The following is a 60,948-nucleotide window of genomic DNA, read 5'->3' on the forward strand; positions in this document are numbered from 1 at the left end:
CGCCATAAGGGCGAAATCGTTATTTTTGAAGGTTCGGGTGGCAAAACACCCAAAATAGGTCTTGGCCGGTTAATTGTGATCATTTCCTATTTTTGGGGATTTTTTGGAATTTTTTTGATTTTCTTTGGAAACAACTTGCCATAATGGCGAAATCGTCATTTTTGAAAGTTCGGGTGTCAAAATACCCAAAATAGGTCTTGGCAAGTTGATTGTGGCAATTTCTTATTTTTTTTTGGATTTTTTGGAATTTTTTTATTTTTCTTTGGAGATGACTCACCATAAGGGTAAAATCATCATTTTCGAAGGTTCGAGTGTCAAAACACCCAAAATAGGTCTTGGCCAGTTGATTGTGGCTATTTCCTATTTTTTTGGATTTTTTGAAATTTTTTTGGGATTTTTCCAATAATTACTAATTTTTTTTATGATTTTTCTATTTTTTTATGAGTTTTTTAATTTTTTTAATTTTATTTTATTATTATCCGAATTTTGTTTATTTAAATAATTCTTCGGACCTGGTTAACCCGGCCCGCGCCTCTCGGGCGCCCGGTCCGACCATATGGGTCGAAAACCGGCCTAAAACGACGTAGTTTTGACTTTTTGCAAAAATTCTTTTATTAATTTGTTTTTCCTAATTAGCAGAAATTCTCCTATCGAACGTTCTAGAACGTGCCACGTGGTCTCTCTTGGTGCGTCCGATTTTTTTTTATGTAAATAAAACAGAAATAAAAAGAGTAAATAAAAATAAATAAATAAACAAATGAAAATTGGAAAACACCGGATTGCGACACGTGGTTAAACTACGGCCACCCGATCTGGCACCTTTTTATGGGAGGTGGCCAAACTGACACGGCGTACCACGTGGCGCCACGTCAGCGTTGACTGTTCAACAAATATTGACCAGTCAAGATGGCCATCGGAGAAGATGATCGGCGCTGGCGATAATCACCGGTGCCTCGCCGGAGCTAGGGAACCGACGTGAAAACTAACTTTAAACTGCAAGATTTCTACACCATTTAGCTCTTGCAGTATCCTGCACCAACATATGCCCATTTTTCAACCCAATAACATCTAAAAAACGAGCAAACCGAACACCCACAGTATCGATATTCCGGCGAGCTCAACCTATTTATTTCGGCATTGGAACAAAGCATGTAAATCATGGAGCATCATCCTAGGAATATGAGGGAACTTACCTAAAGGCCAGATTGGCCCGAGAATGCTCACAACGGCCGAGAGACCGAGTTGCAGGTTCGGGCTCGCCGGGAAGGTCATACGGGGGTCGACTCGGGTTTGTTTGCAAGAAATCGTGCATAAAACACATGAAACCAAGCTTAGCATACGATTTAAGCGAGTTTCTCTAAAAAACGGACTTCATGGGGGCCATGTATGTTCAGAGGAATCCATGGATGCCGAGATTGAGTTTTACTGGGACTCACCTATCTCGGGCGTTCACGGAGGGATTGATGAGTCTCGCTCACTTCCTTTGGTCAAGACGAAGCTAGCGGTTACTATGGCGTCGTTCGGTATAGTCTAGGTCGTGGAGGTCTCCGAGCTTGGAGCTCCCGGTCCCTCGAGCTTTAATGGTGAACTGGCGAAAAAAATGAAATTTTTTTTTGCTCTCCAGACCCCCCTCTTTTCTTCTTTTCTTGCCCCCCTCCAGTGACGAACAAAACCCCCTTTCTCCAATATCCCTCCTTCTCCTCCTTTTTAGTCCCCTGAATCCTCCACGACAAAACCTCCGCTCATCCTCCCGTACACCTGACATTCCCCAAAACGGCCGTCCTTTTTCCGCGGATCCCTATACGCCAATTGCCCTGTACGATCGATGAGGTGCGCTAACGGACGAAGATTAGAACCTGTGATGTGAGGGAACGGTGTCGTGCCGAAAGCCGCGTCTATGGAAGGGTGTAGAAACAAGTGTGCAGAGCTGTTGGTGTGTGAATGAATGAAGGAGATGATGAACAGTGTCGGGTCGGCGGGTCGGATCCGCCCGACCCGATTTCACCATTTTTATCAACTTGACCCCCAAATTGACATCTTTCCACCAAATTGAAGCTGGAATTGGGTTCTACAGCATGTTTTACATCTAAGAGAGGTATCTCGGGAATTAAATGGTTTGATTTGATACAAAAACCCCAAATTCAAAGTTTGACCCAGTAATGATTTTTCGATAATTCAAAGCCTAAACAGTCGAATCAAGCCGAGCTACCATCACCAATTGGTTCAGAATGATGAAAAACATGGGGTAGTGGTCTTGGATTTGCATGGGTGTTCATAGGAAAAATTTAATTTCAATATTTGTGAAACCGGGGACTAAATTGTAAAGAATATCTGCAATCAAACCCTTTTGGTTAAAATTGAAGAAATTGGAGGGCAAATTGACACAATTGCATTTCAAGGCTCTAGATATCGATGTCATGGCTTATTAAAAGTGTGAATTTCAAATTAAAACACTCGAAGCGGAATTTTTTATGCTCGATTCGGATTCACGTTTGTGAAGGAACATAGTGACCCGAATCAAATTTTCGAAAATTTAAGTGACCAAAGTGAAGAGGGAATTAAAATAAAAATACCGACTATTTTTTTGTATTTTTATGACCACGAATGGCATTTTTTATGATTTTTTTGGGTATTTTATAATTAAATAAATTAGAAAAATATTAAAAATTATGAAAAATATTTTTTGTTCAAAATTGGTTCCTAAGCTAGGCCAAGGCTTCCAAAGTTGATTTTACAATTTTTATGATTTTTTTACCTATTTTTAATAATTTTCTAAAAATAAAATTAAAAAAAAAATGAAATAAAGGTGATAAAAAATCGAGTGTCAACACTTGTACCAGTTATCCAATTTACATCACAGTATGCTTCAAGTACCACTGGATACTTTGTATAATGCAAAACATAGTTTTGAGTATGTTTTAAATAGCCTAATACACGTTTCATAGCCATCCAATGATTTTCATTTGGACAAACTGTAAATCGACTTAGTTTGCTTACAAGACAAGCTATGTCCGGTCTAGTATAGTTCATGACATACATTAAATTGCTTAGTATACTAACATACTCATTTTGAGCCTTGCTTTCACCAAGTATTTTTGAAAGATGTAAATTAACATCTATCGGGGTCTTTCTTGGTACAATGTCTAAATTCTTGTACTTTTTAAGAATCTTTTCTATATAGTGAAACCGTGAGAGTGCTAATCCTTAAGATTTTTTATGGATTTTAATTCCCAAAATAACATCTGCGGCCCCCATATCTTTCATATCAAATTTACTTATGAGCATGCGTTTGGTTGCCTTAACAATCTCACTATTGCTCCCCTTTATAAGCAAATCGTCTACATACAAGCATAAAATGACAAAGCTCTTAGGAGTGTTCTTAACATATACACATTTGTCACACTCATTAATTTTAAAACCATTCGACAACATGACTTGATCGAATTTAGCATACCATTCTTTTGGTACTTGTTTCAAGCCATAAAGAGACTTGACAAGTCGACATACCTTCTTTTCTTGTCCCGAAACAATGAACCCTTTAGGTCATTCCAAATATATTTCTTCTTCCGGATCCATTTAAGAAAGCCATTTTTACGTTAATTTAATGGATTTCAAGCCTATACACCGTTGTTATTGCAATTAGCATCCTTATAAATGTAATTCTTGTAACAGGTGAACAGGTGCCAAAATAATCAAGACCTTCTTGTTGCTTGTAGCGTTTTACTACAAGTTTAACCTTATATTTATCAATAGTACCATCCGTTTTCATTTTTTTCTTGAAAATCCACTTACATTGTAGTGGTTTATTACCAAGAAGGAGGTCAACCAATTCCCAAGTATGGTTTGACAAGATGGATTCAACTTCACTATTGATAGCTTCTTTCTAGAACTGGGCTTATGGGGATGTCATAGCCTCTTTAAAGGTCCGAGGATCATTCTCTAACAAATATGTGAGAAAATCAGGTCCAAAAAACGTAGAAGTCCTTTGTCTTTTACCTCGTCTAAGTTCATCATCCATAGGATCATTTGTAGATGTAGTATTGTGAGGCCTCTTATCATTGTCAATTGGCTTATATACCGTGTTATACGAAAATATATTCTCAAAGAATGAAGCGTTCCTTTCCTCAATGATCGTATTAATATGTATATCTAGGACCTCGGATTTATGAACAAGAAATCAATATGCACTACTATTAAGAGCATATCCAATAAAGACACAATCAACAGTTTTTAGTCACATCTTAACCTTTTTAAGCTTAGGAATAACAGCCTTAACCAAACATCCCCACACTTTGAGATATTTCAAATTAGGCATTCTGCCTTTCCATTTCTCATAAGGAGTTTGTTGTGTCTTTTTGTGGGGTACTTTATTTAAGATAAAATTCGCCGTCAAAACAGCTTCCCCCCACAAATTCTGTGGTAAATCGGAACTATTCAACAATGCATTCATTGTTTCCTTTAAGAGCCGTTTTTCCTTTCCTCCACTCCATTAGCTTATAGCGCATAAAGAGGGGCGATTTGGTGAAAAATACCGGACTCGGAACAAATTTCCTCAAAAGAAAATTCATATTCACCTCATTTATCACTTCTAATCATTTTAATTTTCTTATTTAACCGAGTTTCGGGTTCAAACTTATAATTTCTAAAAGCATTCATAGCCTCATCTTTGCTACTAAGCAAATAAATATAACAATACCTCGAACAGTCATCTATAAATGTGATAAAATATTTCTTACCACCCCTTGACGATATTGCTTTCATATCACATATGTCATATGTATTAAATCTAAAGGTTATGTGATTCTATTATTTATAGAATGAAAGGGAGGCTTAGAAAACTTAGATTCAACACACACTTGGCACTTTTCACTTGGATAATCAAACTTTGGCAATAATCCCATATTCATTAATTTCTTTATTGACTTATAATTAACATGTTTTAATTTAGCATGCCATATTTTAGGAGACTCAAGCACATAAATAGGAACAACTTTAGTCATATCAACATTAGGTACAATAGTCATTACATTTATCTTGAAAAGACTATTACTAAGATAACCCTTTCCTACATACATCTCATTTTTGGAAAGTACAAACTTATCGGATATAGACACCAACTTGAAGCCATTCTTGCTAAGGAAAGATTCGAACACTAAATTCTTGCGTATGTTTGGCACATTTATCATATTGTTTAGTGTCACTATTTTTCTAGATGTCATCTTTAGAGCAACCTTTCTAACACCTTCAACCTTAGAGGTCGATGAATTACCCATGTCGAGTTTTTCATCACCTCCCATGGTCGTATAGGATGAGAACATCGATTTGTTGGCGCAGATATGATAGGTTGCTCCTGTATCAATCCACCATTCTTTGGGGTTTTCTACCATGTTACACTCGGATATCATAGCAGTAAGATTGATATCATCAACATCATTGAAAATCTGTTCTACTACATTTACCCGAGTCTTCTGTCTTTCCTTTGCTCTACAATCTTTGGCACGATGTCCAGACTTTCCACAATTGTAGCATTTGCCAATGAACTTTTTCGGGCCTTAGCTGGATCCCTCTCCGTACTTTTTCCTCTTCTTGTTGGGTTTCGAACCTTCTTCAACGATGTTGGCCTTTGAGACCTCTAGATTTCTGCCAACTTTCTTTTCGGAAAGTCTATTGTCTTCTTCTATCCTCAATCGAACAATTAAGTCTTCAAGTGATAACTCCTTTCTCTTGTGTTTGAGATAATTCCTGAAATCTTTCCAAGATGGTGGTAACTTTTCAATGAAAGCAGCCACTTGGAATGATTCACTTAAAATCATATCTTCAGCATGAATGTCATGCATGATCATTTGAAGTTCTTGAACTTGACTTAAGAGGGTTTTATGATCTACCATCTTGAAGTCCGGAAATTTGCCGACGATGAATTTCTTCAACCTAACATCTTCTGTTTTGTACTTCTTGTCAAGACTTTCCCATAATTCCTTTATCGTTTTGAGAGGACCATAAATGTTGTCGAGGGAATTGTCCGGACCATTAAGGATTAGTTGCGACACGGGAAGTGAGAATGCTTCCATGCATTTACTGCAGCAAACATTTCCTTATCTACCTTTCCTTCATCCAAATTAGGAGCATCATCATTGAGGAACCTTCCCAAATTCAAAGTCGTGGGATAGAACAACATCTTCCGTTGTCATCTCTTGAAATCAGTTCCATTGAACTTTTCTGGCTTTGCTCCATGAGTCAGAACCGACGAAATAGGCGTAGGCATTATCGATGTTGATGCCATTTCTAATACGAAAGCAGAATTTATTCAAAAGAAGGCAACTATACAAACGAAGCAACTAATATCAGAAGGCAACAATACAAACGAAGCAACTAATACTGCTCAAAATTTGTCTTAAGATTGTTGTTGCCTATAAGTGTTCATATATGCAAATGAGTAATCTGTATGTAGAGGAATGATTCGAGCCTAAAGAAATGACGTTGTGTCCTTAAGACAAATTTGTCCCCTCAATCGGTATCCAAGGTTCTTGGACAATTGCTTCCCAAGATAGAATGAATCGCCTTTTCCTCTAAAGCGGTACTTCTTGGGAGGAAACCTTCAAACGAAAATGGTAGTAGTTTCTAATGCGACGGTCAATGCTTTATTTATAGACAATGATGCGAAGAGTCACGAACTAAAGGTTAAGAACAAAAAGTCACTAATCCAAATAGTTCTCTTTCAAACGAATGAAGAGTTACGAAACCGAATGGACATCTTCCAATAGAATGAAGAGTCACGAAATCGAATAGGCTCTTTTGATGTACGTGTTTGTTCAAAGAAAGATGTCGGACAAATGTGTCTGTTCGTACACGAAAAGGTTTCCATACAAACATGTCTGTTTGAACAAGAACACGAAAATCCATATACATGTTCGTTCGAAATAAAAAATAAAATAACTAATGGGTATAAAAAAAAAAGAACGCACGGGCCCCGCCCAAATCGAACCGAGCATAGGGTGTGGGCTGACCTAGCTTTGTGTAGGTCCTCTCCCTTCCACAAAAGTGGGGTACCCTTTAGAACCCAAACCCATTTATGAGGTTCCAATATTTAAACCCATATCCTATCTACTCTTTTTCCAATATGGGACTCTCCATCCTTCACTTCTTATTCAACTTCTTATGGGACTTTGAAACCAAAGTCCCAACAGAAGAAACATGGATACAAATGTAACATGACTGTAATTCATTTATAAATACTCAAGTTCGACATAATATTTGACGACTCACCTGAAGACATTATGAATTAATACATCTTCACTCGATTGTTATAAAAGGTGAAAGTCTTTCATTAATTGCATTGAAATATTTTGATCAATGGTAACAATACAAGAATAAAGATGACAAAATATACGTTGTGACTCTAGGCTGTCTGGCATCCCACTTAAGACATTGAGCAAGCTTCAATTGTGCAAATAGTAACTACCCCTCTTCCTCCCCAAGTCGTTGGTTTTTTCCTCAGTTGTGGTTGCGGGAATATCAAACAAGCACACAACCAGCTAGTTGATTTATACAATGCTCCAAAAAAATAGGGGTAAAAATTTTAGTGACCGTATGATTTTCAATGAGAATATACTTTTACGCCATAAAAATTGTGTACATAGCGAAAAAGTTTATGACAGCAACAGACGGAAAATACATGCCGCATTCTATGATAATCGAAAGTTCAAAGACAAACGCATACTATTCTGAAATATTTTGTTGTCTAGACAATAATATCTACCCTAGCAATTTTCTTGAGATCAAACTTCCCTGTTATTTTCGATGTTGTCTTGTCATTTGTGTTCCATTGTAAATTTTGGGTGCGTTAGTTTCGCGAAAAGTAATTAATTTAACAAACATTTTTTTGAGAAATAATCATTTATATCGATTATAAAAACAAATAAATGAAAATTCTTTTCATTGCCCACAAAAATAGTTAGTCATAAATTGTTATTAATGGTGAAAATATTTTCCGTTGACTAATTTTTTAAACAATATAAGCAATCATATTATGTTTTTTTCTCACTTCTTTGGGCCCCCTTACTCAAATCTCGTGCATGGCCATAAATATTGTTTGCATTGCACCCGCTAACGAGGAAAAAATAACAAAACGTTTATGGCAGAAACAGATAAAAAATACATGCAATATTATGTAATAATCGAAAGTTCGAAGACAAGGGCATACTATCCTCAAATATTTTGTTGTCTAGATAATAATATCCACCCTAGCAATTTTCTTGAGATCAAACATCCTTATTATTTTTGATGTTGTCTTGTCATGTGTGTTCCATTATAAATTTTGGATGCTTTCGTTCCAAAAAAATGAGTTATTTGAAAAATATTTTTCGACGAATAAGTGTTTGTATCATTTATTTTTTGTGAAGCTATTACCCCTTTTTATTTTATGCTTTTTCTCTCTTCTTTGGGTTTGGGCCCCATTAACCCCAGTCTCTCGTGCGCTCGCACATTAAACACTCCGTTTTGGACAGACCGAGAATGTCCAACGATCCACTTCTACCGGGCCCACACCATTTTCAATCATCAGGGGGCGTGTGAATAAAGGAACCGGATTCACTGACATTGAAAGTCAATGTTAGTGGTAACATAAAGTTAAATCCCACCGTCCATTCTCATCCAACACTCAGAATCCGCCACGTCATTTGAAGGAGGAGGCAAAAAATGGGCGGCACATTTTGAAACCTGGATTCTCTCTCTCCTCATATTTGTCGTTTCCTCTCTCCTCGATTCCTCTCCGAAATTCTTGATGCTCTCACCTTCGCGCTCTGGGGTCGCCTGAAATTGAGACCGTCGGCCTCTCTCTCCTTGATTCTTCGTCGGAGCTGCGACAGTGTCCTTCATTGGCCTCCTCATATCCATTTCCTCCTCTACCCGGATTTCCTCTGGTCTCTCCTCAATTCGTCTTCGACTCCTTGATTCCTCTCTTAAATTCTCTCTGCTCTCACCTTCGCGCTTTGGGTCGCCTCATTGGGACTGTCGACCTCTCTCTCCTCGATTCTTCGTCGGAGATGCGACAGCGTCCTTCATCGGCCTTTACGTTCTTCACAACGACTACAAAGGTTGCTCAAGAAGGTCTCCCGTCAAGTAACCGTTCATCGTCCCTAATTCTCTCCCCGCCTTTTCTAGGGTTCTATCCATATTCTCTGCCTTATGATCGATTGCGGTCTATGCTGTTGCATACTTGTTGACACCTAAATTTTGATTAACCTTTTTTAGTCATTTTTGCATAAGAAAAAATTAGAACTAATTTTAGTTCTAAACAAAAATAATCAAATCAATTTTATATTTATTTTAGCATACATTGCATACACATTTTCATCGGATTGGCAGTGGATGGATTTAATTCAAGGTTTTAAACTCAATCGAATTATCTGAATTGATCTTGTGCCGAAATTTTTAAGGAATATGGGTGATTAAGTCCTTTGGGGCTTAATTAAAAAAAGGGCTTGCAATTCGGGGTCTATTTCATAAAGAGTCATAGGTTAGTGTCGAATATCTAAATTCGATCCTATTAACGATGCAAGAAAATAGTGGAAATTTGCACAACACAAGAATTTACGTGGTTCGGCGGCGGAGATGTTCCGCCTACCTACGCCCATGGGGAGATGAGATCTGTTTCACTAATAACGTAGAAAAGTGTACAACCGCTTTTTCTCACACTCTCTCTATATCATAGAGACCTGTTTCGCCCTAAATATATATAGCGAAACCCTATATGGCACAAATTACAAAATTGCCCACATAGCCTAAAATAGAGGGACTCCCGTGCTGTCCAATCGCAGGGGGCCTTTTGGAACTGCCTCATAATCTCTTGGATAACAGAATACAAGACATCATCCTCAACAGTTAGGGCCCCTAAGTTGACCTAATTTTCCCTATAAAAGCATGCTTATGCTTCACAAGCAAAGCGAGGCCAATTGATATGATAATACACGGCATTATTGGGGGGGGGGTTACTCTTCATTCTTCGTCCAGAATTGTGAAGGGAGAGCACAGATTTCTTTTCTTTTTGTAGGTCCCAAGATCTATTGAACAGCGAAGAATACATGAATCAAAGGCACAAAAAGTCAGAAGAGAACGTCCAAAAGACACCAAAGAAGAATACACTCGAAGAAAACGCAAAGGAAAAAGACGTGAACATCCAGAGAGAAAAAAGGCTCCGTTTCTTCTTTCTCTGGAGGAATCACGTCGGGGAAAAGAACCCAAGATAAGAGGTATGTGAGGGGATCAAAAGGGAAGTAAAAGGAATAACAAAGGGTTTTCTTATTTGATATTTTGTTTCTCGTGTCCCAGCCTGCAGGTGACTTAGAAAGTCCAAAGGTGATTCACTGGAGAGAGAGTCGTCCAAGAGGAAGAACTCACGTTCGCCATAAAGCCACATTTGAGGGAGTTCTCAATTCTTTAGATAATTTTGTCTACTTTCGTTTCTCTCTCTGAATCACATCTGGGCACTCGAAGACAAAAGAATTTAAAAAGTCCAAAAAAAAGAACAACAGAGTAAAGAACAGCCAATTGCCAAACCCATATATGTCAAATTCTAGACTGAGGCGTTGATTTGTTTTCTTTTGATTTTTGTCTAGGTGTGGTGAAATCACTCCAACAAGTCCAGCAAAGCAAATCATCTCCCACACCTGCTTCATGGATGTCGCGAAGCTGCAGTCCACCACCCATAGCAAGACAGCCCCTTCGAGAAGCTAAATCTGTCACTATACCGAGGCTACACGTCCTTACGAGACCAGCCTTGCCATTGTCCAATATCGACCCCGAGCCGATCACCCATCCGCAAAGCTTCATCTGCAAGCCGGTTTAAGATCGAGCCGATTCGATATCGGTTCAAATTTGGAAAGTCGATCTTTGAATTGGTAAAAATTCGGATTTTTAGAATCAGAATAGTTACTTGCCTTATGCCATATCTTGTCATATTTTGCATATCTTGCGTATTTGCATCAAAGTGGATATCTTTTAAAATACAGCTTGATTAGGAATTTTTCCTAATCCGCAACTTGCCAAATGATCGAGAAAGTCCATCTTTAAGATTATTGAAGGAATACTCGATTAGGCAAGGATTTGCGTTCAATCGTTAATCTTAAGATTATGAATTAAAGGTTGGATTCAGATATTTGCAAAATCTTTTCAAAAATTGATTGATGTATCCACTTTCTTGATTGAATTGATTGGCATATTCACTTTCCCAAATTAATTTGAATTGCTTGGTTGTCGTATCTTTTTTATAATATATCCGTCACGTGAAGTAATCTCGAAAATTCTAAAAAATTTGCATTCATCCATTTTCCATATTTAAAAATTGCATATCTTTTAACAATAGCATCATGTTGATAATTGCATATCTAATATTTTTCGTAAATAATTAGATTAGATTGCATTTTAGGATAGAAATTGCATGTTTAAATAGAATTTTATGCCTAAAATAATCTATCTTAATATATTAGGGTTTAGGTTAATTTAAACTCTAAAATATGCAAGATAAATATTGTTTTGGCATGGTTCTATTTTAGGAAATTAATTCATCCGAAAATATGAAAAAAAATCATTCATCCTTGCCACGTCATCCATGCCACGTCATTTACGCCATGTCATCCATGCCACGTCATCTTTGCCATGTCATATTAGGTTGCATTTTAGCTTATATTGCGTATTAGAATTGCATGTCTAGGTTTTAATTAATTTACATGTCACATAGTTAATTTAATTAAACAATGGTCTCACTTGTCTATTAATTTAATTTGTATGTCATCTTGTTTAGTCTTGCATTTAATTCATAACATTGCATTGCATATAGTATAATTTTTCATGCATTCATAAAAAAAATCGAAAATAAAAGAACTATCTTGTGTGGCGCATGCTCCCTTGATTATATTGACTTTTGGATGTTCATTAATTGATTGTGCACCCGCATAATAACCTTTGTTAGTGACTTAGGTTAAAATCAATTAATGTTGCCTTCTCAAATGATTTTTCATGAAATAAAATGGTACCGAAAGGGCGTTAGAGTAATCTAGCGTAATCAAGTCCCCGAACTCTTAATGTCTAGTTTGTAGGAATAAAATAGTTCTCGCGCTATTTTATTTAAAATTTTAATCGACCTACCATAAATGATTAGTGGCGGCTCCAAAATTAAAATACATTGCATGTTAATCAATTGAACCTTAAGTTGCGATTTGGTATGGACTTGAGAGAGTCCGAGTTAGGTTAGTTAAATAATTAACCTGATAATTTATTAGCTTGGAAATTCTTAATTTATTTTTAGGTCGCGACAATACTGTTGTGAGAATTCCATTCCGTCGATCCCTTCGGTTGGACGTATCACGTTCGTAGGTTGCCCGATGGTTGGAAAAGACCGATTCCGAGAGCTTTTAGAATTAGAGTGGAATTCGAAATCTTGTAATAGAACCCATTACCGTGTTGCCTCGTATTTGACTTGAGAAATGCAATGATTTGATACAGAGTATGTACACCTGAAATTGAGAAGAGATGGGAATGATCTTTGTTAATTGTCCCAATTCTCATGAGCCGAGGATCCGTGAGTAGTTGCCCGCTATTCTTAGGCTGCTTTGGAATCTGGTTTTGCCTTTTGAGTGTGAATAGTGATGGTGACTAGAAGGAATAATGAGTATTTGAGTATTGTCTAAATTTTTTTGGTGAATGTTTGGAGACTTAGACTGAAATGCTGAGGAAGTTAGTGGGGGTCTGAGCTCAACTTATTTTGATGGCACAAGGACTGCACCGGCATCCTCTTTATTGAGTTTTAAGTGATCGAGGAGCATAATTCGGGTCAATTTAGTGTAGAAAACTGTAAGTGTTGACAACTAAATTTGTAGATTGAATGCGGCAACTTAGATGCATGGTTATTTGAGAGGTAGATTGAATGCGGCAACTTTCTAGTGTATATTCCCCTGTTTGCTTAATCCCTTTAAAGGCAAAAAAGAAGTATAGAAGTGGTTGTAATAAGTATGTCGCATTAGTATTTCTGGTGTATAACATGGTAAAGTGAATGCTTTGTAAATTGAATGCTAATGCCCCTTGGTGTTGTATGTCTCTTATCTATGCTATTTTAGGTTTGTTGAAATACCGAAGGAATACTATGTTGTTTTCAATGGCCGTAATATTGGCATATACGATAGTTGGCATGAAACTAAAGTCCAAGTAAGTGGTTTTAGTAATGCTAATTACAAAAGATATAACAATTGGGAAGCCGCAAAATAGGCGTACTTGAAATTTTTCAATATGAAGTAGTTGCCAACGACAATTCATTTGCCGTCATGATTTCGTCCCAATAATGAACATGTGAAGTAGGTATGTTAGCTACTTACTCTTATAATAAGACACTTTAATTTTTCAATGGTTTAGGGATGTAAAAATATATGGTTTCTTGCTATGTCTAATCGGAATGATGCTTGTCCCAGTGGATGTAGCCGTATAATTAGAGATCTGGAAATAGAGTTGGAACAAACCCAATTTGAGTTGAAAAAACCCGAAGGGAGTTGGAACATAGCCAATGTTCGCATCGATTGACTATACAAGAATTGGAACACACCCAAAGTTCGCTTCGATTAACTGTACAGGAGCTACAAAATGCAAGGGAGGTAAATGACAACTTTAGAGATATGATTAGTAAAGAATGCTCCAGTTTCACCAAACCAGGCTTCAATTGATATCTCGCAACCTTCATGCACTCAAGAATTTGGATGTGGTGGACTGTGAAGTTCTAAAGAGAACAACAAAAAAGGAAAAAAAAAAAAGAGAGAGAGAGAGAATGAGGGAGACCTGAATATAACAGAAGACAAGGAAGGTCCCTATAGTTCCCGACGTCGAGTTCGCCATCGTTTGCGGTTGTTCCAGTTTTCAACGGGGAGTATACTTGTTGTTGGGTCCTTTTTTGTTTTTTTATTACATAGTTTCGCCGGGCCGAGACCCTTGTTTTCCTCAGTCCAATGAACTCATACTCAAGCTGATACCATAGTTCTTGCATATGGTTTTTTCTGCAGCAAATATGCAGATCAATAGTTTTATGGCCCGATGTAGAGGTCTTTCGCATAGTCGGCTTCACAATGCTTTTTCTATGCGTCTATCCAATCCTTTCCAAAATCAATGGATGCGTTGGAAACTACGGGTTACCTAGTTTCATTCGGACCAAACATGATATTTTTTTGTGATGCACATATGAAAGATTTTTAACTTGAATCAAGCCTTTTAAACCTGTTCATTTGTCCAGTTTCGAACCCAGCATTATTAAAACCCGTTGAACTCACCGCATGAAGATGACTTTTTGTTCCGACTTTGTTCGATATAATTGTAGTTACTTAGCCCGGACTATTTTGTGTACATACTAATTTGCTTCCATACTCAAACTTACTGTATTTGGTCCTCGAGGTTCAAAGTATTTGGCCATGAAAAACATCTTGCAGACCATTTTTAAGCAATTGGTGATTAACAAGTGTTGAGCAAATGTCCAAAAAAGGGAGAGACGGAACCTTTTCTTTTTTGTGCAATCTCGCGTTTTTTATTTTTATTTTCATACCTGACTTAGGTTTTAAATCCCTTTTCACACTTTTCTAATACGAAGCCTTTTTTCGCTAGAATCGGAAACTGTTTTTCACAAAGGAAAAGTAAAAAAAAGGGTAATTCGCTTTGTGCAAACTCACGTCATTTTTATAATGAATGAGTGGTCTCATTAATGGCATGACATACTGATGCGGAGCGTTTTATGTGTACCACTCTCAAAGATATTGGTATTGATGTTGTGATCCGGTTTGTCGGTCTTCCAAGTTCGAGGAGGTGGAAATGAGGGAAATGCTTTGACTTGTGCTGCTTGTTTGGGTTTAAGAGCCAAGGATTTTTTCAAAGTTACGGTGTTTCTTTTTGCTGGTTTTTGACTTTTCTTAGTAACCCCATCTTTTGGCTTCTATGGAAGTTGGATTTATATAACAAACATGTTGGTTTTTTACAATATGGATGTTCTCTTTAATTAGGCAACTGATGACACTCAAGGCAGAGGAATATTAGAAGCTAGAGGCTGATGGCGTAGACACTTTGTTGATGGGATCCCAGCAAGCAAGAGGCCGACAGCAGCTGAAGCATTGCAGCATCCTTTCTTTCAGGTGACTATGTTTTCCCCTTTCTTTCCTTTAAAAAGTTCCATAAAAGTTCTATGACTTTCAATCTTTAGACTTATGGCTTCTTTGTAATGTGTACTCGTGGATGATTTGATAAACAAGAAAGAAACTGACCAAGTTTGAACTCTTTGTCAGTCAATTTCCTTCAATTTATCTATTGAGCATGCAATTATAAACTTTGAGATTCTAACTTAGATCAGCTACAAACGTGGACAGCGATATTGCATATTATTTTCAATCCTGTCAAGCAATTGCTTCATTAGCAATTGTTTCCTATCGATAATCCTTGACACTCACAGATATGCCTTTATCAAATTCAGAAAAGTGTTAGCTGGCAGCAGCTGCACACTTTCAGAAATATTTGGAGAGTTAGGCGAGAACTTTGCCTCTCAACTGCCATGCTTAGCACTAGCAATCAAATTATCCCTCAAATGGAGACTCCATCTCAAATGGATGATGATGGCACAAGGTAATCAATGTCTTCATGAAAGTACGTTAGTTTTTTTCTGTTTTATTGTTTGTTGTTCAAGTTTATCTTGTAATGATGTCATTTTGTCCACTATTTTTTGTATGGTTTTATCAGTAGTAATGATTGGACTCTACAAGTGGGCATGGAATTTAATGATGTAGATGAGGCACGGAAGTTTTGGAAGATGTATGCATTGAAAATTGGTTTGGTGTATGTAGGAGAGTTACTAACAAAAGTAAGGATGTTTTTGTAATTTTTACATGCTTTTGTTGTGCCAAAGAGGGACATCGACGAAAAGATAAACGGCTAGAATTAGTAAAAAAGCCTAGGCCTGAAACGAGGATGGATTGCCATGCCCGAATGGGAATCAAATTAGTTTGAGGGAGCGGTAAATATTATATGTATGATTTTGAGCCAAAGCATTCTCATCCTCTCCACTTTGCAGAGTGTACTCACTTGATACGGTCACATAGACAAATAAGCGATGTCCAAGCTCAGCAAATTGTGTTCGCTGATTATGCATGCCTCACGCAGAGACAGCAACATGACTTGTCTAGTGTACAGGTTGGGGGAAGAGAAAATGTTGGTTATACGAGGGTTGATCTAAAAAACTATCTTCGCAATAAACAAGGGAGAGACATGGAGTTTGGAGATGCAAGATGTTTATTGAGGTACTTCGAGAAACGACATATCTTAGACACATCTTTCTTCTATGCTGTTTAACTTGATAGTAATGAGCAAATAACAAACATAGTTTAGACAGATTCTAGGATGGTTATTGATTATGCCCTTTTCGGTGATGTTGTGACCTTTGACACCATAATTTCCACCAACAAAGAATACGTGCCACTCGGTGTATTTATTAGATTCAATTACCATAGAGAGCTAGTGATTTTTGGGACTGCACTTTTATATGATGAAACCACAGATTCCTTCGGATGGCTTTTTGAAACATTCTTGGGGGCACACAAATATAGGAGGCCTGCAACAATTTTTAATGATCAAGATACAACAATGTCGAAGGCATTATAAGACGTGATTCCCGAGACAAGACATGGATTGTGTACATGGCACCTAATGCAAAATGCCATAAAAAATGCTGGTCATTTAATGAAGGGTGGATCTAATTTTTTGACTTATTTGAAGAAGCGTGTGTGCGAATATCTATAAGTGAGAAAATTTGAAGAGGCTTAGGACTCATTACTTTCAATATATGAAGCTAGTGACAATTCTTGGCTCCAAAATCTATATAAGTTGAAAGAAAAGTGAGTCAAATGTTATATGAAATCTACAGTGACCTTGGGGATACGTAGTACACAGTTGAGTGAAAGTTTGAATGGAGAATTGAAGGATTATCTTACATGTAATATAAATCTAAATGGATTTTTCAAGAGATTTGATAAGGTGGTGAATGATAAGCGGTACAAAGAGTTACAGGCTGAGTTTAATGCTAGAGAGAAATTGCTTATGATTTTGTGTCGGACATCACCTATGTTGCAGCGTGAAGGTAAGGTCTATACACCTTCAATGTTTGAAAATTTTCAGGCAAAATGGATGAAAACTTTATCCCTGGTTATCAAGGAACGTAATGAGATGGGTCTCTTGTGTAGATATATTGTTGGTTCATTTGGTGCAAATGAACTAGAGTACAAGGTTACTGGTGGCCCAAGCAATGAAGTGGTGAATTTTGCTTGTAATCATTTTGAGACCGTTGGGATTTTATGTTACCATGCGTTGAAGGTGCTTGATAACTTGGACATAAAGTTAATTTCTAGTGCTTATATTTTGAAGAGATGGACACGTGAAGCAAGAGATGGAATACCGGATAAACATGGTTTAGATACTCAGGTATAAATTGCCATTATACTCTTTTTTACTCAATTTAGTATTCTAATTTATTGGTAACTTCTAATAAATTCTATATATTCGTTTAAGGGAATGGTGAGATGGATGCAACCGATAGATATAGAGAGAGATGTGTCTCGACTTTGTTAAGATAGCAGTCAAGGGCTCACAAATTATTCAGAGATACGAATTTATCAAGAAGATGATCTTGACCATAAACAAATCTCTCGATCAAATGCCACTTGGAAGTGAGTCTCGGGGAAATTTGACGGTCTTAAGTAAAGATATGAGTCTCCTTGCAAAATGTACGAGCCTCAAGAAGAAAGATGGACGCAAAGGAAGAAAGCGATATAAGAGCTATCTAGAGAAGAATAAAACAAAAAGAAAGAAGCAAGGAGACGCACCTCAAGCTTCTTTTGCACCTCAAGTTCTTGGAAGTTACAATAAGCCTCCGGGTTTTTACAGTAGTCTACTCGGTAGGTTTAAGGCATCACAAGACTTGAATATGCCTTCCATGATAGCACCGCTTGGTGACGGGTAATGCACTATTCTATTTGCACTAAGTTATGTTCATTTTATTATGTACATTTTATCATGCATGCTAATTTCTGAATAAATTAACTCTTTCTATTTCTTCTATTTGACAGTCAGGATATTGTAAAAGATATTCCGATACACTTATGTGAATTGGAAAAGATTTTCTTCATCGGTTGGAGTCCACTTGAGTCTCATTATTAGCTAGGTATCTGTTGTGTAACTATAATTTTATCGTGCTCTTGAAATGCCTAAGTTCTCTTGTAGAGATCTTACCTAGCAATGTCAATGATCGGTCGTTCTAACACTATTCAGTCTAGTGCTTCTTTTGGAATTTCTTTTTTTCAATTCCAGGATGGCAATGAGAAGCGGCAAGTATGAAGTTGTGGATTTGTTTAGTGCTTATTGTTTTTCTATTCCACTTAGTGAGTAGAGGCTTATTTGATGTTACCGTTGTCCGGATTAATGGTTTTCACTTTCCGAGGGGCAAAGTTTTTCATATTTATTGATACTCGGGACATTTCATTGTGGATGTTTAGGCTTTATGAGCCTGCCTATACAGCCCCACCAGCTCCCCCAAACTTAGAAGATGCTACAATTAACATAAGGCAAGAGTTTACTTTAATACGCTTGCACAATTAGCTAGTTAGCTTCATTTTAGCTTGTTGTGATGATTTATGGAGAACGAGAAACGGCTGGTAACGCCTTCATGCATTGTGTATGTATCCGTCTAGTGATATTTTATCATGAAGTTTGTGAAGAAGCTTGGTTGTTCCAGGTCAGATTTGATCATATTGATGGCTTCTGTTTCATGTTTGATGGCAGGTGATGGTTCTTTTACTCTTAAGGCATGCCCTATACGTCACCAATGGTGACGAAGAAGATGATGCATCTGCATTTTTCTCTGTGAGTGTTCTATTTTCTTATTTCCTACTAGAAGTGAAATTAGTTATTTCTTCTGGCATTAGTTTAGTGGTTTTTTCTTTCCAGCTATTATTGCTTTGAGCTACTAGCTTTCTTCTTTCTTGCTACATTATAGCTTGCGATTGCATGGATTCAAGACTTGCAGTGACCCTTTCATTTTTGCAAGACTTGAGATTGCACGGATTCAAAGTTAGTGTAACCAGTAGTGACGTCAATGTAACATCTACTAAAGTTCAATCACCACCAATGAAAGTATTGCATGGAAATGATAGATGTTGTGTTTTATTATGGTTCTTGCATCTCATTACTTCTGTATGTATTTTTTTCTTTGTTTGAACTATGAATTAGCAAGTAGATGTTAGAATTCACAATCTGTGTTCTCTTAGATGTAATCCACATTCAATTAGATGCTAAATTGGGGACCAGAACTTTTTTTTTTCCTTTTTTTTTTGTTACAAAGTGAAATATGAAGGTGCATCATGAAGAACAAGGGTTGATGCATTTCCTTATTGGTTTGTGTAATAACTACCTCTTTAGTTAATAACGACCTCTTTTTTTTCATGTAATTATCTATTTAGTTCCCAAGCTAACATTCATAAGAAGGAGCTTTGACAGAAAGGAAACCTCAATACAATTTTAGCGAGATGCCGAATGTTAACTAAAAGAAAGAAAAAAAAAAAGACTCTTCATTAATGAAAAAGTAAACACGCAGATCAATCTAAATGAAATGCAAATTCGAATAATCGAACACGCAACATGGTCTGGTATATAGCGAACTAGACTGGAATGGACATCGGTCAACGTCATTGTAAAATAACAACAAAAGAAACTAATTCGGCGGAAACGCAAAAGTAAAGATTGTTTGGTTCATCCGATTTTTTTTTGTCCCTTTCTGAATTTTTTTTTTACTTTTCTTTTATATAAAAAAAAAAGTTTCCGATTCTACACTAAAAAAGGGCTTCGCATTACAAAAGTGTGAAACAAGAATGTAAAACCAAGGACAGGTATGAATTATAAAAACGACGTGAGTTTGCACAAAGCGGATTACCGTTTCTTTTTATTTCTTTTTCATGTCCCCTTTCAAAAAAAATTATACTTTTCTTTTATGAAAAAAAGTTTCCGATTCTAGTTAAAAAAGGCTTCATATTAGAAAAGTGTGAAAAGGGATGTAAAACGTAAGTCCGGTACGAAAATAAAAATGAAAATGCGAGATTGCACAAAAAAGAAAAGGTTCCGTCTCTCCCTTTTTTGGACATTTGCTCAACTCTTGTTAATCATCAATTGCTTAAAAATGGTTTGCAGGATGTTTTTCATGGCTATGTACTTTGAACCTCAAGGACCAACTATAGTAAGTTCGAGTATGGAAGCAAATTAGTATGTACACAGAATAGTCCGGGCTAAGTAACTACAATTATATCGAACTAAGTCGGAACAAAAAGTCATCTTCATGCTGTGAGTTCAACGGGTTTTAATAATGCTGGGTTCAAAACTGGACAAATGAACAGGTTTAAAAGGCTTGATTCAAGTTAAAAGTCTTTCATATGTGCATCACAAAAAATAGAACGTTTGGTTCGAATGAAACTAGGTAACCTGTAGTTTCCAACGCATGCATCGGTTTGGGAAAGGATTGGACAGATACATAGAAAAAGCATTGTGAAGCCGACTATGCGAGAGGCCTCTACATCGGGCCATATAACTACTGATATGCATATTTGCAGCAGCAAAAACCACACGCAACAACCAAAAACAGAACATTACCAAGAGAAAATGAAGCAATACACAGTCACATCACAACATGAACAAATTCCACCTTACAAGAACTATGGTATCAGCTTGAGTAAGAGTTCGCTGGACCAAGGAAAACAAGGGTCTCGGCCCAGCAAAACTAAGTAATAAAAAAAAAAAAAAGACCCAACAGCAAGTATACTCCCTATTGAAAACTGGAACAACTACAAACGATGGCGAACTCGACGTCGAGAACTATAGGGACCTTCCTTGTCTTCTGTTATATTCAAGTCTCCCTCATTCTCTCTCTTTTTTTTTTCTTTTGTTGCTGTTCTCCTTAGAACTTCACAATCCACCACATCCAGATTCTTGAGTGCATGAAGGTTGCGAGATATCAATTGAAGCCTAGTTTGGTGAAACTGGAACATTCCTTACTAATCATATCTCGAAAGTTGTCATTCACCTGCGTTGCATTCTGTAGCTCCTATATAGTCAATCGAAGTGAACCTTGGGTGTGTTCCAATTCTTATATAGTCAATTGATGCGAACATTGGCTATGTTCCAACTTCCTTCGAGTTAGTTCGAACTCTATTTCCAAATCTTTAATTATACGGCTACATCCTTTGGGACATGCATCATCCTGATTAGACATAACAAGAAACCATATAATTTTTACATCCCTAAACCATTGAAAAATTAAAGTGTCTTGTTACAAGAGTAAGCAACTAACATACCTGCTTCACATGTTCATTATTGGGACAAAATCGTGATGGCAAATGAATTGTCGTTGGCAACTACTTCATATTAAAATATTTCAAGTACGCTTGTTTTGCGACTTCCCAATTGTTATATCCTTTATAATTAGCATTACTAAAACCACTTACTTCAACTTCAATTTCAGGCCAACTATCGTATATGCTGATATTATGGCCATGGAAAACAACATAGTATTCCTTCGGCATTTCAATAAACCTAAAATAGCATAGATAAGAGACATACAACACCAAGGGCCATTAGCATTCAATTTACAAAACATTCACTTTACCACGTTATGCACCAGAAATACTAATGCGACATACTTATTACAACTACTTCTATACTTCTTTTTTGCCTTTAAAGGGATTAAGCAAACAGAGGAATATACACTAGAAAGTTGCCGCATTCAATCTACCTCCGAAATAACCATGCATCTAAGTTGCCTCATTCAATCTACAAATTCAGCTGTCAACACTTACAGTTTTCTACACTAAATCGACCCGAATTATGCTCCTTGACCACTCGACATTTTCCGGCAACCGAAAGCCCAATTGACATCATCCAAAAGCCCCGCTAGACATACATGAAATCATTGCTATCATCCAATCATCCACAAAGCCACAGCAGAGGCCAACTTGTACATATTACTTCCCTTATCTAGGGTTCCAAGCCACTTAAAACTTAATAAAGCGGATGCCGGTGCAATCCTTATGCCATCAAAATAAGTTGAGCTCAGACCACTACAACTTCCTCAGCATTTCAGTCGAAATCCCCAAACATTCACCAAAAAGCTTTAGACAATACTCAAATACTCATTATTCCTTCTAGTCACCATCACTATTCATACTCAAAAGACAAAACCAGATTCCAAAGCATCCCAAGAATAGCGGGTAACTACCCACGGATCCTCAGCTCATGAGAATTGGGACAAATTAACAAAGATCATTCCCATCTCTTCTCAATTTCTGGTGTACATACTCTCTATCAAACCATTGCATTTATCAAGTTAAATGCGAGGCAACGCGGCAATGGGTTCTATTACAAGATTTCGAATTCCACTCTAATTCTAAAAGCTCTCGAATCGGTCCTGTTCCCACCATTAGGCAACCTAATAATGTGATACATCCAACCGAAGGGATCGACAAAATGGAATTCTCACAACAGTATGCAACATCGTAGACCGCAATCAATCATAAGGCAGAGAATATGGACAGACCCTAGAAAAGGCGGGGAGAGAATTAGGGACAACGAACGGTTACTTGACGGGAGACCTTCTTGAGCAACCTTTGTAGTCGTTGTGAAGAACATAAAGGCCTATGAAGGACACCCTCGCAGCTCCGACGAAGAATCGAGGAGAGAGAGGCCGACGGTTGCGATGAGACGACCTAGAGCGCGAAGGTGAGAGGAGAGAGAATTTAAGAGAGGAATCGAGGAGTCAGAGAGGAATTGAGGAGAGCCCAAAGGAAATCCGAGCACAGGAGGAGACGGATATGAGGAGGCCGATGAAGGACACCGTCGCAACCCCGGGGAAGAATCGAGGAGAGAGAGGTCGATGGTCTCGATTTTAGGCGACCCCGGAGCGTGAAGGTGAGAGCATCAAGAATTTCGGAGAGGAATCAAGGATAGAGGAAACACGGATATGAGGAGAGAGAGAATCCAGGTTTCAAAATGTGCTGCCCATTTTTTGCCTTCCCCTTCAAATGACGTGATAGATTCTTGAGCGTTGGATGAGAATGGACGGTGGGATTTAACTTTATGTTACCACTAACATTAACTTTCAATGTCAGTGCATCTGGTTCCGTGAAGAAAAGGTAAAGACTTCGACCAAAAAAAACAAGAAAAGGTAAAGATTGGGCACAATGACGACCCGAAATTACTGTATTGTCCTTGTCCCATTTCAGAATTATAAAAACAAATTCTTATATTAAATGACTCATTAAGCATGAAATTTTGGGAGAACGCTCCCAATTTACGAGATTCAACCCGAAAGGTCAACAGTGTAATTTCACGTTTCACCCCGGACAACAGAGAGAATGTTATGTCCTTCGCCACCTCCAAAACTACTCTTCCAGACACTGACGACAGTCTTGCTCCCGCTCCACATCCCGCTTTCCCTCTTCGCGTGAAATTTCTCTCCTCTTTCACCTCACTACACCCTAACAATACACACAGATTAATCTCATAGAGAGATAGAGAAAGACAGAGAGATGCGCAACAATCGTTTCTCTGTGGTTTCTTCTTCACTACGTTACACGGACATGGCCACGTGTCGGACACGGCTGGACACGGCCACTCTTAAAATAGTTAAAAGGCCCAATTTTTTTACACTTAAAATAGTCAAAAGGCCCAATAGGCAGCCACTTCACTGCTACCCACTCAACTTGCTGCTTTGTACCTCCTTTTTATTAGAAGCTTTCCATTACTTTCATTATTTTTCAGCCCATGTGGGACATTTGACAGCCAACTCATGGGAGCCCGCTACATTGCGCCTCCTTTTTATTAGAGCTTTCCATTACTTTCTTTGTTTTTTGGCCGATGTGAGACACGAAACTTGAGTTCCCTCTTTATGGGTGTCATTGTGACTTCAAAAAATTGAGAATTTAACATGTATATATAAAAATAATTGTTTAATATACAACGTGTCCCGGCATGTCGGAATTCTCTATTTTTTGAGAATTCACGTGTCGGCGTATAGTGTCGTGTCATGTCGTGTCCCCGTGTCCGTGTAACACAGCTTTGTCATTTTTATGGCACTGCCACTGCTCTCGGGCTTCTTTCCTTTGATGGTTTTTCTTTTTGAGCATCTTCGTGAGGGAAGCTTTTGCCCTTATGTTGCAGAAATTGTTCGGTCCTCTGGAGTTTCTTGTGCTCCGCTCACGTCATTTGGCGGAGTTGGTTGGAAAAGAAAAGGGAAGAGTTAAAAAGTTGATGGGTCTGGAACAATGCCTTAACCAAGGGCCTGCAGCCGAACTGTTTGATCTGGTGCCACAATCACGGAGATTTCCGGTTTTTCACAACTCTGTAGTATCATAACAGTGAATACTGGGTTGCTAGATTTATTCCATGATCAAGGATAAATAGAGGCAGGTCTTCCCTAGCAGTGAGAGAAGTGCGTCTTCCTCGATGCTTATTGGTTCCTCTTGTTAGATGCATATCTTTGGATGTTGGAGGCTCCACGCCATGTCATTCCTTTTGCAAGCTTGGCTAATCAGTCAGCCGAGACCTCCGGAGCAGTTCCTAGCGCAGTTTCGGCATGTGATGAGAAGGTACTTTAGGTTGGAAGTAGTGGAGCAAGTTGGGTAATTTCTGGCAAACATAACAATAACTTATGCTGATAACAGAGTTGAAGCATATAATCTTGAGAAGGAGAGAGATTTCTACTTTGAAAATCTCTGAGATATTGAGACCTTGTACTAGTATCCTGAAATACAAGGCTCACCTGTATTTTTGCTACCGAAAAAACGCAGTGGACCTAAAATAATGCCAAGCAATTTTATTGCCATGAATAGATCATGGTTTGTCTGCAAATTTTGCCCTTTTAGCAAACACTCTTTTGGTTTCGCTGAAAATGCGGTTAACCTTGATTGCCACATAATCAAGAGTAATGGACTTTTCCATTCCATTGTGTTTGTGCCGCAAATTGGATATGACCTGATGTATTGTTTTTTTTCCTCTACTTCTAATCTTATGTCCAGTTTGCTGGTGCCTAGTTAACTTCAGCATTTTATCAGCAGATTAAGAAAGCGGTATTTCTTCACAGAATCGCTCTCCAGCTGACATTGCATCAGCAGGATTTTCCGATGTGATTCACGTAAATTATAAGTTTTTGTAATGAAAGATAAGATCAATCCGACTTAAATGTGGTTGACCTATTTGTTCATCTCCATTGCTGTCGAAATGCTGATTATTTGTTTGCTTCTTACTTTGGCAGATTGTGGGAGCACTAAAGAAGATACTTTATGCAGCAGATGGTGATGCATCGGTTGTAGCAGAAGCTCAAGCCATGGTGTCGCTACACCAGGAAGAAGCAGAATTACTGAGTCTCATTGCCTAGGTTTGCGAAGAAAGAACAAGCTCGGATACTTAAAAAAGAAAAAGCATCATACACCCCGGAAATTGATGCTACTGCTAGTACTTTGTCCTCTCCGAGGCAAAGGATTTTGGACTGGTCCGATGTGAGTCTTAGCGGGTAATCTGTCATGACTTACAGTTTTCCCCCTCTTTGGGATGCATTCCTTGTTCCGTAAGCTGGAAAACTACTTCTCTTGTACTTTCCATAGATAGATATTCAGACAACTCTTACCTGCGCAAAAGCCTGGGTAGTTCTTAAGGGTTCCAATGATAGTTGACATTGCATTTCATAACCTATATACAGTCAAGTGTTTTTTTACTCCTTTGATATCCAGTTTGCCTCATAAAGTACTTAGAGATATCTACAATGGCTTTACATCCTTGACAGTTTGGGGTATGTAGTACCACATTGACAGTGGCATTTTTGGACATGTTTCACTGGAAAGACTGCCACGTCAATGCCATGTTCCATGCATATTGTTTGCGTGCTTTGGTTTGTGACGAGGTAATACATTTTGTATTTCAAGACTATGTGATAATGTATCGTCTGTTCGGGCTGGTGCATCTTTACGAGCTCTTCACCGAAGAAAATCAATCAAAAAATTGTAATCCATTATCCTTTTGGTATGTTTTGAGCCACTGTCGCTTTGGGAAAGTGACAAATGTAGAAATTGACTGATTACATTGGGTGCAGTAAGTTTCAAAAGAACACTTAAAACTCAACTGACCAGAATTTCATTATGAACGTCTACATGTGTTGCAATGATCATCAAACCCACTGCATTGTATACACTTGCATTTGAACATATGAAATGCAGATTTCAACCAAAAAGGAAAAAAAACTCAAAAACAACAAAATCCACCATCAAAAAAGGTCAAGGACAGCCATAGTTGATCCATGAAATTGAATATCACAGCTCCAATAAGTGCCTAACTTCATCGAGACTCCCCTAACTTCCCTAAATAACGGGAAAACACGAAATTACCTAGACACCAAAGCTAAAGGATTGTACGAGGAATATGAATTTAACAAGATATGCACTGGCAAAATTACTTAACTCAGTGAAATTTCATGAATTTCTTCAATTGGCTCCAATTGGGGCTTTTTCGAATTTTGTGAGGCACAACCATCGGTTGCCATCCACTCTAAAGGACCGAAGCTGGATGACGACATCCTTTATGAGTTCGTTTCGTTGGTATGGATGCGCAACCCCATTCCACCTCTCTGTCAATACATAAAATTTTTTTGCTCACGTAATTCCACTTCTTCAGTTGCAATCTGAGAGATGCTTCGAGACACGGCTGGACGAGGGAAACTTAATGCCCTCTTTCCCGTCTAGGATTCAGATCTCTTCTTCGCTCAAGAATGTTCCCTTATGTGCGACTTGGGTATATAGAGCCTCCTTTGGCTCTGCCTCATGTCAGTGGTATAAGTGTCTTCTCCATCACGAGCGCCACATTCCGATCACGTATCTCCCTTATTTTTTCAATGTACTGTATCGGCAATTCGCTTGGTCCGACTAGAGGTGCAAGACCCGTCTTCTTAGCTTTCTTGGAAACCCTACCCATTTCTAGGGTTTTGGTGGGATCGAATGCTCGCGTCCGCTTCTTACGATTCTCGCAACACCTCTCCAAGGCTCCTGATTGTTCTTTGGGCCAACAACGTTAACTGCACCAAAGCTCCACTTCTGGGCGTGCACTGTCAGCCCCCGCACACGTAGAGATCTCTTCTTTACAACGATCCATCTAACACCGAATGGCCCAAAAGTTGGGGTCACTCCAGTGGCCTTCTTCTCATCATCAAGATCAAAGATGGAAGAATCAAGACTGAGCTTTCCCTCAGAGACCAACGAAGCCACATAGAGAGACGAGAGATCGAGTTCCATCTCTCTCTCCCACTTCGAAAGATGATCTGTGAACTGAAAACAGACCATCGCCACTGCAATGCTTTGATTCCCCGACTGGCCAAGAGACGAAGAGATGATGATGGTAGGTTTTGAGAGAGAGCGACAGAGCGCGCGGGCGCCACAGAACAAAGCTGCGTAGGACATTCAATTTCTACGTTTGTGAGAGAGAAGAGAGAGAGAGAGAGAGATTGCAACGGGCTAATATTTGAAGAACATGAGAATTCTCAGTGCATCTGCCTTCGCATTATCATTGAGATAAGAGAGTTCGAAATTCTGCAATATTAGGGCAACCGGCAATATTTGACCGTTATTGATGGTTAAGTAATAACTTCTGACATATCGTCCTCCTCGGATTAGTATCACCAAGTGATTTTAATGAACATTTTATTTTCAGTCGCCGAATTTATCACGACAAATCGTATGTGATTTTAACCATGCGTGAACACAATTCTCTAGATTTATTGTCATGGGGAATGTGGATTAATGTTTTAAAAAGACTGTAAAATTGGAGTCAAACATTGTTGTCTCATATGCAGTGCAGCGAAAAATAGGATACGACTTTCCCATTATATGAGGGGCAAATTGCCTCAATTTTTACCCATTAGAAGAGTTTAATGCTTTTTCCCAATATGCTAAAGTAATGAGTTAGACACATGACGTGAGGACTAAAGTACTCCTACAATGACCAGTTGCGCCATGAACCTGATGAACTTCAAATTAATAAAGCTCGTGTTAGTCTCAGACAATCCAACGTTAATCAAGTACCTAAATACAGGATTAGGGGTCTAAACTTTAGGTAATAGAAAAGATCAACCCATGTTGAGGATACTCTACAGATAAGTGAAATTGAGTGGGTCAAAGAGAGCTGTTTTGCATTTTTTTTTTCCCCTTAACGGGGTTAAAGAGAAGTTAATTAAGAGTGAGCATGTGGTAGAAATTATGTCAGTTGATGATAACAGTTTTATGTGGTTATGAAGCCACGGCTTCCAACTAAAAAGAAAGTGCCGAAATGTTTCGTGTTCTTCCTATGGTCCTGATGTTATATGTAACAGCTAATAAAAATTAACAAAAAATTATAATACCAAATTAGAGAGTCCAAACCAAAAATTTAAATTTGTAAGTAGAGGAAGACTTCATGAATATAGCGAGCATATAAACCACATTTACAGCTCAAAATATGGAATAAAATCATTGTCAAGCAATGTGAAGTATTTCAACACTTCCTCTTACAATGTCATCATCAATTTTGTTTTAACATTTAGTTTGGTTTGATGTCAAAACTATGTCCCGCTATCTTTTCAAAGTTTGAAATTGAAGGTGAGAAATGAATTATCAGTGTCAATTTCATATGACCTAATCGACGATTTAGGGAATAGAGGCTACTGAGGAAAAAAGTATTAAAGCACAAATGTAAGGGTTAACGGAAAGAATGCAAAATCTTGCTTCTGTTCTCTTGTGTTAGCTACTTAATCAACACTTTGTTGCACCAATTTGATAAGTTTTAGGGCTTGATTGTTTCTTTTGTAATTTTTAGGACTTAATTGTATTTTTCTTGACAAGTTTTAAAACTTTCAATACACTTATTCCTCCTTTTTTGAAAAGTTATAAATTGATAGGGATATTGACACGTTCTGATTTTATCAAATTTCAAAACAATTAAGAAATCTATAGCATGGATGTCCGACAATACGTGACACTAATGGACGATTGACAAATTATATGAGCAAAAGATATTATAGGTCTTGACGACAAATAATAAACAACAAAAATTAAAAAGCAATGGTTATTATGGTTCTAGCGCTTCACTTTACAAATAGAAAGAAGCGGGCTAAATTTTATACTTTAATTCAATATTACCTTAACCAATGGACTCAGGAGAAAAGAAATAATCATATTACTATTAACGGTGAAACGTACTACTGGTAAATGGTTATAGAAAGTTAAAAAATGATGCAACGTCAAATCAACCTAAGCCATAAACATGATTCAAACTTGATCGAGATTTTGAGCCTAACATATTGTTTAAGTCGTTTAGAAACATAACTTAATATAAATGTGTATTTATTTTACGAAAAATGAATAATTTAATAAATATTTTTTCTTTAAAATGATCATTCCTATAAAAAATATTTAGACATAAGTTGTTGCCGGTAATGCAAATAATTTTCATTGACTAATCATTTCCATCGATACAAGTGATTCTTTTTAGAAAAACATTTTCCAAATCATTCATTTGTTATGAAACCAATAGACCCTAGTGTCAATTGGCTCCGTAAGATCATGCATTGAGTTTCCATGAAAGAATAACTCAATAATAGATTTTGCTCGCCTAATTTATTTTCTATAGTACAATTTTGCGGATGGTTCCAGCTTTGCTGCACTGTCGATCCATGAAATCAGCTCATGTACAATTCTTTGTATGCTAGGGGAGTGTTGAATAAGTTTCTTACTAAAAAGTACATCATATACTGTGATGTCCTAAAATTTCGATGTCCGAAGATAACTGGATTCGATGGATTTTGACCACGAATTCCAACCTGGTAAATAATATTGGATTTTCTGAGGATTAATGGACAATAATTTGATTATCCTAAGATGTCGGTTAGAGAAAAGTCAAGCCCGAGTAGTTGAACCGACATGTCGTAGTATTGAAACCCTTCGCACCCGAGCCTAGCCGTGATCTAACCCTAAGTGTGAAAATACCAAAAAGCCTTCAGTTTTTAGTACCGGTAGACTAATTTACCTCCATGACCCAAATTACCATAATGCACCTAGATGTTATGCATATAAGATGAAATAGTTAATAGTTGACTTGACCTCAAGTGGGCCCCCCTTGTCACCTCACTCACATCTCTCTCTCTCTCTCTCTCTCTCTCTCTCTCTCTCTCTCTCTCTCTCTCACCTCCCAAAAAACGGCGACACCCACTTTCTCTCCCCTCTTATTTGCTTTGGCCACCATCTCCTCCGTCTGCTTTCATTCTTGCGCCGAGTTGCCTTCCTCCACTGTTGTTCAACCGCACGCTACCGCGCCTTCACCCACCACCCACTTCCTCTCCCCTTTCATTGCTTTGGCCACCACTTTGGATTGTGATTTGTGCCATTTGGTAGGAACGATTATCGGTTTGGGAAGAGACCGATGACGGGAGGGAAGCACCCTATTTCTCCCAATCGAAGGAATGCTATGGGGAAACTAGCGCTCAACCTTGATAGAGAATGTTGATTTTGTCGTCGGAGGCTTGGAACAGCCCCGTGCCCTTTCGGAGGAGGAGCTTATTTTGGGTGTGGTCAGCAAGACTTGCTAAAGTGCATTGCCACCAAGACTTGCTCAAGTGCATGAAGTTTTCCATGTGTCGATGTTAAGGAAGTATGAGCTTGACCCAGCTCATGTGTTGAGTTTCGAGGAGATTAAAATGGACAAACGATTATCATACGTGGAACGTCCGGCGAAGATTATGGACAGGAAAGAGCAAGTGCTTTGGAATAAGACGACCCCCTTAGTTAAAGTTATTTGGTAATACCATGGAACAGAGAGAGTAACATGGGAAAGCGAATAAGTTATGAAGAGCCGGTACCCTTTTTTTTTAGGAGTTGTAGTAGTGTAATTTCGAGAACAAAATTCCCTTAATGAGGGAAGAGTTATGAGGTCCCGAAATTTCGATATATGTAAGATAACTAGATTCGATAGGTTTTAACCACGAATTACAGCCTGGTAAATAATATTGATTTTTCTGAGGACCAAGGGACTATAATTGAATACCACCCACACGGGTGGCGTCGCTAGTTCGCGCACTCTTCCTCTCGCAAAAGGTTGAGTGTTCGAATCCCAGGGGTGTTGCGGGGTGACTTAACCGGTGGCATGTGTGTGGTGGCTAGCACGTGTTGCCCCCCGGGGTTTAACCCCGGCTGCCGGCCGTGCGGGGGTTCCCCGGGTCACCAAAAAAAAAAACGGGACTATAATTGAATTATCCCGATACGTCGGTTAGAGAAAAGTCAATCTCGAGTTGTTGAGCTGTCGTGTCGTAGTACCGAAACCATTTGTGTCTGAGCCTAGCCCTAACCGATCCTAAGTGTGAAAATACTAAAAAGCCCTTGGTTTTTAGCATCGGTAGACTAATTTACCCCCGTGGCCCAAATTACCGTAACGCCCCTAGATATTATTCATATATGACGAAATAGTTAATAGTTGACTTGACATCAAGTGGGCCCCCTTGTCACCTCACTCACATCACACTCTCTCTCTCTTCACTTTACCCCCCAAAAATCGGCGACACCCACTTCCCCCCCCTCTTATTTGCTTCGGCCACCACCTCCTCCGTTCGCCTTTGTTGCCGCGCCAAGCTACTATCCTCCGCCGTTGCTCTGCGGTGCGCCACCACGCCCTCACCCATTGCCGGTCGTCGTCCGAACTCCGGCGCCTATGCAACCGAGGGCCTTTGCGACCCACAACCTCTACCTTCTCGACCTCGAGCACTCTCGTCGCTTCATAGCTCTAACGAGCACCTACTAGCCATCAGCCCCGCTCGCGGTCGCGTCGCCCTCCGCATGTCATCATGGGCTGCCGTCTACCCCACCACCACCCGCGACTCTCAAAACCACGGCCCTTACCCCCGAGACCCGCGGACCACCCTAGCCGCTAGCCGTCCATTGAGTTCTCCCGGCCGCCGCCCACCCATGGACCCATAAACCACTTGCCAACCATTGGGCCACCCCGTCGAATTCGTATAGCTCGAGAGACCCGCGAGCCAATACCGTCCGTTGCCCGTATTAGCGAGCCGCCGTCGACCATTGTTAGTCATGGGTTAACCCCTAATCTCTGATTATGATGTTAATTTCATTTAGAGAATATATTAATTAGAGTTAATCATAGATTAGTTAGTTAATCATGATCGGGTTAGTTTTGTCACTATGGTTAGGTTAGTTAATCGCGGTTAGTTTAGTTAACTCTGGTTAGTTAAAATTTAAATGTAATTACTTTATGATTTACTATGGTTATTGTAATTAACCTGGGTTACTTTACTTTGGTAATCGGAATAATTAAGCGAGATCAAATTAGTTAATTATTGTGGGGCCAGTTAATCGAGGTGAATCTAACTAATTACAGTCGGGCTAATTAATTAAGTGGGTTGATTAATTAAAGTCGGGTTAATTAATTAAGAGGACTTAATTAATTATAATTGGATTAATTAATTACGGTTATGCTAACTAACTTTGGTGAGAATAATTAATTCATTATTAATTCATTATTATTTGGTGATTGTTTGGTGATTGCTATATAGTTTGATTTTATGTGCATATATTTGGTTAAGACGATTAATCATCCTCATTGAAATGCAAAGTCTAATGAATAATGTATATTCATGTGACCTTGTGTAAATATTCCATTGTATTTTTTAGCATGAAAATAGCCTCCAACAAAGTTTTGAGCACGACCGTATGTGCATTGGATTAAATGCAAAGATATAAACTGGTTTGATTGGTTGGCGTGCTAGTGTGGTTACATGACGGTTCACGTCACCCGAGGGTACTTGGGACCACACGGCTTATCAAATGCCGTTCGCGGCAAGTTGTGGCCCCACGCTCCCTATAGGAATGACTAATTATTAGTCCATACCGAGAGTGCTTGGAATTACATGACTTATCAGTCATCGTGGTCGAAGAAATGGGTCGAAGCTCGAATATACCGAAAGAGCACCAATTGTTTAGTGTGCTGGGGTCGAGTGGCCGTTAATAACCAAAATACATGTGATGCATTGTGCATGAAAGTTGTGATGAGTGTTCTAGTTGTGTGCCTTGGTCTATGTGCTATTGATTGTCACAATACATACCGTTAATATATGGATCAAGGCGAGGTAAGCTTGCATATGGTTGATGGTTGATTGTTGGGTGATGCATGATTATGTGGTAGCTAGAGCGTTGGAGAGCCGCACACTATTGATCCGTTATGGATATTGACCTGCTTGTCTAGGCCACCCTAAGTGAATTAGTGTCTTGCTCGAACTTAGGGGTTAACTTACGGAAATTTTATATCTCACTCGTTGTTGTTGGATGTTTTCGGGATCGTAACCATGGAGGTTCGCCCGGTACGGTTCGGGGTCCCACTCGACCAGTCTTTTGATGTTATGTACCATCCGATTCCAAGTTCGAATCGGGTCCGGGAACACCACGTGACGACCCTCCGGGTCCAAGAGGGGATAGGGTGCTTTCTGCCTCTTCGCTTTAAGGCCTAGTTTGTATGTCACGGGGACAAACTCTTCAGGCCGATACCCAACTTCAAAGGGCCACCGTTCACATTCCGTAAGATCCAAACTTGGAATTCTATGGACATCGATACCTCGGACGGGGAAGTGGACGACCGGGAGCCCGACCGGGAGGAAGACAACCCCGAGACCTTGCCTGGCTACCATTTTTGAGTGGACATGGTCAAGAAGACGTTTTGTGGAAGTGGAGGGTGATGTTGCCCTTCTTTTGGAGATCATAGATGTAGAGTTAACCCTACCCCGACACGGTATCTTTTTTGTGGTCATAGGAAGCAGCTCTCAAGAGCGGGCTTGTAGATGTTTTCACTTCCTAGGATTAACAAAGTTATATAAATAAAAATGATCTTTTGTTGGTGTTGATTGTTGTTGTTGTAGCTTACTTTTCTATTCCTACTATTTATAGTATGGCCTGGGGAAGTAGCACATTCCGCATGCGCTTAATAAAAGGATAAAAAAAATGGGTCGATGACGTCCCCGAGATGTTGTCCTTTAATGACATGAGGTGTTTGGTATGGTTGTTGCGTTCTCGCGGATCGAGGTGTGACACATACTATGATAATAAGAATAAATCAAGTGAAAATTATTTTGACTAAAGTATGTTAAGAAAATTCTCCAAAAAGTCATGAGCATATTACATTTGTACCAATTTAATCTTAAACCTTTCAATTATGTCAATTTAGTCATAAACATTAGACGATTTACTAATGTAATCTTTACAACCAATTTTGGACGGAAATTGCTAACATGGTGGTTCAATCAGCCCGACCGTCCTGTGTGGCATGACCGACAATGTGATGTGGACTAATTGAATCAAAATGATATCATTTGGCATAATTTTCTGAATTTCTCTCTTTTTTGTTTTCCTTTTTGTGTCGTTTGCTCATCATGTGCCTCAACCACTCGCACGCTTTTATCTTCAATCTCCAAGAGAAATTTCTCTCCTCGACCAAATCAAACTCAATCTTGACTAGTTGCATCAAACTAGAAAAATGCGGACTTTCTGCTCACAAATATGCTAGAGAGGGCATGCACATGACCTTTCGGTGTGGTCTAGTGACATATGAATACGTGTATATTCCTCAGAGTCACCACCAATCATTTCTTAAATGGTATGATTGGAACACCCTATCGAATAGTTGGGACCTTCTATTCGATTCTGCGAGAACCAAAGAAGAGGGTTCGGGAACTTAGTTACGCCAATTGTCTTAATTGACGTCATTTCGGTACCTAAGTTGACTGAATTTTCTAATCTCGGGATTCCACGCAAATGAGTTGGGGTACGAATCCTAAATCTAAGAATTCATGCAGATAGGAGTAACTACCCTAGCAAACACAATCAATGAAATAAATGCGCAAATCAAGGAAATAGAACATGGGGATAAATCATATCAAATCAACATGGCATTCCTAGTAAAGTCCTATTGGCTTAGAAAATGAATATTCAAAGCATAGGAAGAGTACAAGAGTGATTTGGACACGATTCGTCCATGAGGGGCAAAATCGTAATTTTGAGAGAAATCGAGGGACAATTTATCGAAAAGGGAAAAATTATCATTTTTGAAAGAATCAAGAGCCCAAAGCGTCGAAAATAGAATTGTCCAGTTGATTGTGGTCATTTTCTGTTTTTCGATATTTTTCTGAATTTTCCCGAATTTTTGGAAACAATTTACCCTAAAGGAATAAAATCATCATTTTTAGAAAGAGAACGAGATATGAAAATCCCAAACATAAGGATTAGCCACCTAATCGACCCATCTCCTAATACCGGCAATTTTCACAATTCGCGAGAAATTCAAAGGTGATTTACCCTTTGAGGGGTAAAATGGTCCTTTCGGAAAAAGAATGAGATTGGAAAATCCAAACAGAAGGATTAGTCACATAACTTGACCAAAACCCTAATTTTGGCATTTTCGCAGACCTTAGGAATTTTTCAAGAATGATTTACTCCTAAAGGGTAGGAACGTCATTTCGGGAATATTAGAAGGAGAAATCTCAAAAATAGGATTGGCTAGATGACTATGGCAATTCCTCAATTTTTTAGAATTTCTGAAATTTTCTAGGAATTTTTTTACAAAATTTTCCTTTTTTTTTGGGATTTTTAAAGCTATTTTCTGATTTTTTTTATTCAAAAAGAAATTATCCGGGCCGAGCCGGGTCTAGTGAACCGGCCCACAACCCTTAGACGGCCAGCCTAGTCCACGTGGGCCCGGATCAACCTCAACAAAAACCATGTCACTTCGGCCAAATTTTGAATATTTTGAATTTATTTTTTTTATTCAATTTTTTCTAATTTCCTGCCCAAAAAAAAAAACGGCGCCTTAGATCATGTCACATGGCAATCTATGGGCACTCCGATGAGACAATAAGACCTACGGCTTAGGAGAGCCACATGGCAAATCCATGACCCTCCGATCTAAAGATCATATCTACAATCGGGATCAAACGATATGGCTAATCCATAACGGTTATTTGATTTTTTTTTTTTAAAAAACATGATCTAACGATCGAAATGGTGGCATGTGGCAAAACTTGGGCCATGCAATCACAGAATATTTTTTTATTTTCAAAAAAATCAGAATTATTTGAAAAATCCTTTTTTTTTTTGGTAAGGTAAGAGTATATTGAACTTTTCAAAAAGACTAGGTACAAGTAGAAAAACCGAGCACAAAAACCCTGAACCATAAATGGCACCTATAGTGCCGTAGAGGGGTCAGCGGTGAGTCGGTTGCAAAATACATGGAAACTTAGCAAGCACATAAAAAACAAGCCGAAACCAACCAACGGGGAAGGGAAACGGCCGATACAAAGCCCAAAGAGACGGACAAAAACAGAAGCTTAAGAGAAAGCATAAAATGCCGTAAGAACAAAGGGATCCGAGCAAAAAAAATTCTGAGCGTCGATCCGGTAGAGGTGCAGACCGGAGTTGCAAGAAGAACAACACCATCAGCTTGGATGGACAGCACATAACAGCAATGCCGGAAGGATAAGTTGAGGAGAAGCACGGCATGAGGGCGGGCAATCAAGAAGTGATAGCAGCCCAAGACACCATTTGTGCACTGGAATGAACAGAAAAGGGCCATGGGTGATCTACTGAGCATCACGGCGGTCTTCAAAAATGGTGGTGGATAGTCCCCAATTTGCCCGAATGCTTCTATTATGCGGGTGGTCTCGAATGGGCGCTAGGGAAACGGCTTTGTCTCTAACCATTTTGGTGAGATGCTCTAAGATAGCCGGTGTGAAAAGGTGTTTGTTTCTGAATATAATGTTGTTCCTCTCCGTCCGGATGATATGGCATAAGGCTCCAAAGGCAAATCTAGCAATGCGGTGGCAAAAGGATGGGCTACCTAAGTGGTGCTTAGCCCACCGAATGTGATCAATCCATGCCCGGTTGCACCAGTTCAAGTTGCATTTGGCTGCCCAAACCGCTGCTAAGCCGTGAGTAATATGGCATGTAAAGTACGGATGGTTTACCGAGTCCGGTCTGCGGCGACAGAATGCACAAACACCAACATCAATCCTACGATATTGGATCAATAGTACCCGAGTAGGTAGTCGATTATGGGAGGCAAGCCACATAAGAAAAGCGTGTCGAGGAGCAAATGCTTTGTCCCATACAAAGGAGTGCCAATGGGCATGTTGTCCATGGATTCTTAGGAAATCCCACGCTGAAGAGGCCGTGAATTCCCCTGAAGAATGCGGCGTCCGGGAGACTCTGTCTTCCTTTTCCCGTATAAAGGTAGGAGAGGCCCCTAACCACTGTAACATGTTGTCAAGGATAGTAGAGGAAGACCGGACCATGCCGTAGAAGTCCCGAACCGTTACCTCGCGAGGTATTCTAGATCGATATATGTCACCAGCCGTGAAATATTTGTAGAGAGGTCCATTTTGATGCCAATGATCAAACCAAAACGATGTGGTATGACCATCACCGATTCTCCATCTGAATTGCGGGTAAAAATCCGACCGGAGGTCTAATATTTTCTTCCAAGCCCAAGAACATATCGTGAGTCTAGTTGCTATCCAAAAGTTAGACTTCTTGAGGAAGTTGGAGTGTATCCATTTACACCAAAGCGATTCTTTGTCGGTGAAGAGGATCCATATATGCTTGAGAGAGAGTGCCGTGTTGCAGTCTAGTATCCGACGTATCCCCAGTCCCCCCTCATCCTTTGGGAAGCAAATATCTCTCCATGAGACCTTGGCCCCTCCGACCCCTAAGTCCGGGCCTTTCCACAAGAACCGCCTTAGGATAGTTTCAATCCCATGCAAGATTGATTTTGGGAGAGTAAAAACCGAGGTCCAATAAACATGGACAGAATGCAAGACAGATTTTATCAATTGCAATCTCCCGGCATAAGATAAGAATCTTTGAGTCCACGATCACGCTCTCGACGTCACAGCATTTATCAATGCAGCACAATCAGATTTTGATATCCTTGAGGAAATAACGGGGACTCCTAGGTACCGAAACGGTAACGTACCTTCTTGGAAATGAAGGCATAGTTGAATCTGTTCCTTTAATGCACTGCTGCCACCCGAGAGGAAGAATTCACTCTTCATATGATTCGGTTGCAGCCCCGACCAGCTAGAGAAGAGATCAAATCCTTCCTTTAACAAGTTGATGGTGTGGAGGTTTCCTTCGGCAAACAAGAGAACATTGTCGGCAAAAAATAAATGTGTAAGCCGAGGAGATTTACAACGCCAATAGTATTTGAATCCCGGTATACTAGACTTGGCGTGTATGATACCCGATAGAACTTCCATGATCAAAGTAAATAGATATGGAGATAATGGGTCACCTTGCCGAATACCACGCTTACTTGGGAAGTAACCATGTAACTCCCCATTAATGGCCACCGAAAACTTTGGTGTGGAGACGCATTCCATAATGAGTTTAATTAGGAATTCCGGGAATCGGAAGGCTTGAAGCACCAACTCAAGAAAGGTCCAATCTACCGTGTCATAAGCTTTGCGGAAGTCCACCTTGATGGCACATTTTGGAAGGTATGGTACATGGTGAAAATCCGCAAATAGCTCTTGTGCCAACATGATATTGTCACCGATCCTTCTTCCATGGACAAAAGCTGTTTGCGAGGGAGATATGATGGACGGCAATATGGTGGCTATCCGATTGGCTATGATTTTTGTAATGCATTTGTAGATGGTGTTGCAACATGCAATGGGCCGGAAATCGTGCATATTCACGGCGTTAGGAGTTTTCGGCACTAGGCATAAGATAGTAGCATTTGTTTCTTTGAGCAGCCGCCCGGACATGAAAAAGTCTTTAATTGCCAAGATTATAGATGGCCCAACGACATCCCAGGATGATATGAAAAAATCAACATTAAAGCCATCGGGTCCAGGGGCTTTACCTTTGGCTAAAGAGAAGAGAGTTGCTCGTATCTCGCCCTCCGTTACTCCTCGAGAGATGAGCTGGATCTGTTCTTCCTGCAATGGTCTACCAATGTATTCCCGAATATCAAGTAGTCCCGGCCGAGAAGAAACCGAGCTGCCGTTTAGCAGTTCCTCAAAATACCCGGTGATGAGGGACCGAACCCGAACCGGTTCTGTGAGGAGCTCCCCAACTGGGTTAGTGACCGAGAGGATGCGGTTTTGGAGCCGTCTTTTGTTCACCGAATGATGGAAAAATTTCGTGTTCATGTCGCCCTCCTTGAGCCACCCGATTCTCGATTTCTGTTTGAAGAAGGATTCCTCCCGCATTCTTAGAGTGGAGTACTTCCGAATGCATTCCGCTTCATGGTCCAGCAAAGATTGATTTCTGAAATCATGCTGCAGCTCATCTTGTACAGAAGTGAGGTGTACCCGAGCTTGTTCGGTGCGTTCCGAAATGTCGGAGAAAGAGGTCTTATTCAGCTGTTTAAGACGGCCCTTGAGCAACTTGAGTTTGCTACATACAACAAACATCGGAGTGCCAATAATAGGAGTTGCCCATACCTAAGTGACTATGTCCAAGAAAGAGGGATGAGAAGACCAAGAATTGAAAATTTTAATCGGCCTTTTAGAGGCGGGAGGTTGCGTAACCTTGACCACCATAGGGCTATAATCCGAAATACCTGGAGCCATGAAATTAGCCTCAGAATACGAATATAATTGACTCCAATGCTCGTTGATCAATACACGGTCAATCTTGCGTTGCTTCCTCGCTTCACCCGATGCGGTAGACCAAGTGAACCGATGGCCAATGTATCTGAGGTCCTCAAGTGCCGCTTGTGCCAAACAATCTCCAAATTCATCAAAGGATGGAAGCCAAGCATTAGATCCCCCCATCCTATCCGAATGATCACGAATCGCATTAAAATCCCCAGCAACCATCCACGGTTCATGACAAGCACTTAACCGAATAAGATCCGCCCATAGAGGTCTACGAGAGATGAAGGTGTGATCACCGTACACAAAGGTCAAAAGGCACGACTTATTGATGACAATAAAAGACAAGTGGGCATGAATCGGTTGAGAAGAGGCCGATATAACCACAAGATCAATCACTTGCGGATCCCAACCGATCCAAATCCTACCCCGAAACGAGAATTCGTAGTTTGCTAGCCAACGCCATCCCGGCCGAAGGTTAGCAGAGATAGCCCCAAACCGGGACTGTTTGATTTTTGTCTCCAAAATGCCAATGCAAGAGAGGCCACTACTCCTTATAAATGCTGAGATCTCAGCTTGTTTAAGGGGGGCTACCATGCCCCTAATATTCCACACACCCACAATCATATGTACAAGGATATGGGGGGAGGCGTTACCATTTTTTCCGACCTTTCTTCCTCCTAGACTTAGGTTTTGTTGTCTTTGAGGAAGAGGGGCTATTACCATCATCAAGCAAAGAGTGGTTTTCGGTTTCAGCAGCCACTAGAACCGGTAGAACAAATACCGTCGCACGCGATCTAGTGAATGGAGGGGATGGAGAGGAGAACTCTCGCTCGTAATCTGTGGCTATTTCACTAGCATTGCCCTCACCATTATCGATTCGAGAGGATTGAATGGAGGAAACGTGTGAATTGTCCACTACGTGTAGTGGAAGTCGCCGCGGGTCAGTAGCAATTGCGACTGTCTTGTTTATTCCAGCATCGGTGAGCTTCAGTACAGGAGCAGCATGGCTCATTTGGATCGGGGCCACGGTGTCTACGGATTCGGTCTCAAAGAATGACAAATCAACAGCATCTTTGGGGGCAATAATATCGGGATGCGCAGACTGTTGATGGGGAGTCGAGGCCAAGGAAGTGCGCCCCTTTTTCCTCCGAACCTGTTGCTATTGTTCTCTGTTTTGGGTTTGGGGAGGAGGTGGTCGTTGTTCGCCCACGGGAGGTTCATCTATGGTTGCACATGGAAAACCGGTCATCCCATGTTTGTGGCCATACACTTCACAAGCACCATAGGATGGGGGCTTCCATTCATATTCTACACCAATAGGGATCAAGTCACCATCCCAACGTAGTGTAATCACCTCGGGACGAGGCTGAGTTGCCTTGATTTCAATACACACTCTGGCAAAGGAGAGCCTCTTCATTCCTTCCGTTTGAGCGTCAACATATAACGGGTTGCCAATGGCACTAGCAATACTACCAATCCCCGATTGCGACCAAAGGGATAGTGGAATATCCTTTAATCTAGTCCAAATGGGGAGGGTGTCATGATTCTCCTTCTTGAGTTTCAGCTTAGAGTGCCATTTTTGGAGCATCATTATGCAATTTTGGATGGAGATATGTCCCATGTCCAAGACTTTCCTTCTGAAGGAGTCATCCGAGATGTGAATGAAGTAGTAGCCGCTATCATGCATACGTACATCGACAACTTGGGCACCCCACGTCTTCTTAATCACTTCCTCGGTCAATTTGAAATATAGTTTCCTCCCCAAGAAACGGCCTACAACACATTGGTTCAGCGGTGGGTTCTCTTCCGCTACAATGTCGGGTGTGATGTCAACAATGAGCTCACCATCCACCATTGAAGGGGCGACGTATGTGAGATTATACCCCTTAGTCATCACTCTAGCCACATTTGCCCACGAACGAGAGCGAGGACCCCGAGGGCTGTTGTTGCTTCTGCGATTTCCCATTGCAGCTTTATAAGTACTTGATGCATCGGCGTTAGTCTTTACGGGACCAGCATTTGAATTTCCCTTTTGCTCCCTTATAAGTAGAGGGGGGGTCTAGATTTTCTGCCACGCGATCTACCCCTGCTGCGTCTCGGGTCGCAATCAGCCGGACGAGTAGTTCCAATGACATTTGTATCCTCAATCACAGCCACTACATTCTCCGCTGCATCTATAACCACTTTTCCTTTGTTACGTACATCTTTAGGATCGGCATTTGGGGCAAGATTCTCTACTCGCGGCTGGGAGATGATTTCGGGAATGGAGGAGGGGATTGTCTCATCACGTAAAGCCATAGATTCCTGTACTGCAGACAGCTCAACAACCATTCAGCAGTTCATCTTCACCCACCATTCGGACGTCCAGCCCACCCAACATTCAAGGTAACTAGGACAGGCTTATAATATCAACAGACTACAATATACCGAGAGGTATGTTCACCGCAGGAGATAAATATCCACAAGGCTATGATTCAGTAGAGGTAACAGAGTAGGCGATACAGCAGCGACGGGTCAAATGCGGGATCCTCATCCACCAAAAACACACTCCAGTTGGTGAGGTTGGGGAGAAAGTTGTGTCGCCCACTTGTTCATAAGAGTAGCTTGATCCAACGATCGAAGAAGCCCGGGTTTCACGAATCAGCCGAAAGACTTCGCACCGAGCAGAAGGTTTTCGTGAAATGGTAGATCCGAGTCTCGACACACAGCAGAGATTGGTTGGGAAATCCAAATGGTAGGCTTGAGTAGCGGGGTCTTGTGATCTTTGATCAAAAAGATCAGCCCAATCGGACGGAAGGAAAGACGGGATTCAACTAAAACCAGCTCGATGAATAGTAGCCAAGAGGGAAACCGTCGGGAGCATTTGGGAAGCTGCGTGAACAGTACCCGAGCAACCTAGTCTTTTGAAAAATCCTTTTTTATTTCTTCAAAAACCAGGATCTCGACACGTGGCATTATTTCGGTCGTCGGATCGAGTTTTGATTTTTGATTTTCAGTTGTAACAAATCGAGCCGACATGGCTGCCACATGGTTGTCACATCGGTGCCACATGATCATTGACAAGGTCAACTTTCGTTGACCGGTCAGCGCCTTCCCGAAGAAGACGAATGGCGGATGGCTGAGAATGTTCCGACAACGATCAACAGTGAGATCTTGTCCGATTTGAGCGATCTAGGTATCGTTGGAATCGTCTCGACGTCGCCTATCACGTATCCAAAAATGAGCCTGATCCAATGGTGGGAACTACCCTTAACGAGGCCAAACATGTCCAGCCAAAATACGGTTTTCGACGAGCTCTAGATTCCGGCGAACACGATTTCTCTTTGTTTAAGTCGTTCAAATCCATTATTAAACACACAAAAAGTATCCAGAAGGTGTAAGGAAGAGTACATGTTGATCGGTGAGGATCGGTTTCGAGCGAAATGAGTGTTGATTGGCGAGGATCGGTTTCGAGCAAAACGAGCATATGAGCTCGATATTGGCCTATGGGCTCGGGATTGACTCAGTGAGATATATGTAATGACAATTCGAAAATAAAATACGAACGAGATCGGTGAAGTGTGAGGAGTAATCTGAATCAAAAAGTTTGAAGAGTCACGGTCTTAGTCACAAGTTGCCATTAACGCGAGCTAGGGCGGACTAAAATCGGGCTCACCTTTCGTAGGGGTGTCGATGGATACGGAAAGGTCTGATGTGTTAGTAGGACCGAGACGAAGCTAACGGGGACCGGTGGCATAGCGTGGCGTTGCCTACATCCTTCTAAAAGTGAGCTCGAAGCTCTCGGCCTTTTGAGCTTCAATGGCCGACGAACTTGCAACGAAGGCCTCCCCTCCCTCTTTCCCTCTCTTTTGTTACGTTATGCTCTTTTTGTTTTGTTTTGTTTTTTTTTTTTTTTTTTGTGGATCTGTTGCCACTCTTTTAATCGAATCCTTCCTCATCGAATTTGTTTTGGTGAGACTAAAACCGACCCCCAAAAATTTCTCCCATGTGAAGTTTTGTTGCTGTCATTCACTTTCGCACGTGCACGACGCCTTTTAATAGCTAGCCGGAGTCGGAGACCTATGAGTAAGCCGGTGATCTCCGTTTGCTCGCCCGAGTGTATCAATTCGGTCACCAATTGCCTTCTTTGCTCACCAGTTGAACCTATGCCCGTAAGAGCAAAAAGAAACAAAGACGTTTCGGGTTGTTGCTTGGTCTTAAGTCAATGACTTGACTGGGTCAGATCAACCCGGCCCAGGTGACCCGATTTCGTCTTTTTTAGTCCAATTTACTGCCCCTCTAACCTATTCTCGTGAAATTAAGCTCAAAATTGAACCATACATAATGGGTATCATCTAAGAATGGAAGCATTTGGTTCAATTTATTGCAAAACCCCCAAATCTTAAGTTTGACCTGGACGTAATATTTGACCAACTGGGGCTCTTAATCATTAATTTGTGCCAATCTTAACTTGCCAATGTGTTTAGAATGTTAAAAAACTTACTTGTAAAGGTTCATCTGTCTATGGGTTCACATTTAAAATCACCAATTTGACCCTAATTGAAAATCACGGATTATATCGGAAATGCAAATAGGTCCAATTTGTAACCTTCTCGAAAATTGAAATTCATTGGGGCAAAATGCAATTAAAGATGTAAGAATCAAATGTCAACATTTGGACCTCATGAGGAAAAGACTAGAAGGGTCTCAAATGAATTTTTTTGCTCAATTTGGGTTAACGTTTGTGAAAACTAATGCATCCACAAATTGAATTTTCCAAATTTTCACAGGCTAAATGAACAAGGAATTAAAATAGAAATATTGGATATTTTTTCATATTTTTGTGGCCGAAAATGCTATTTTTTGTGATTTTTTCGATGTTTTTTCTATTTTTGAAAAAATTTATAAAAAAAAGAAAAAAAATATGAAAAATTATTTTTTCTCAAAATTGGCTCCCTATGCTTAGGTCACTTTTCCCAAACTTAATTTTTTTTTTTTCAATTTTATGAATTTTTAAAGATTTTTCGGAAGAAAAACCGATTAAAAATCGGATGTCAATAATTGTCGCATCTTGGGACATACACAAGATGTGTGTTATCGGCTTTGTGGCTTCCCTCCCAACCAAAGGCAACACCATGGACAGCCATCTACCTCCTCTCTGCCCGCGAACAATAAGTCCGGCCATACTTTCAATACAGCACTTCCTCTGTTCACAAATGATCAATACAAGAAACCGATGCGCTTGCTACAAGCAATAATCATCCCGAAAGCCAACCTCTTAGGTAATGTTCTTGGCTTATCTTCGAATTCATTTAATTTCGATACTTGGGTTATTGACACTGGCCCCACCAACCACATCACATTTGAACCCCGTAACCTTACAAACCCGACACACTTTCCATTTCCCCATCTCACCATTGGAATTCCGAATGGTGTTGATGTCCTAGTGACATCACACAATTTGGTCCCTCTTATCCCAACTATTTCTCTTGATGATGTCCTCCGCACTCCCTCTTTCAAATACAACTTATTATCAATCTCCAAGCTTACTCAAACTTTAAACTGCTCGGATGGAATTGTCCAAAATGTTCAATCTCATTAACGGGGACTAAATTCATTTCCTCTCGCTTACAAGAGTTTTTTTTTTGCACCCACGGTGTTCACCACCAATGCAATTACCTACACACTCCTCAACAAATGGAATTGTTGAGTGTAAGCATCGTCACTTGCTCAATGTTGCTCGTGCTTTGCATTTTCATTCCGGCATGCCTCTTTAGTTTTGGGGGGATTATGTCTTAATTGCTATTCATCTCATCAATAGACTACCTAGTCCTCTCCTATACAATAAAATCTCGTATGACCTTCTCCATGGCAAATCACCTTCCTATTCTCATCTTCGTGTCATTATGCTACACTTCTACCGATCATCTTCACTTCGATAAATTTGGCCCCCGATCTCGCCGATGTGTTCTAATCAATTATCCCACAAACCACAAATGTCACCGTCTCTATGACCTCCGAGACCAAATAACTTTTACCGATTACGATATTGTTTTCTATAAACAAGATTTTCCTTTCCGTCAAATCATCGAACATACCACAACCGAACGGACTCAAGTAATTCTATTACCCATACTCGACCTTGGTGAAACATTCACCCCGGTACTTGCACCAACCTCACCTTCTCGGCTTCTTACACCCATGGCTGCACCATCACCCACCGAACTTGAAACCATACCTTGGCCACATCGGCAACACCATCCACCCGGATATCTTCGGGACTATCAATGTACTGTTGTGGCCTCCGATCAATCCGTTTCGGACTCTAAGGTAACTGAATTAGGTACTCTTTACCCCTTATCCAATGATTTATCTTAATCACGATTTTCACCCACTCACTGTGCTTTGTTAGCCTCTATGTCCTCCGAATAGGAACCTGAAACGTATATCGCTACGTACCAATCTCCCAAGTAGCGGGAGGCGATGTCTTCCGAGATACAGGCCCTTGAATAGAATGACACTTGAGAAATTATTTGTCTTTCTCCCGACAAACACCCCATCGGATGTAAATGGGTTTATCGAATCAAATATTATTTTGATGGCACCATTGAGCACTACAAGGCTCGGCTAATTGCAAAGGGTTATACTCGGAGGGAATTGATTACCATGACACCTTTGCGCCCATTACTAAAATAGTAACTATTCGTACTTTATTAGCTCTTGCTTCAATTCGTCATTGGCTTCTCTACCAATTAGGTATGAATATTGCTTTTCTACATGGTGATCTTGACAAAGAGGTCTACATGAGGTTTCCATCGAGTTTTCATACTAAGGGAGATAATTTAGTCTATCATCTTAAGGAATTACTCTATGGCCTTAAACAGGCATCAAGGCAATGATTTGCTAAATTCTCTTCTGCACTGCTTGATGTTGGTTTTCACCAATCCAAAGTGGACTATTCACTTTTTACATTGGTCCATGGCTCTCTCTTGACCATTGTCCTTGTTTATGTTGATGATTTGGTGATCATGGCTGATGATGAAGTTATAATTCAACTTTTCAAGGGATTTCTTGACACACAATTTCGCATTAAGCACTTGGGTACTCTCAAATACTTCTTGGGCATTGAAGTTTCTCGTTCCAAGTCCGAGATTTTTTTGTCACAAAAGAAATATACTCTTGATATTTTATCTCACGTTGGTCTTCTTGGAGGATGTAACATTGATACTCCGATGGAACCCAATATACAATTTTCGGACTCCTTCCCAGCTCTTAAGGATCCATGTTCATATCGATGACTTATTGGTAGATTATTACATCCAATAGTAACTCGTCCAGATTTATTATTTGCAGTTCAACATCTTAGTCAATTTATATACTCTCCTAATGAAGACCATTGGAATGTTGCCCTTCGCATTGTGCGCTATCTCAAGCATAATCCCGACATTGGTTTTTTCTTCCCATCTGATTCTACTATCCAACTTAATGGTTATGCAGATTCTGATTGTGTATCTTGTTCTACATCTCAGCGATCTGTTTATGGCTACTGCATGTTTCTTGCTCTTGTCCCATCTCATAACATTCCCAAAAACAAACCACTGTTGGCCGTTCCTCGGTAGAAGCTTAATATCGTGCTATAGCATCTACCGCATGCGAAATCACATGGCTTCATATGCTTTTCTCGAATCTCCACGTAAATACTGCTACTGCTAATCTTTTTTGTGATAATAAAGCGGCCACATCGCCACTAATCTTGTCTTCCACAAACGCATTAAACGCATTGAGATTGATTGTCACTTGGTTCGTGAAAAAATTCAAGATGGCACTTTGCGTACTCTTCATGTTCCCGATTACTCCTAACTCGCGGACTTGTTCACAAAACCGATCACACGTGATTTTTTTTGTAATTTTAAGAACTAGTTATTGACATTTTTACATTCACCAACTTGAGGGGGAGTATTGGTAGATTAGGTTTATACTAAAGGGCATAATTGTCATTGTATTATTTTAGCCATAAACCCTATGTATATTGTAAATTACTTCATCAATGCGAGCTATGTTTGCCCAAACTCTACATAAACAGATATTTTCTGAGAGGAGATCAGTGGAAAGTAGCAACACAGTCCCAGGAGTTTCTTAGAACTCCTCAAACGGTATTACAACAACGCGTATGTAGATGCAGAAAAACAGGATGCCATCAATGTGTATGTAAACTAGCTTTTATTAGCAATTATTCAAAGTAGAATTGAGAGGATCTTTCTCGTCATGGCTTAGCGTAATGCATTTACTTAAGTATACCATGCATATGATGAGAAGATACTTCAAGTTAGAAGTAGCTGAGCGAATTGGATCATTTCTGGCAATGATGACAACAATTTATGCTGCATATTACAGTGTTGAAGCTATCTGTGGATAAGTCTTGACATGGAGAGAGATTTCTACTTTTCAAAACTCAGATATTGAGATGTTGGGCCAGTATCCTCAAATGGAATACCAATGTACCCATTATAAAAAAAGGAGAAAAAAAAAGATAAAAAAAAAAGAATACCTCTTGTTATATGTCACTAAACATTTGTTCCAGGCATACTTGCCCTTTATTTCAGGCATACTTGTCCTTTGTTTCAGGCATACTTGTTTGTTTATCGCTGTTGCTGTCTATACGCCGATTACTCATTAACTTATACTTCGGCAAATTGTGGGACCAATAAAGAAGATACTTTATGCAGCAAATGATGATGCATCAGTTGTGGCAAAAGCTCAAGCCGAGGTGTCGCTCCATCAGAAAGAAGCATAGTTACTGAGTCCCATTGCTGAGGTTCTCAAGTGACGATGCTGCTACTACTTTGTCTTCTTCGAGGCAAAGTATTTAGGATGCTTCCAACGTAATGTCCATTCCAGGATGTCATCTCTCACGACTTTGTCATTTCTCTGCTTTTGGCGGTGCTTAACTTCTTTATTCAATAGGCTTGGGAACTTCTTTGTTGTACTTCTTTCTCACTAACTACTCCGACAACTCTATAATATGTCCGAAAAGTTATTTAATTTTTGGGTTAATACCAAGAAAAACATAAAACTGGTACAACTGTGATAAATTTATCTCAACTAATTTTTTTACCATAAAAAACCCCAAAGTGCAATTGAGTCTTAAAACTTTCAAAAAACGCAATTAAGTTTTAAAATTTGTCAGAAAATGCAATTGAGTTCTAATTCAAAAAAATCAAGTCCTAAAACTTATCAAATTGGTGAAAATCAAATCCCTTTGTTGATTGCACTTCTTGACAAATATTATGACTTGATTGCACTTTTTGAAAGTTTTAGGATTCGATTGCACTTTGATAGCAAGTTTTAGGACTTGATTGCACGTTTTGAAAATATTTGGGAAAGTTTTAAAACTTGATTGCACTTTAAGGATAAGTTTTAGGACTTTCAGTACACTTATCTCAAAAGAAAACCATTATAAATCCGGAAGTTTATTGTCTCTATGCAGCATGAAAATTGATAGATATTACGGAACCTTTGTCTTATGAATCATCTTCGGCCACCTTTCTTCGGGCGTTACTCTAGGAAGTGAGCAGAACCATGAAGTTTTCATGCACTCGTATACATATTAGTAGTTATTGGTCTCTTTCAAGCCATCCAAAGACAAATAAAATCGTTCTCTCGGTCTCGCCTTGTGCATCCACTTAAATTTGATTGAGTTCTTTGTTAACATTCTTTTAACGTGAGAATTTTCAAAAAAAGTCTGAAACTTATTATAATTGTTCTAATTCAGTCTTAAAAATTTTTTCCAATTGAGTTCTAAAATTTTTGCAACAGTATCAATTCGGTTCGCCGGAACCGATATGGCTCCACTGGCACTAACGTGGCAACTTATTAATAGCATTGTAATATATTCTATGAATATTTTTATTATTTTTATTTTTTCTGTCTTTTTATTTTTAATTTTTTTTTTGTTTGGGCCGGCAGCCAACAAGGAAAAAATTTAGAAAAGATATAACTAAAAATTTGAAAATATTAATGTATTATTTAAAATTTTCCATGTTGGTGCCGGCGACAATACGTCAGAACCGACCTGCCAAATGAACTAAATTGGTACAATTATAAAAGATTTATGGCTCAATTGGTAAAAAAAATTAGAACTAAATTGACACAATTACAATAAGCTTAGGACTTTTTTCGTAATTTTACCTTCTTTTAAGTCGTCCGGATGAATGGCTCCCTCTCATAAGATAAGCTTTGAACATGCATTAATAAGCTTTCTCTCGAGACCAAACTTATATAGTTGATGGGAGACAACACCCACAAGTTATTCAGGGTGGAGCATCAACCTACTTGAATTTATTCTTTTAATTAATTTTGATGAAAATAAGATGTGGGCTTGCGAAGACAATTTTTAGCAAGAGGTTATCCAAGCTCCTTTATAAACAGAATGCCTGTTGTACACCAACCAAATGGTCACAAACATCAGACATGTGCCAGCACAAGTCGTCGTCATTCTTCCTTGGTTAACGTCTTATGTCGCCTCATGTGAGGTAAAACATATTATATTGCAGTCAACTTGATCGTAAAAAATTATAACTAAGTAATTTCTTTGGTATGTTGTGAGCCACTTTCTCTTTGGGAAATTGACAAATGTGAAAGTTCATTGTATACTGTTGGGATGTGGTTCATACTCCTCAAACCATCATGGTCGAAATACTTTGATTCCCCCGACTTAGTGCTTCTTTCCACCTCTCTATCAGCAACTTGGGTGCTAGGGTTTGTGATGATCGTGGGTTTTTAGAGAGCAGGAGCGACGGAAAGAACAAAGCCGTGACCCGACGTGGTGATAAACAAAGGATAAACAAGCGGGCAATTCTTGGGATCTCACCATCAAATATGCAAAGTTAGAGATTGCCCGGGTGAGAGTTGTGATGGGAACTTGTGTGTGAAGAAACCAAGTTATATTCAGATTAGGCCCGTAGGATAAGCAGATAAAACTCAGCTGCTGTTATTGATCTTGTCAATTAATCCAAGAACGTAGTTACTCGATGAAGATTTCTTGGAGTTCATTTATATACATATATACATTCATCCATGTACATTTATATATCGATATTAATATCCAAGACTGGTTGATAATGAGATAAGGACTTGGATAGCTTTGTAACCTGCATGTACGTGCAATGTGATTAAAACTCTTCTTCTGAAAGAATAAAATCTTCCAGTTTAATATTATGGTGCATTAAGGGAATATCTTAAAGTATCAATGAGCACACGTACGTAAAAATCAACTCATTATGTGATCACACTACATAAAAGTAATTCTTTTGGAACTATACAACCTCTCTGCATATTAAAAAGGAACCCACACCTTATTTTCGAACTTTTCCAAAAAAGGGGAATAAAAAAGGAAAAAAAGGAGCACGAGTCTTCCCATAGCGCTTGTGTTTTAGCAATAATATAGGAGAGTTTCAAATTAGGCAGTGTTTGTGCAACTAGAAAGTAAGTGTTAAAAGCTTGCACCCGCCATTGTTTCATGAAAAAGAACTTTCGGAAAAGAGTTTTCTGGATTTTCCGGCATTTGGTTTATGGAAAATAACCTAATCAAGAAAAATATTTTCCACACATCTAAAAAACTCCTTCAAAAATGAGGAAAATATTTTTTTCTTCTTGAAAAAAGAAAAACATTTTCCCTCTTCTTTGCTCCCTCGTTTAGGTACATATGAAAAAATCGAGAACAAAATTTACAGAGTTTGAATTGAATTACATTTTTAAATTTTATTATCTATTATTCATTGAATAGTGTGCAGGTTTATTTTATTTTAATTTTTTGGGTCCAAATGTGCAGGTTTATTAGAAATTACCATGTTAAGATTCCTTTTGACTCCGCGTTTCGTTAATCATTTTCACCTCCCTCCCCCACCTTCAACGCCTGGCTCCATCTTTGGTTAAACTCTAATCATGATTGGAAGTGTTATATTTAATGCAATTTATGTTATTGATTACTGTTATTACACTTTTGTTTGTTTCATAATTAACTCAATTCAATCACTTATATATTATTTTGTTTTTTGTGAATTAGTATATGAATGTAAAGTATCGTAATTTGATGATTTCTACTATTAATCCACTGTACCAATCAAAAATGGGATTATCCAAAATTTTTAAGGAACGTATAAATTTAACTAGATATGTATCGCAAAATTTTTCTCATAAATCTCTTTACCAAGTAGAATGAGATCACTCATGCAAAAGCCGCACTTTCCACCGCCTCAAACATCGCGAGCCGTGAGGCAAAAGTAAAGGTTACCATCTACTCTGAAAGACCATAGCTGGACGAGACCATCCTTTTTGAGTCCATTCTGCTTGCTCGGGTGCGCGACCGCGTTCCACCGGTTGGTCAATACATGAGAAAAAGTTTTGTTCGAGTAACTCCACTTCTTGAGTTGCAATCCTTGATGTATTTCGAGACAGGGATCGATGAGAGAAACCTTAATGCCTCCATTGCTGTCCAGAGTTTTGATCTCTTGGTCGCCCAAAAATTCCGTGAGTACCTGCGATTTTGGTATGGAGAACCTGCTTTGGCCCGGATTCATGTCGGTGGCAGAGAGTTGCTTCTCCACCACAAGCCTCACATCTCGGCCACGCATCTCCAGTACTTTGTCCATGAAGATTGTTGGCAATTCGGTTAAAGCCTCGAGATTTTTCTTCAGAGTTCTCTTGGGTTTCTTGGAAACCCTATCCACGTCATGGGTTTCGGAGGAATCCAAGGCACGCGGCCGCTTCGTGTAGTGCTCTTGGTGATCTCTCCAAGTTTCTTGCTTGCTGTATTGGACAAACTTTGTATCAGCATTATCAATAACAGAAAGCATCGTTCGTTGTATGTCATCATACCGTGAAATGTGGTTGCCTAATATAGCTTATCCAATCCAACATTGTTCGACAAAAATAAAAATAAAAATAATCCAAAATTGGAAAAACAAGAATTGGAGAGTGTAATCTTCGCATCAGAACAGGAACAGAAAAACAAGAATTGCCAGAACAACAAGCAGAGAGACAAACAGGCAAAAAAAGAACTCAACCCAGAAACAAGTCAACCAGCATTTTGTGGAAAAGCAAGAGCTTCAGAAGAGTTAATCACTGAATCATCCAATGAAATTCCCATACCTAACAACTGGATCAGAACTCAACTTCTGAGTGTGGATTGTCAACCCTCGCACTCGCGGAGATCTCTTCTTCGTAACGATCCATCTAACACCGAATGGCCCAAAAGTCGTGGTCACTCCAGTGGCCCTCTTCGCATCATCAAGATCAACGATGGAAGAATCGAGACTGAGCTTTCCCTCGGAGACCAACGAAGCCACGTCCGCCAAGAGAAGAAGACATGAGAGATCCAGTTCCATCTCTCTCTCCCACTTTGAAAGACGATCTGTGGACTGAGAACAGACCATCGCCACTGCAATGCTTTGATTCCTCCCACTCGCCAAGAGACGAAGAGATGATGATGGAGGGTTTTGAGAGAGAGAGCAACAGAGAGGTGGGCGAGAGAGAGAGGGGAAGAACAAAGCCTCGTGGAGATTTCAATTTCTACGTTTGCAAGAGAGAAAGAGATAGAGATTGAAGAACAGCTGTCGTATCATAAATGAGATTCGAGAGTTTCAAATTTATTTGGGCAACTCGTAACTATATTTGACCGTTTTGACGGTTGAGAATTTCCGAACTGTTGTCGTACTAGGAGAGTTGGACTAAGTGATTTTAATAAAGATTTTATCTTCAACATCCGAATTCAACACCAATTGCTGTCGGTGTCCAAATTTATCACAAAAATTGTACGTGATTTAATCATGCGTGAGCACGATTTCAAAAATAAAAACACGATTCTTTAGCTTTATTTTCATGTGGCTTAACATTTAGATGGACTGTAGATTAGGCAATATATGTGCAACTGGCAACTATATGACCGTTTTGACAGTTAAGTGCTAACTACCGACTTGTAGTCCTCATCCTAGGGAAGTTGGAAGAGTGATTATAATAAAGATTTTGTTTTCAATCTCCGAATTGAACAAGTCAGTTTTCGAATTTGTCACGATAGATTGTACGTGATTTTAACCACAATGGCACACTGTTCTCTAGATTTAAACATAGTTCTTTCACATGCAGTGCAGCAAAAAATAGGATATCGACTTTTTCAATATATGTGAGGCAAATTGACTCGATTTTTACCCATCAAAGAGTTTAATGCATTTCCGACATAGTAAAAAAGTTCAAAACATAAATGCATTCATGATACCAATTATTTAAATAAATGCTAACACATTGAGTTAGACACGCGACATGAGGACTTGCTTGGGAGTGTGTATTCGTGTCAACTTCATACGCAAAAGGTCTAAAGTGCTAATTCAATGACCAGTTGCGCCATGAACATGATCAATTTCAAATGAATAAAGGCCTTGTTAATCTCGGAAAATCCAACGTTAATCTAGTACGTAATATAGGATTAGGGGTCCATCTATCTAAATTTTACGTGATAGCATTCTATATGTGTCGACATATGTTAATATGAAATTAAAAGTAAGAAAAGATGAACCCGTGTGAAGGAAACTTAACAAATATGTGAAGGTGAGTTTGTCAGAGTTTCTGTAGATGATTTTTTTTTTTCCATGACAGGGTTAAAAGAGGAGTTTATAAAAGGGTGGGGGAATTACCAAAAAAGTTCCACACTTATTGCGGTTGTATCAATTCAGTTTATTCAGTCAATTTTGACCAGAAATTACTAACGTGGCGCAGCCAATGTTGACGTGACAATTTTTAATAGTACTTTTAATATTTTTCGATGTTATTGTTTTAATTTATTTTTTCCCCTTCTTTTTCTTTTTTTTTAATTTCCCCGTGGTCGGCAAAAGTCGAGGGTCGGCCAGGGTGAGCCTCGCCAGCATGAGGCAAGGCTGGCAAGGCTCGACCTCACCTAGCCCCAAGCGAGGTCGACCTCGCCCACCCCCCGGTGAAGTCGACCTTGCCATCATTAGGTAAGGTCGGCCTTGCTAGATCCAGCGAGAGTAAACTTCGCCAAGCCCCTAGAGAGGTCGTATAGCCACCGGCAAAGCTAACCTCATCCAGCGATAGAGAGGATGGGCGTTGCTAGGGGCGAGCAAGGCCGGCCTCGCCTTCACTTGGGCGAGGATCACCCTCGCTAGATTCAGCCAAGTTGAGGCCTACCTATCCTCTAGTGAGACTCATCCTTGCCAACCCTCGCTTCGAGCCGATCTCCGAGGTGCGGTGATCGGCTAGAGGAAGAAGGAAAGGAAAAAAAGAAAGAAAAAGTAAAATATAAATTAAATAAAAGTTAAAAAAATATTGGGATATTATTAAAAAATTGTATTCACCACGTCAGCGATTTTCGAGAATAGACTGAATTTGTACAAATACAAAAAGTTTAGAACCCAATTGGCAAACAAAAATTAAGACTGAATTAGTAAAATTGCAATAGATTGTGGACTTCTTTTGGTAATTCTCCCATTAAGAGTGAGAATGTGGTAAAAATTATGTTATTTTTTGAAAATGAGTTTATTGTTATTATGAGACATTGGCTTAGAACTAACAAGTAATTCCCAAGAAAAGTTAATAAAAAGTTATGTCTCTCTTACGAGAATTTGATTGAGAACTTCGCTCTTATACCATGTTAGAAAGTCAAAAAAATACCAAAAAAAAAAAATTCCTAAACTTATTATGTTGGCATAGATTGAGTCTTAAATCTCTGAAGTGAACTCATTTAGCTCTAAACCTTTTCACATTGGTATCAATTGATTACACCGGACCAATTTAGGTCGAAAATTGCTTACATGGACGTAAGCCCGCATACATGGTGCAGTTGGCGTTGACATGAAATATTTCTAATAATTTTCGAATTATTTTTTTGATTTTATTATTTCTTTTATTTTCTTTTCTTTTTTATTATGTTTTTATTATTTTTCTTTCTTTTATGTTTTCCTTTCATTTTGGCAGGCACAAATAATAATAAATAATTAAAAATTCAATTTTTGAAAAAGATATTTTAAAATATCCACATCGTAGTCAATACCACATAGGATGGCCAGTATCTATGTCAGTAATTTCTAGCCTAAATTGACTTGATGGACTCGATTGGTATCAATGTAAAAAGATCTAGGTATGAATTAATCCAATTGAAAGGTTTAGGATATCATTAGTACCAATGCAACAAGTTTATGACTTTTTTTATACGTTTTTCTTAGAAAGTCTAATCCAGAAGTTCAAGTTAATAAATGGAGGGAGATCTCATGTAAATAAAGAGCATATAAATCACATTGTCAAGTGATATCTAATATTTCAACTCTTCCTCTTACACGGAGTTGTCAAATTTGTATTAACGTTTAGTTTTGTTTGATGTACAAACAACATCCTACTATCTTTTCATATTTAGAAACTGAAGGTAGGCCATTAATTAATACCATGAATTTCATATGACTTAGTCAAAGATTTGGGGAATTGGCTACCGAGGAAAAACGTATAGATGCAGGCAATAAGGGCCCAATTATATATAGTAACACTTTTACTGAAAGAATTTGAAATGTTGTTTCTGTGCTCTCACTTTGACTGCTAATCAATAGTTTGTTGCTCAGTGGATTATGGAGACTTTCATAACTTGAGAGAGAGAGAGAGAGAGAGAGAGAGAGAGAGAGAGAGAGAGAGAGAGAGTAATAAGTTAGATAAATTTGACACTCCCCTTCAGTTTAGCTTTTCTGACAACCTATAAAAATAGAGATAATGAAACATTCTGATCTTATCATACATCTAAACAATGGACAATATGTGTCATAGATAACAGTATAAGCATTGATGGACAATTTACAAACTATTTGAGCGAAAGATACTATAGGTCTTGACAACAAATAATAAACAGCACGAATGCTTCACTTTACAAATAGAAAGAAACCGACTAAATTCTCTACTTTTAATCATACTACATTAGCTAATGGACTCATGTGAAAAAAATAATCATGTTAATTGTAACGGTGAAACATACTACATCCATATGATTATTAAATCTAGAAAATGATGCAATGTCAAGTCAACTCATGTTGTAGGCCAAAAAGAAAAAGCCCATGCAATCTATTGTCCGTTAGGATACATAATTTGCATTTAATCGAGAGCTAATTTGTATATAATCGAGAGCTTGATCTAACTTACATTGTCTTGACTCGTTCAGAAACATAACTTATTCAGAATTTCAACTGGCTACGTAAGATCACGCGTCGAGTTTACATCAATGAAGAACTCAATTGTAGCTTTGGCTTGCCTAATTTCTTTTGGAATAATGACACAATTGATCTGTAAACTTTGATCCAATGTGCAATGTGGTCCCTGAATTTTTAATTTGACCAATATTGTTCCTAAAGTTTAATGTGCACTGTGGTCCCCAAACTTTTCATTTGACCAATATAATCATTAAACTTTTGGAACATGTTCAACTTAGTCCCTGAAGTATAGGAAGATGGTCAATATAGTCCTTCCATTAATTCATGTTCGGGGACGACTTTGAATATTTTATTACGGTTTATGGACTAAGTTGAATATGTTCCAAAAATTGGGGACTACATAGAACAAATTGAAAATTTAGAGACCATATTACAAATTGGGCTAAAATTCATGGACCATATTGGTCAAATTAAAAGTTCGGGGACCCCATTGCATATCGGGCCAAAGTTTAGGGTCTATTGGTGTCATTTTTTTCCTTTCTTTTCTATAGTACAATTTTGTGGATGGTTCAAGCATTCACATACTGTCGATACATGAAATCGGCTTATATACGATTCTTTGTATGCGAGGGGCATGATGGATAAGTTTCTTGCTAAAAAGTACATCACATAATATGACAATTCCATTCAAGCAATATTTACGTAAAAAGACAAAGTCATGTCCACTTAAATCTAGACTTTCATACAATATAGGGATGTGTGTGACACTTCAAATTTTGATCCACACAAAGTCAAAAGTCAACAATCAATCGACTTTGCCTTTATGGGTCGACTCTGGGCTAGATTTGTTTTCTCTATTATAAATATGTTACTTAGTGGTATGATTTCCGGTAATGTCAAGGAAACTATGCTGTAGGAAACAAAGTTGAAGCTATGAGTGGTTTGTGGAGAAGAGGGGAGCTTTGTACTTGGCAAAAGCCCAAGTAAATCGAGATGTTGTGCCATCATCCCGAAATAAAAGACCTTTCTCGTGTTACTTTTAATTTGGCCACATTGTGAGAAGATGCATCATATGATGATGCGCCCCTTGTAAGAGAAGCCCAAGCCGCCATGCCGCTGCTCAAGAAAGAAGCAGAAGCCGCCGATTGCCCATGCCGACGTTGCCAAGAAAACAACAAGCTCAGATACTTGGAAAAGGAAAAATGGGCAAGTACATTGAAAGTCCTAAAACTTATCACCAAAGTACAATTGAGTCCTAAAATTTTCAAAAAACGTAATTAAGTCATAAAACTTGTTAGAAAGTGCAATTGAGTTCTAAAACTTTCAAAAAGATCAAGTCCTAAAACTTGTTAAATTGATGAAATCAAGTCTCTCCGTTGATTGCACTTTTTGACAAGTTTTAGAACTTGATTGTACATTTTGAAAGTTTTAGGACTCAATTGCACTTTGATGTCAAGTTTTAGGACTTGATTGCACTTTTTGAAAATATTTTTGAAAATTTTAAAACTCAATTGTACTTTGATGATAAGTTTTAGGGCTTTCAGTACACTTATCTCAAATGAAAAGCATTATAAACCCAGAAGTTGATTGTCTGCATGCAACATGAAAATTGATAAATATTGCGGAACTTATGTCTTGTCTTATGAACCATTTTCGGCCACCTTTCTTCGTGCGTTACTCTAGGATGTGAGCAGAACCATGAAGTTTTCATGCACTCGTATGCATATTAGTAATAATAAAATTAGGCAATAATATAGGAGAGTTTCAAATTAGGCAATGTTTGTGCAACTAGCAAATAAGTGTTAAATGCTTGCACCCGCCAAACTTAGGCTTCGTTTGTTTCCTAAAAAAAAAAATTCTGGAAATTTTTTTTTCCGATTTTCCAGTGTTTAGTTCGCGGAAAATAAGCTAATCAAGAAAAATATTTTTCACCCATGAAAAAAATTCCTTCAAAAGTGAGGAAAGTGTTTTCCTCTTTTTGAGAAGACGAAAACATTTTCTCTCATCTTTTCTCCCTCATTTAGTTACATATGAAAATATCGAGAACAAAATTACTGAGTTTGAATTGAAACACATTTTTTTAATTTTATTATCTATTATTCATTGAACAGTGTGCAGGTTTTTTTTTTTTTTTTTGGGTCCAACAGGTTTATTCAAAATTACCATGTTAAGATTTATTTTGACTCCACGTTTCGTTAATCATTTTCACCTCCCTCCCCCACCTTCAACGCCTGGCTCCATCATTGGTTAAACTCTAATCATGATTGGAAGTGCTATATTTAATACAATTTATGTTATTGATTACTGTTATTATACTTTTGTTTATACGTATAATTTAAGTTGCTGTCATAATTAACTCAATTCAATTACTTTTATATATATATATATATATATATATATTGTGAATTAGTATTTGATTGTAAAGTATCGTAATTTGATGATTTCTACTATTAATCCATTGTACCAATCAAAAACGGGATTATCCAAAATTTTTAAGGAACGTATAAATTTAACTAGATATGTATCGCAAAAAAAAATTCATGAATCTCTTTACCAAATAGAATGAGATAACTCATGTGAGAGCCACACTTTCCACAGCCTCGGACTCTGGTACTACTTCAAACGTCGCAAGCCGCGAGGCAAAAGTAAAGGTTACCATCCACTCTGAAAGACCATAGCTGGACGAGACCATCCTTTATGAGTCCATTCTGCTTGCTCGGGTGCGCGACCGCGTTCCACCGGTTGGTCAATACATAAGAAAAAGTTTTGTTCGAGTAACTCCACTTCTTGAGTTGCAATCCATGATGTATTTCGAGACAGGGGTCGACGAGAGAAACCTTAATGCCTCCATTGCTGTCCAGAGTTTTGATCTCTTGGTCGCCCAAAAATTCCGTGAGCACCTGCGATTTTGGTATGGAGAACCTGCTTTGGCCCGGATTCATGTCGGTGGCAGAGAGTCGCTTCTCCACCACAAGCCTCACATCCCGGCCACGCATCTCCAGTACTTTGTCCATGAAGATTGTCGGCAATTCGGTTAAAGCCTCGAGATTTTTGTTCAGAGTTCTCTTGGGTTTCTTGGAAACCCTATACACCTCATGGGTTTCGGTGGAATCGAAGGCACGCGGCCGCTTCTTGTAGTGCTCTTGGTGATCTCTCCAAGTTTCTTGCTTGCTGTTTTGGACAAACTTTGTATCAGTATTATGAACAACAGAAAGCATCGTTCGTTGTGTGTCATCATACTGTGAAATGTGGTTGCCTAATATAGCTTATCCAATCCAACATTATTCGACAAAAATAAAAATAAAAAAATCCAACATTGGAAAAACAAGAATTGGAGAAATATTATCTTCGCATCAGAACAGGAACAGGAACAGGAACAGAAAAACAAGAATTGCCAGAACAACAAGCAGAGAGACAAACAGGCAAAAAAAGAACTCAACCCAAAAAAAGAAGTCAACAGGCATTTTGCGGAAAAGCAAGAGCTTCGGAAGAGTTAATCACTGAATCATCCGATCAAATTCCCATACCTAACAACTGGATCAGAATTCAACTTCGGAGTGTGGATTGTCAACCCTCGCGTTCGCGGAGATCTCTTCTTCGTTACGAGCCAACTAACACCGAATGGCCCAAAAGTCGTGGTCACTCCAGTGGCCTTCTTCGCATCATCAAGATCAAAGATGGAAGAATCGAGACTGAGCTTTCCCTCGGAGACCAACGAAGCCGCGTCCGCCAAGAGATGAAGAGATGAGAGATCGAGTTCCATCTCTCTTACCCCCCTTGAAAAACGATCTGTGAACTGAGAACAGACCATCGCCACTGCAATGCTTTGACTCCTCCGACTCGCCAAGAGACGAAGAGATGATGATGGTGGGTTTTGAGAGAGAGAGCGACAGAGAGGGGGGCGAGAGAGAGAGGGGAAGAACAAAGCCTCATGGAGATTTCAATTTCTACGTTTGCAAGAGGGAAAGAGATAGAGATTGAAGAACATGAGACTTCTCGGTACAGCTGTCG

The 60,948-nt window shown here is 39.2% G+C and overlaps 2 protein-coding genes and 2 long non-coding RNA genes across 4 annotated transcripts; 1 reads left to right on the top strand and 3 right to left on the bottom strand.

Moving 5' to 3' along the window:
- The first annotated feature begins 15,001 nt into the window (after window positions 1–15,001).
- LOC115742162 lies at window positions 15,002–16,314 on the top strand. Its single transcript, XR_004015530.2, has 4 exons — window positions 15,002–15,086; window positions 15,153–15,160; window positions 15,493–15,636; window positions 16,082–16,314. It is a non-coding gene; the product is annotated as an uncharacterized LOC115742162 (long non-coding RNA).
- Window positions 16,315–17,650: 1,336 nt separating this feature from the next.
- LOC125312810 lies at window positions 17,651–35,373 on the bottom strand. The gene is made up of 3 exons (XR_007196881.1): window positions 35,363–35,373; window positions 32,411–32,414; window positions 17,651–17,735 (listed from the first exon to the last, which is right to left on the bottom strand). It is a non-coding gene; the product is annotated as an uncharacterized LOC125312810 (long non-coding RNA).
- A 5,549-nt stretch (window positions 35,374–40,922) lies between these two features.
- On the bottom strand, window positions 40,923–41,729 carry LOC125312849. The gene has a single exon (XM_048272479.1). The coding sequence runs from the start codon at window positions 41,727–41,729 to the stop codon at window positions 40,923–40,925; it is 807 nt and encodes a 268-aa protein (XP_048128436.1).
- A 17,826-nt stretch (window positions 41,730–59,555) lies between these two features.
- On the bottom strand, window positions 59,556–60,748 carry LOC115742111 (putative B3 domain-containing protein At3g24850). Its single transcript, XM_030676225.1, has 2 exons — window positions 60,465–60,748; window positions 59,556–60,108 (listed from the first exon to the last, which is right to left on the bottom strand). The coding sequence occupies exons 1-2, from the start codon at window positions 60,746–60,748 to the stop codon at window positions 59,556–59,558; spliced, it is 837 nt and encodes a 278-aa protein (XP_030532085.1).
- Window positions 60,749–60,948: the final 200 nt, after the last annotated feature.

The sequence above is a fragment of the Rhodamnia argentea genome, chromosome 11, assembly GCF_020921035.1.
Source record: "Rhodamnia argentea isolate NSW1041297 chromosome 11, ASM2092103v1, whole genome shotgun sequence".
Taxonomy (NCBI): Eukaryota; Viridiplantae; Streptophyta; class Magnoliopsida; order Myrtales; family Myrtaceae; genus Rhodamnia; species Rhodamnia argentea.

Excerpts from the sequence above, each read along its gene's own strand:
- LOC115742111 (XM_030676225.1), bottom strand. The coding sequence starts at position 60,748 with ATGGTCTGTTCTCAGTTCACAGATCGTTTTTCAAGGGGGGTAAGAGAG. Across the intron at positions 60,109-60,464 it reads AATTCTGATCCAGTTGTTAG|CAAGCAAGAAACTTGGAGAG; the intron begins GTATGGGAATTT and ends TGTCCAAAACAG.
- LOC125312849 (XM_048272479.1), bottom strand. The coding sequence starts at position 41,729 with ATGGGAAATCGCAGAAGCAACAACAGCCCTCGGGGTCCTCGCTCTCGT.